Source organism: Callithrix jacchus, chromosome 10 (assembly GCF_049354715.1).
Source record: "Callithrix jacchus isolate 240 chromosome 10, calJac240_pri, whole genome shotgun sequence".
NCBI lineage: Eukaryota > Metazoa > Chordata > Mammalia > Primates > Cebidae > Callithrix > Callithrix jacchus.
Window position 1 is genome coordinate 89,155,129 of NC_133511.1, and position 72,089 is coordinate 89,227,217.

General features: G+C 35.0%; 1 pseudogene; it reads left to right on the forward strand.

Annotated features, from left to right (window-relative positions):
• The first annotated feature begins 40,098 nt into the window (after positions 1–40,098).
• Positions 40,099–45,609, forward strand: LOC144577920 (small ribosomal subunit protein uS5 pseudogene; annotated as a pseudogene).
• The last annotated feature ends 26,480 nt before the right edge of the window (positions 45,610–72,089 follow it).

Here is a 72,089-nt window from a genome sequence, read left to right on the forward strand (position 1 = left end):
AGCAGTGATCATAAGATCAATCTCTGCTCCCATAAAGCATACCTTTTGTCTACCTACAGTCCCTGGGAACAAGTTGCAGTCTTTTAAATTTTTTTTTCCTTTTGTGCTCAGTTGCTCTATTCTTCGGGTCTCTTTATTCTGCACCATAGCTCTCAGCTTATTTGGGGGGAAAATACTTTGAGCAGAACACAGTGGAATAAGAGTCTCACCCCTTTCTGTGCCAAATTCATTTTTTTATCCTTTCCTGTCTCAACAAAAATTATACGGAATCAACACCATTGAGCTCTGTGAAATAAAGTAGAAAAACCTGCTTTTTTTGTTCTGCTGGAAGTTGGAGGGTGCTGAACTCCATTTGGTAATGCATAGAATTTTAGTTATTTTCTGCCTTTCTTTGTGTATTGAGTTCAGAGTACAGTGTCTCTATGTAAATATAGACAGTGACATTTAGCAACATGAATTTGTCCACTTTCTATTGTTTAAAAATAAATAACTTTAAAAATGGGATTATCCAAGGTCAACAAAGGTTGGGCTTGAGAAGTTTGGCTCAGCTAAGTGAGTATTTTGGTAACATGAGTTCTTTGGCAGGTTTAATTGTGATGTTGAATGAACATTTCTGTAGTTTACGATGACGCTGTTAAATAAAATAAATTCTCTCCTAATGATGACTTGAGCCCTGCCACTCAATGGGAGAGTAAGCAGAAGCCGTAGATTCTTATTTGGAATTGATATTTGCTATTATAATTTTGTTTCAGTTTATTTTTAAATTTTCTTTTTGTTTCACTGGAAAGGAAAGATTATACTCGTTTTAAACATTAAAATTGAACAAGTTGCTTTGTTATAATGAAACTAAATGTGTACACACAAAGAGCACACACACACACACACACTCACACAGAGCAAGAGGGGTTGGGTGAGAGAGAGAGAAAAAAAACAAGTTAGGTATATTAGTTTTCCATTTGCTGCTGTGGCAAATTACCACCAACTTAGTGGCTTAATGTAGCCAAACTTGATTGTCTTATACATCCTTTAGATCAAAAGTTCAAAGAACCTTACTGGTTAAAATCAGGGTGTTGACAGCCTCCTTTTTGGAGACTGTAGAGGAGAATCTGTGTCCTTGTCCTTCCAGTTTCCATAAGCCACTTGCATCCCTTGGCTCATGGTCTCTTCCTTCATCTTCTAAGCTGTAGTGTTTGGTTGAACCCTTCTCACAGTGATATTCTCTGGTTTTGACACTGACTCTCCTGTCTCCCTCTTTCACTTTTTTTTTTTATTTTCTTGAGATGAAGTCTTGCTCTGTTACCCAGGCTGGAGTGCAGTAGATCTCAGCTCACTGCAACCTCTACCTACTGTGTTTGAGGCATTCTCCTGCCTCAGCCTCTTGAGTAGCTGGGATTACAGGTGCCCTGATTTTGTTGGCTACCTTGACTCAGTTACTCTTTAGTAATCCTTTTGAATTACTGCAAACATTTTCTTCCTCTAGTTTCTATAATAATATTCTGTCCTGGGACCTGGGGGAAGCTTTGCTGCTTTCCTCTTTTTGACACATTAATAATGAGAAGAATACACTGTGATTAAATGTAATATAATAAAAATATAATTTACTAACACTGCAGATCTATTTGTAGCATATCTATTTTTTATTTCTAAGTTAAAACCTCTTTATTCTAGAACACTTATATATGTTTGAGAAATATAAAAAAGAAGTTAAAAATTCCTTTAGTACTAGGTCAGGTAAGGTACATGTATGTCTACCACAAACCCCAAAAGGTGGTTATTATTTCTATTCCTTCTTAACATGTGAGTAAACTGATGCTCAAACAAATTAAGTAACTTACCCAAGATATGCTATTATTAATCAGTAGGTCTGGATCTGAAGAAAGCAGCCGTTGGTTCTAGTTCCTGCTGCTCACACACTGGTCAGCCACACCCTCCACCTAAATTGTGTGTGGCCTTCCCCAGGCATTGACAAAAAAGCTCAGTTACTTAGAAAGAGCAGAACACCAATTTAAGAAAAAAAAATACAAGCCATTTCAAGCTCAAATTACTTAAAAAAATAAATAAAATTTTAAAAAACCTTCCTAGATGACAATTTGAGGAAGATTAAGACCAGATAAGCAGAAGAGCTGGAAAAACAGACACCACACCACTTTGTTATGTAATATGTGTATACCAATAATAGGATTTGAAAAATATTTTCGAAGACTAAAAGATAATTTTTGAAAATCATAGGCCTAGAAAAGAGCTAAAGAAAGAGAATACGGGCACGTAAGTATTCAAGAATAAGAATCTTTTAAACGGGTATGAGAAATTCTAAGCTTCAGTGGATTTTGAATGAAATGGCTGTGTAGAGAACCAAACTTGTCTTGCAAGGATTAATAAAGGATAAACTTCTTTAGAAATGGTTTTAAAAAATTCTCAAATCTCAGTAGAAAAATCAAGTCAGAGAATAATGGGTCTGCTCAGTGAAATGCTCTTGAGCTACGGAGGCTCAATTGAAAGGGAAAGATTTATTCTTCACACCGAATGCAGTCTGCAGTCACTGCATGAATAAAGATTTTGGAGGTGGACAAACTCCAGTCAAATACAGAGAGCTGTTCTGCATGATCTTGAGAAGATCATTGCCTCTCCCTGAATCTCAATGTTCTTATATCTAATGATCAAATTTTAAAAGTGTTCAGCACATGATCCACTAATGCTAAGTCCAACATAATATGCTTATTTATTCATTCATTTATGGTCTATATCCTGAGTGTCAGGGACTATAGTCCCTGTGCTAAGGAATAATCAGTCTTGAATAACAAACAAGTAATGTGGCAGTGCATTACTTTTCACTGTGATAAATGCTTTAATGGTATAAAAATATGGCACTATGGGAACACACAGGAGAGTCACCCAGCACTACCTGGGGTGCAAATAAGACATGTAGGAAAAGGTAGTATCTCACTATAGAGGCCAAAGAAGAATAATAGTAATTTGTATCAGAAGTCAGAAAAGTATTGCAGCCCAGGGGAACCGAGTTAAGGCATACTGCAACAATCCAGTAGAACCTATCTGTAGAGACAAGAGCTGGAAAATGAGAAATGTGGAGTCTAAGGAGAAAAGAAAAATAAGTTTGTATGGTTTCTATTTCTCCTTTATAAAGATCAAGAAAAGAAAAGTGGGGGAGGACTCCACATCTCATTTACTGGTTCATACTTTTTCTACATATAGAGTTGAAAAAAGTAATGATTCAAAAATTTTGTGAAGACACTAAATAATCAGAGCAGTACCTGGGTTGGTAATGGGGTAGAGTCCTGGGGTTAGTGGGTAGAGAGTGAGTTAGAGCAGTGGCTATTTTTAATTCAAATGAAAACATAATATTTAATAACTGACATCCCCATGCCATGTGCATCATCTGAACCTTGGCCCTGGTTTAGGTTAAACAACTGGTAAATAAAATTTACCTGGTACAATTGTCATCATTTAAGTTGATTTTTACCTTGAACTTACTTTGTAGTAAGTTAACATCTTCCTCCACTGTGTGTGTGTGTGTGTGTGTATGTGTCTGTGAATGTGTGGTGTGCTAAAGCACATGTACCCCAGAACACCTGCACCCCCACTACTGCACTATCAATGATTGAGTCAAATACTGAAACAAACTACGTTATTTAATTTCATGAAATTAACTAATTAAGAGGTTGATAATCCTGTCATCAGTTTAAGTGGCTCACAATTCCGAAATAATGTCATTAGTGAAAAAATTTCCAATTTCAAAGCATTTTCCTCTTATCAGTACTCAGAACAGCACAGTGAGGTATAAGGAACAGGGAATCAGTCATTTCCAAATGCTCTGCAAGTCAACTTCCACTAGCTGCAATATCTCTAGGAGCCAAACAGTCAAATGAAACTATGGTCTACCTTTGGAAATTAAGGAAACTGAAACTTAGTGATAAAATGTATTAATACCTTGATAACATTAATATATGTGTTATTCATGAAATTTAAAAATGCAAGTAAAGACAAGCATAGGCTTTTATTATTAGGCATTTCACAAGTTGAATTAAGGATTCAGAATACTAGACATTACTGCCTTCCAAATTTTCTGAACACTGAAATGACAGGACTAGCTAAATGCTTTATTCCAGGAGGCTGTTTGAGATTATGAAATATTAAAATTTGGTTTTGGACTCAGTAATTGAAATGTGTCTATTTAGTTAAACTAAAATTTATAAAGTATTTTGGTTAGATAGGAGGCAATGACATGTTTTCCAAACAAGAAAAAATAATAATGAAAAACTAAAGTGTACTTCTTAGCCTAAATTTCTTTATAATCTAATCCCAGTTTGTGTTAGTTACAACTTATATAATAGACTCATTTGTTTTATACCCAATTATGATATTTTTGTTACAGTATAGCGATTCCACATTTCACAAAATATGATGAATTGTGATCAAGCACAAATATATCATTTATTCAGAAAAAAATTTATGTGTAAGGTGCTCAGCCAGGTGACCTGAGAATATGCAAGTCATGCTTTATGTTCTCAGGAACTGCCAGTCACAGGAAGGAAACATGGCCCATACATAGAAAAGAATTTTGTTTCAAATTACTAAGTAATTAAAATCAGGAAAAAGACTAAGGAAGTTAAAAATAAGAAATTTCAGGGAGGTAAAGACATTTTTTTTTTTCATGAGAGATCAGGATGTGTTTCATTAGAGGAGTTGGCACCTTGAAGAGTGGCAGGTTGCATTCCTATTAAAAGGAATCTCAATGAGCCATTGCTTACATTAATTGTGACTCAAAGATTATTTTGAAAGATCTTTTCTTAATGAGGTGCTGTAATTTTGACTCTTAAACCTGGAAGAGCTCAGATTCTTTTATTATTTTATTCATTCATTTAATCATTGAGGATTATAATGCCCTGTACATTGTTCTGTTTGCTCGTGGTAGAAGTGTTCCCAGTTTAGAAAAGGTCTCTGCTCTCTTAGAGCTTTTATACCATTTGAGGAATAAAATAGCAAAGAAAAAATATGGCAAAGGCAAACTCATTTTCTATCCAAAAAGAGAAAAAAATAAATAAAACAGAGTGATGATATGACTAGCAGTAATGAGAGCATTATGAGGAGGAAGACTAGAATGGTGGTCAAGAAAGGCCTCTTTGAAATAAATGGAACTTGTAACATAAAACTCTAAGGAAAGGATGTTTTTACTTAAGAGAAGTGACAGTGCAGAGACTTAAGCTAGAAAAAAAAACATAGTGTTTGAGACTCAGAAAGAAGGGCCACGTGGTTAGAGTGGAATAAGATGTGTAGAAAGTAACAGGAGATGAAGTCTAGTTGATAGAGAATAGTCATGTCAAGTAGGGTCTTGTTGGACTGAAAGGGATTTGAATTTTATATTATAAGTCATGAAAAATGCTTGGACGATTTCAGAAAAGAAAGGAATGATATGATGCACATTGTAGAATTATCATTCTGATTAAATACTGACATATTTGGCTAAGACACAGAGAAGTTAATTTCTAGCCTTCTAGATACTATATGTTTACTTTTGGTAGTTACTAGACGTGTATACAGCTCTATCTTAACTCTCTGTTAACCTTTAAATAGTTCTAAAAAGTTATATCTTTGATTTTTATTGAGTGGAGAAGTTTTACATAAATCAATAAAGAGATATAAGATAATGAATCTATAGTCATATTCAATACTTATTTTCTAAGAAATATGTCTGCTGAGAACATGCTAAACATGGCACAAGACAACGATGCCCTCTCTCATTGCTCTTATTCAACATAGTGTTGGAAGTCCTGGTCAGAGCAATCAGGCAAGAGAAATAAATGGGAAATGGCATGATTCTATATCTAGCAAGCTGCAAGAGAAATAAATGGGAAATGGCATGATTCTATATCTAGCAAGCCCCATAGTCTCGATCCAAAACCTCATCCAGCTGATAAACAATTTCAGCAAAGTCTCAAGATACAAAATCAATGTATAAAAATCAGTAACATTTCTATATAGCAACAACAGCCAAGCCAAGAACCAAATCAGGAACACAGCACCGTCTACATTTGGCAAAAAATAAAAATGAAATAAAATACCTAGGAATACAGCTAAACAGGGAGGTGAAATATCTCTACAATGAGATACTTAACACCACTCAAAGAAATCAGAGATGACACAAACCAATGAAAAAACATTCCATGCTCATGGGTAGCTGGAATCAATACTGTTACATTGGTCTTACCTTCCAAAGCAATGTACAGATTCAATGCTATTCCTATCAAACACTTAATAACATTCTTCACAGAACTAGAAAAAATGATTTTAAAATTCATAGGGAACCAAAGGTGCCTGAATAGCTAAGGCAATAAACAAAAAGAACAAAGCTGGAGGCATCATGTTACTCAACTTCAAACTATATTACAGGGCTACAGTAACCAAAACAGCCTGGTACTGGTACAAAAACAGACATGTAAACCAATGGAACAAACCAATGGCCCAGAACAGAATAGGGCCCAGAAATATGGCTGCACACCTACAGCCATCTGACCTTCAACAATGCTGACAATAACAAACAATGGGGAAAGGACTCCCTATTCAATAAACAGTGCTGGGATGACTAGCTAGCCATATGCAGAAGATTGAAACTGAACCCCTTTCTATACACCATATACAAACATCAACTCCAGTTGGATTAAAGACTTAAATATAAGGCCAGGTGGGGTGGCTTACACCAGTAATCTTAGCACTTTGGGTGGCTGAGGTAGGTGGAGCACTTGAGCTCAGGAGTTGTAGACCAAACCTGGGCAACATGGTGAAATGTCGTCTCTATGAAAAATACAAAAATTAGCCCAGTGTAGTGGCATGTGCCTGTATTCCCAGCTAATTGGGGAACTGAGGTGGGAGGATCATTTGAACCTAGGAAATGAAGGCTGTGGTGAGCCAAGATTGCACCACAGCACTCAGCCTGGGTGAAAAAGCGAGACCCTGGGTCAAACAAACAACAAAAAATATTTAAATATAAAATGCCAAACTATAAAAACCCTGAAAGACAACCTAGGCAATAACATTCTGGACACAGGAACAAACAATGATTTCATGACAAAGACATCGAAAGCAATTCCAACAAAAGAAACATAGACAAATGGGATATAATTAAACATAAGAGCTTCTACACAGCAAGAGAAACTATCAACAGAGTAAACACACAACCTACAGAATGGGAGAAAACATTTGCAAACAATGCATCTGACAAAGGTCTAGTATCCAGCATCTATAAAAAACTTAAATAAATTTACAAGAAAAAGTAATCCCATTATAAAGTAGGCAAAGGTCATAAACATATACTTTACAAAATATGACATACATGCAGCCAACAGACATTTGAAGAAAACCTCAACATCACTGATCATTAGAGAAAAGCAAATCAAAATCACAATGAAATATGTCTTACATCAGACAGAATGGCTGTTGTTAAAATTCAAAAAATACCAGATGCTGGTAAGGTTGCAGAGAAAAGGGAATGCTTATACACTGTTGGTGAGAGTCTAAATTAATTTAACCATTGTGGAAAGCATTATGTGACAGTTCCTCAAAGAGCTAAAAACAGAACTACCATTTACCCAGCAATCCCATTACTAGGTATATTCTCAAAGAAACATAAATGATTCTAACATAGAGACACATACATGTGCATGTTCATTGTAGCACTATTCACAATAGCAAAGACATGGAATGAACCTAAATGCCCATCACTGACAGATTCGATAAAGAAATTGTAGTACATATGCACCACAGAATACTGTGCAGCCATGAAAAATAAAGAGATCATGTCTTTTGCAGGAACATGGATGAAGCTGGAGTACATTATGTTAGCAAACTAAAGCAGGAACAGAAAAAAAAAATACCTTTGAGGTATTTGAGCTCTTTGAGGAACTGTCATTTTCTCTCTTGTAAGTGGGAGCTAAATGATCATAATTTTTGGACACAGAGGGGAACAACAGACACTGGGGCCTACTTAAGGGTAGAGGGTGGGAGGAGGGAGAGAAGCAGAAAAAATAACGATTGGGTATTAGTAAGTGGGCAGTAAGTGAGTGACAAAATAATCTGTACCACAAACCCCCATGACATGAGTTTACCTATATAACAAACCTGCACACATACCCCTGAACCTAAAATAAAAGTTTTAAAAAAATGCCAAACACGGATTTAATCTGGAATGGATGCTAATAGTGTAGAAAGTAATCCACAAAAACAAATAATGGATTTCCCTTTATGGTTGTTTAAAATAGTTTGCTAATGTTGAATAACACATAATACAGTTTATATTTCAATGTCTTATTTCTCAAGTATAAAAAAACTACTTTATTGTTGAATTTGCACTGTATGGATATATTAATGGCTATCTCTTTCTTTACTAACATTCTTAGAAAACTCCCTTTTGGTGAGGGAACTATTCTGTATATTTAACATACATGATCTCATTTAATTCTTACAACTCCAAGAAGGGGGATATTATCTTCACTTAACAGAAGCTTGAAAACTTAGAAAATGGTATATCAGCTGAAGGTCACACAGTTACTGAGTAATAGAATTAATATAGAAATGTAGGGCCTTCTGACGACTGAGTGTTTTACTTTATTAACTTCTAAACTTTCAGAAAATGCTTTGAGTTTGTAAACCCTAAGAGTGTCAATAAAAAATAAAGATTATATTAATATTTATTTTCTGTATCACCAATATTTTCAGAGTGGGAAAGAATTTGGAATAACGGGAGATTCAGCTATATGAGGCCAATCCAAATAAAAGACATTTTCATGTCTCATTACTTCTTATATATAGTAATGTCAATAAAAGGCCAAGGAAACTCGTCACAAGTATTCCAGAACATCTTCAGCTAGAATAAGACTTTCTTTTATTCTGCATTTTAAAAGAACATAGAGGAAGCACATTCAAACTGAAGAGGACATAAAGCCCATACATAAAATGACTTATGATAAAGAGAAGAACTAGTTGCTACTTAGTCTGCATTGGAGATGACTAATGAAGCGTGCCAGCTGTTTTTGAGAATTGGCCAGGTAGGAAGGCGAAACAAAGACTAGGAAATGAGTGGGACTATCAAAGATAGGTTCAACAAATGACAGTTGCACAAATAATAGGGAAGGGTTTCCTAACAATTAAGATGGCCTAACGATGAGATGAGGTTCCTTATATGAGAGGATGAACTGTTAAGAGAGGTACAATTACCATCTGCTTCAAAACCTAAAAACTGACTGAGCAAACTGATTGCTTTGGTGATACAGAACAATGTTCTGATGCCAAAAATGTTCTACCAATTGAAAGCTGAGAAAACCTAGGAAAATTTATTAAGTTAATGGTGATTATTGCCATTTTAAACACTAACAATCCCCCTAACAAAAATTAACTGAGACTGAATTAGTGGTAGAAGCTCTGCTTCCGAACTTCAATAGTCCCCCTTCAGTTTCAGCAACCTTCTCACCACAAGAAACCTCAACTTTCTATACGACATTTTCTCCCTGGTCTTCTGTTTCTAGGGTAAAATCCAAGCTTTCCATTTGCTGCCAAACAAATGAAGAAATTTATGAACAAAATGAAGTGTACATTTTTTTACCAATGAAGGATGAATTAATTAAATCAGAATAAAGACATTCCTTTTTTATTTATCCAAAAGTTATCTGATACCCACTAAATGCAATGTACTCTGGAAAGTGTATGTACAGAGTGGATATAAACACAAATTAAAATCTAATTCTGGGGAAATATAATCAATGATACAAAATATCAGGCCTATTAGAGGTTATGAATTATCTACATAGATTATTAGTATGTGCAGTAAAGCATGTGATGGAATGATATATAAAGAATCTAAAGACATTACTATCAGAAATCTGAACAGAGTGCAATTAATTATGACTTAAGGGGCAGATGTGGGGAAATTAGTACTAAAGATAAGGTTTAGGCACATGGAGAAACATCTGGAGGTGGGGAAAAGAAGGCAAATAAGTGCAGATACAATGTGCAGTAAAATAAGTAAGATAGACTTTAGCAACTGCATGGAAACATTAGAAACATATGTTGTCAGAGAGAGTGACATCTAAAATCCTGACATAGTACCCGATTAAAGGTGTTAGTAATTTAGGCTGGAAACTAGGTAAGCTACAGGGATTGATGAGGTGAAGCTGTAAAGCATTTTGGGGTTGGATCAGGGAAGGCCTTGAATATATTTATTTGGAAAATAATTAGAAGTCCAACATGTTTCAGTAAGATAATCCTCACAGTTCTCTGAAGGATAAATGGGAGGCATAAGAGAAGCCTAGACTCTCACTGGCGAAGTTTCCCCACTATCCCCCAAAACTTATTGAGAATGAAATATCTGTTATGACTCTGAACATGCCAGTCTTCATAAAAAATATCCTAGTTTTTTTACTGTTAGCCTATTGTCTCATTTTACCTTTTCACTAACTTTTGCCTAAGCAAGGAAAGCAGACTCTAAAGACAAATCATATTTGAAATCAATGTCAAGTCTTACAGGAGAAAAATAATAAAAGTCCACTGATGCTGTAAGACATTGAAAAATGGGTATTGTTTGACTTCAGGGGATGACTGATGTGTATTTGTAAAAACGCTTATTCTAAGAGGAACAAAGCATTATCCTGAAATACTAGCCTCCTCTTTTCTCTCTAATTTTAGTTTCTTTTTTCTACCTCTGTTATTATGTGGCTCCAACTTAAAAACATAAAATGAAAACCATTTTACTACCTCTCCTCACACTAGGTAATCCTTTCACAACCAGCATAGTTAGAAGGTCATTTCTATTATGCCTTCTTTCAATCCGGTAAGTGACAATCACACAAAGGTTTTCTCCCAGCATACTCTGTTGCTCCTGTTGGATTACACAGCAATACTACAAATATGTTTCCTATAACAGATCTGCATTCAGAGAACCTGTCAAGGACCATAAGGCAAGGAGAAAAGCTTCTTGATATATTTATGCTCATTTATAATGTAGATAGCTACACTGAGCAAAGAGAGTGGATGCATTTTTGTAAATAAGAAAAATCTTAAAACCAATGTTATTAATTCCTATACTGTTTTGCATGCACTATTTTAAATAAACAATTTCACTTAAAAGCATTGTATTCCTGACAATATTACTTTGGGAGACTGTTGAAAAATCTAAATTTCAAATCAAGTATAAAATGTTGCACAATTTCTAATTACCAAATTCCATGTAGAGTAGATACGATTAAATGTAACAAAAATGAATTACAGCATGGTGCATTAGAAACATATGTTGTCAGAGAGAGTGACATCTAAAGATCCTGACGTAGTCACCCAATTAGAGATACTAATGTGTAATTTTGGTGAAGTCAATAAAACTCGCAATAATAAATTGCTTTCAGCTGAGAGGTAACTGCATAGAATGTGCCTTGGTATTTTTGTTGCTGTTGTTATTGTTTGTTTTGTCCTTTCATTTCCTGCCCACCCTATTACTACAGAATTCATTCTTCCAATAGCTCATGATTAATCTACAAAGAATGCAACAGGTTTATTAAACTACAGTCATCATTTGCATACTTGGACTTTAATGAATATTGGCAGGTGTTTGTTGTGGACATCCAAATCTCTTTAAGAGAGTCAGCCATTAGAAATCAAAGTTCCATTAAAAAGTTTAATAATAATTAACTTTTACTTAGTTGAAAATAAGTAACCAAAAACTGACATTTGGTAAAGAGATGTATGTGTGTATGTGTGTGTGTGTGTGTGTGTGTATTTGTAGTAACTATATTTGTAAGAAGATCATAAGAATGTGAGGCAGTGTACAAATAATTTTGAAATCCAAGGATCATATAGTCTGTTAGCTTTACACACTTTAACTGATTTATTTGAAAGTGGTAAGATGATTCTACTGAAAAATTATTTGTAAAATTTTTATACTTCATAAGAGACTATTATGTATATTGAATTGGAAAGTAAGTTTTTATATTGGAGAAAGGAGACCACAGAACAATTTTGTTTCCACAAAAATGAAAATATATAATATCCTACAGTGTGGGAGTTCAGTTAGGGTGGTGGTAAAAATATTAAAGGAAAAATATTAGAGATAGTGATAGGATATAGTCACTAAACTTGGAAGGTCTGGCAGTTTACATAGCTTCAAATGAAAGGATGGTCCAAAGGCAGCTGGTTCCTACCCTAGGGCATTAGTACATAGCACAAATATTAGGAATTATAGGAGGCTTCCCCAGATAAGTCTGTTTACTCTCACTTCCATTAGCAAACCTTTGATTATCCATGTGTGCGTAACTGCCTCCTACTTGGGGTCCAAAAGTTTATTATCCACAAATGGTGTTTGCTTTAGGCCTTGAAACCTGGCCTTTAATCTTTACCCTCTAGTGGTGTTGACCGAAAGCCTTTGTCATTGAATGTGTGCTGAATAAAGAGCGGAAGGCTGGAAACTCAGGGCCAGGAGCTGCTAACTCTTTACAGCACTCTCCTCGAGTGTCTGTGAGTGGCCACAGACACCGCTAGTCTGCTCTTTCTTGGTATTATGTGTCTGAGTGAATTTATTCATGTGTTGTGGGGTAGGGGTCTGCCTGTCAGACCCAGTGTATTAGTCCATTTTCATGCTGCTGATGAGGACATGCCTGAGACTGGACAATTTACGAAAGAAAGAGGTTTAATTGGACTTATAGTTCCATGTGGCTGGAAAACCTCACAGTGATGGCAGAAGCAAGGAGGAGCAAGTCACCTCTTATGTGGACGGCAGCAGGCAAAGAGGAGTTTGTGCAGAGAAACTCCAGTTTTTAAAACCATCAGCTCTCATGAGACCCATTCACAATCACAAGAAGAGACCCACCCCCATGACTCAGTCATCTCCTACCAGGTCAGTCACGCAACACGTGGCATACCATTTACCAACCTCTCTTCATCCTCCCTTTCTGCTGCCCTTCCCAGCCTCTCATAACCACTATACCACTCTATACTCTCTACCTCTTTAAACTGACATTTTTAGTTTCCATATGTAAGACATGCTATTTGTCTTTCTGTGCCTGACGTATTGCACTTGACATAATGTACTCCAGGCTTATTTATGTTGTTGAAAATGTCAGGATTTCATTATTTTCTATGGCTGAATAATATTCTATTTTATGTGTGTGTGTTTGTGTTTGTATTACATATATACACACATTTATAAATGTTTTTATAAATGTAAATGTATTTATATTCATATTTACATATATAAGTTCATTATTATATATATAAATATACATGCATATATTCACAAATACATTTTTCAAGTGTTAACAGGCAGGAAATCTGAACATAAATTCTATATCCTGAGAAAATATCCTTTAAGAATGAAGCAGGGGAAAAGACATTTTCACAAAAAGAAAGATAAAAGGCAATTAGCTAATAAATTACTTTTAATTTGATTATTTGTTTCAATTTTAATTTGATTATTTGTTTCAATTTTGAAATATGTTAGTAATGGGCCTGTCCTGGTATGGAAAGTCTAGGCATAGTTTCCTCTTAATTAGTTCAATTCACAGTTTGACTTTGTTATGTCATAAACAAAGGAAGCCCAGTTATCAAGGAAGGAGAATGGCTGGGAGTTAGCTGCAGAAGTTTTCATGAAAATAGTTAATCTTCCTGCCAATTACTATTTTCCCTTTCTAGACTAGGTCAAATCTGAAGAATGTACACATATAGTTAGCCTTCACAGATGTTCTTTCCTCTCGACCCCTATCCCAGTGTAATTCTATTTAGCCTATTCTTATACATTGTTTTCTCCACTATTGAGAATAAGTTATCCAATCTGAATATTGTGTCAGAGGACTCATCCCTAGGTGATAAGGAAAATATTAGGACTGCTCTACATCTTTATTATATAGGTAGTTTTATAGTTATATATGTTTGTCAAAATGCAGCATTTTGCTAACAATCACTCTTTAATAAAAACATAGCATAAAATAGAATTTGATATGAAAATCAAATTAAGCAAACTCATTAAAAGCTATAGGTCTGCCAGCAATGCCAGGAGTTGAATAATTCATCAGCGATTTTGTCACTTTTACCCTACCACATTGCTGTTGTTGTTTTTTGTCTTTGTTTTAATTTTACAAAAGGACTATGCTTTCCCAGCTGTGAGATTTCAGAAGCTTAATTGCAATTTTATTAATATGGAGATTTTGTTACCTAAATTAGCAGAAAATGCTTTAGCTCACATTACAGCCAGTTGTCAAATAAACTTCACTACCACATTTAAGAAAGAACATTTGTCATAAACACTTGGTTTATTTATTTGATAGAGCAGGCAATGAAGAATAAAATGCATCTTTCCAGGATTCTAGACAACAGGGAAATAGCTGTCTTGCTTTTGATTGCCTGGACTATAAATTTTGAAGCAAATGGGAGGGGTTTAAACAATGTTAATCATAAACTGAACCAGAAGATAATAAAACCTAAAGTAAATTCATTCTCACTAAGTGGATGGGCCTCACATAAACAAAAGAAAAAGGGAGAGGGGAAGGAATAAGCAAATTAAGTACATAAATTTAAATAAATTAAAACATACTTAAATAATAGGGAGCTCAGGAAAGCTTAACTTGTATTAAGTAGAAATAATATTATATATACTAGGCTACCCTTTGCTTCTGTTAAATATCGAACAATCTATTTAAATAATGTTACCAATTTATTTTAAAATGTATACATTACTAAAGCATTCATTTATAAATTATTTATGTATTTATTCATCTATTTCTTAAGTTCGTATTCTATGTCAGCAACTATACTAAATGCTGCAAATAACATGAGGAATGAGGCATATTTCTTTTTTTTTTCCATTTTGGAATTTTTTATTACTTTGAACCCAAGAGCCACTGATAACTAGCACAATCCAATGAAACTGAGGAAGCAGCAGCTTAAACAAAGTAAAATACATTTAAAATAATAAGTCTGGTTCCAAGCTTAAAAAATATCCCCAGACAGGTATATCATTGCTTTAAAAAAAAAAAAAAATCTTCTTGTGACCTGGGTGCAATTTGCAAAGCCAAAGGTTTTCAATGATACACAAGGACCAAGGGAGTCCATGAGTTGTCTTTGGTTGTGGGGCCAAAGGGGCCACATAAAAATAGTGAATGTCTGCAGATTGAGAAAATCATGCTGCAGTGGAGGGGAAGGGAGAGGAGGGCAGGAAGGGAAAGGAGGTGCCTTGGTGTCAAAAGCTGGACCCAATCTTTTATATTAAGTCACTGCAATCTACTTTGTAGGCAACATCTGATTATTTTATATGTGATTAGAACAAGTAAGAACATGTAACAGATTTTAGAATCTGTATCTAATAGGATATAACACTCTTCCATGGACAAGAATATAAGCTTTCTAAATACTTGTGTAATAAATAGAAAATAAAATAGACTGTTAATTTTGCATTTATAAATCTAATTAAAAATTTATAAATTTAACAAATTAACGAGATACTAATTTGAGATTTAAAAAAAATAAATAGGTTGTGAGCTCATCATATTCATTGACATAACTACTTCTTTTTTATCATCTGAAAATAATGCCCCAGTGGATTTTCTAAATTGCCATTTTCCTTTAAAAAGAGCAATTATTTTTCTTCTTTCTATATTTATCTGTTGTATTTTGGGAAATAGCCAACTCACTTCCACATGATTTCTAATAGTTATCATATAATGCTTTATAGTTTTTACAATTTTAAGAAAGCATATAAAAAAACTCCATGTATTCTTTATAATCCACTATATTTTGGTGGGGGTAAGATTTACACAATGGAACATTCAGTGTTTACTGTTATTTATAATGTATTTAGGTTTTAATGTGTCTAAATTCCAGGAAATCCATCTGACAATCTTTAATTTACTAACTAATAGCCTTAGGTTTAGAATTAGAAAGACTTGGCTTCAAGATCTAGCTCAGTCCCTTCAAAATTTAGAGCTAACATTTCTATTTTAATCACACACACACCCACACACACCCCAAAAACCTTTTCTCCTTCCTTCCTGATTCCCCTTTTTTTCCTTACTCTCTGATGTTCCCTTAACATCTTATATCTTCCTTACAGCATTGTTATTTTGTTAGCAAAGTTCTCAATTTTACTGTGTAAATTGCATTTCTCATCTCAGCCTCCTTTCCATATAAGAGTGAGCATATGATTTAATGAGAGAGGTGAGAGTTTTTGCATGTGACTGCTGGGAATCTCTGTTTTAAAATGGAGGAGAAGACTAGCTAAAATATTTTTACATTTGTTATTTTCCTTCTTCTCTGCAAAGAATACTAGATGCTAGAATTGGAACATGAATCTTTCCATTATAAACCAAAGAGCACATGAGAAAGATTACTGAACCTATAAAACATAAAATTTCAGAATTCTGATGGCATCATTGAATTAGTACCCTAGTTTGTCTACTTTCTCAGTTCTAGGTGAGACAAAAAACTTCTCTTTTTACCTTAGCTACTGTTTCAAGATTTGTTATTTGCATGGAAATGTAATTACTGACAAGCTAATTATGTCACCATTAGTAGATACTATCTTCATTGTGAACCTTCCTTTTTATTAATTCACAAAGTAAGCATAAAAATTGTCTTAATGAGAATGGTGGAATGATTAAATAAGAAAATATGTATAAAATGTTCAACATGATGCTTGACAAAGACAGTAATTATTGAAGTTATGTATCATTTGAGAGAAAAGAGTTCCCTTCTCCAATTTTGAATTGTATTTGAGGAAAAATTTTAACAATTAAATGTGTTACTTTATTTTAAGATAGAGATAAATAAGTGTCTCTTTGTAAATGCAATTAATCTGCACTCATAGGAATTATAAGACATGGTCAGGTGAAATGGTTAATGCTCGTAATGCCAGTACATTAGGAGGCCGAGGCGGGTGGATCACCTGAGGTTAGGAGTTTGAGACCAGCCTGACCAGCAAGGTGAAAACCCATCTCTACTAAAAATACAAAAATTATCTGGGCATGGCGGCAGGTGCCTGTAATCCAAGCTATTTGGGAGGCTGAGGCAGGAAAATCAATTGAACCCAAAAGTAGGAGGTTCCAGTGAGCTGAGATTTTGCACTGTATTCCAGCTTGGGTAAAAGAGTTAGACTCCATCTCAAAAAAACAAAACAAAACAAAAGGAACACACACCCATGCACACAGAAAAGATATTATAAGACACACTTTTGGAAAGTTGCTCTGAATCTATGCCCTTTAAGTCTCTCTTGGAACAATCCTATTTACCTCAAAATGTAGAGAAACATTTCTTTTATATACAGATGTATGAGAGCTTTAATGAAGGCAAAATTTTAAGAAAGGGTACAATCAGATATTGCATACCTTATAAATGGATATAGTTAGATTGGTTAATTTTTATAAAGCTCCAAAAAGCCAGAAGTGATGCTAATTTACACAGCTGGATTTTTTCAGATAAACAATGACTTAAAAGCAATTACTCTGGCCAGTCTGCTATAATTAAAAAGGCTCTTTTAAGCAAAATTCATCTGTCTGAGGAAATATAAACATGAGGCATAAAATCTTAGTTCTTTTTTAAGATGATGTATTATTTATTTATTTATTTATTGTTTTTAGATTTTTCCTCAATGGAGACATTAATTTCCTCTGAATTAAAATACAATTAAATTTGTTTTACATAATTATATTCATTTCATTTACATTTCTGAGATATCATGGAACTTCAAAATGCAAAGTTCATTAGAATGCTAATACTTAAGACTTAAAAAAAAATCCCTAAGTGCAAATAACTAAATTAACTGCTCCATTAGCTCAATTTATCACATTCTTCTCTTTCATCCATGGCATTTTTTTTTTAGATTTACTCAAGAAGTTTATTCTGTATGATTCATTGGAAAAGGATATACTTTTCTTGATTTATTTAGTTGACTTGCTGTCAGGTGTAAACTTTTAATTAGTTTTAATTTTCCTGCTGTCAATTATATTCAAAAACTAATTTTTAAAATTGCCCACTAGGCATAAACTGTTGAAATGCATGTTCTCCTCATCAAAGCCCTCTAACAATTCTGTAGTCTGCCATTCATTGCTTAAAATCTAAAATATGTCCTTATAATATTTATAATATACAATACAGATATCAGGTAACAATAAAGCAGTCATAAATGAGGGCTGCTGTTAGAGCTCTAAAATGCATGTATTTGATAAAAAAAGAATCGAGGGCATTTTTATTGTAACTAGAAAAATAGGATGGGGAAATTGATCCTCTCCTTATGTTAAATATAGATTTACATCGTTTAAGTGTCATTTTGGCTAAATATTTAATGAATGTTAAATGCGTACATAGAACCATGATTAAATAAAGGATGAGCATGTGAATTAATTGAAATGAGGATCTCCGCCCAATTCCTTGTTTTCTTCCCAGTCTCCAACATGATGTAAGTAAAAGAAAAAGGAAACAGACTGAGAAGCGAGAAGAAAGAGAAGGGAATAAAGTTGAGGAGTAAAGAAAGAGAATGTTTAGTCTCAGGTTGGTTAGAAGCCTGGCCTGTTGCAGAAAATAAGCCTTTTCTGGCTCTCATACTTAAGGCAAGCCTATTCCTGTGCCTCATTTTTCTCTTCTGAATAATGGGGATAATAGTATTCACTTGTTAACATACTTGTGAAACTTAAATGGGACAATCTCTATAAAGCATCAGGCATAAAGGAAACAAAAATGATAATTGGTATATCTGGCAAAATATATCATACATAGGAGTTATCCATCTTGAAGCAGGTGTTTTCCTAAATCCTTGCTGATAACTTGATTGAAGGAATCAAGATCAAGCCAAACTTGCCTGACAAAAGGATAGATTGAGTTCACAATTTAAAATCCAAAACAATTTCCCCATATTACAGAGCCAAATAACAGAGTTAGAAACAGTACAAATACAAAATAAGAAAGACCTGGCTAAAGAAATTTTTAAAAAGAGAAATAAATAATAAATGAATAAAGTAGTCCACAGTAGGCAAACTAAGTATAATTACAATAAAATGTTAAATTTGAATACCTAGCAATTTGTAAGTCAGCCTTTTTTTTCATTGTGCACTGAACAATTCCTCATAAGAACCCTGGGTCCTGCCTCGGTTACCTGAATTTTAAAGGGTAAGCTAACACTGAGAAATGTTTGAGAATATGTGATGAAGATAGACTCAAACCCATTTGAGGAAAAGACAGAAATATTTTAAGTTCTTTGACTTGGTAAAACACTGTGAAGTGATATGATTAGTAATGCAATGTTTTTTCCTCAACAGTCAAGTGAGTTGCCAAAGCAAATATTTCACCAAAGTTAGGCAGGAAAGAAAGACTATGTAAGACCACCGTAATAGGGATGAGAGGCCAGAACTCTGTGCTGAAACAAAGGGTGAATTGGGGATGGGGCGGGATGTGATATAATAAGAAATATATATTTGGTCTCTGCTCCCAGTTTCTGAAAGTGTTCCTAAAACCTTTGTGGATAAGGGTGTTAGGGGAACCTTTTTTTTTTTTTTTTTTTTTTTTTGAGACAGAGTCTCTTGCTCTGTCGCCAGGTGCCAGGCTGGAGTACAATGGCGCAATCTCGGCTCACTGCAATCTCCGGTTCCCGGGTTCAAGCAATTCTCCTGCCTCAGCCTCCCTAGTAGCTGGGACTACAGGTGCATGCCACCATGCCCAGCTAATTTTTATATTTTTTAGTAGAGACAGGGTTTCACCATGTTGGCCAGGATGGTCTCGATCTCTTGATCTCATGATCGGCCCGCCTCAGCCTCCCAAAGTGCTGGGATTACAGGCATGAGCCACCATGCTTGGCCTAACCTTTTGTTTTAATATTTGGTCTTTTGGCCATAGTTCCCAATATAGAACTCCTGAGACATTTGTAACATCTTGAATGACTGGAGAGAGTGTCACAGAACTCCTAAATCTCTTGAAATTTTCTAGATTATTTGAGCATTTTTTTTCTAAAGACATGCTTCATAGTGGGCTCCTGAATGGAAACAGGTTGGTGGGAAAATCAACCATGTGATTAGAAGGGTGGCACTTTCACTCCTGCAGCCTGACCTCTAGCAGGGGAGATGGGCTCAACACTGAGTTGGTCACCAATGATCAGTTGGTGTTATCATCATGCCTGTGTAATAAAGCCTCTGTAAAAATCCAAAAGGACAGCATTCAGAGAGCTTCCAGATTGCTGAACATGTGGTGGTCCCTGGAAGAAGAGATACTCAGAGAGGGCATGAAAGCTTCATCCCACTTCCCTCATACTTTGTCCTATACATCCCTTCTATGTGGCTGTTCATCTGTATTCTTTGTAATATCCTTTATTAATATAATGAAACAGTAAATTTAATCAAGCCAATTTCCTGGGTTCTGTGAACCATCCTAGCAAATTAATAAAACCTGAAGAGTGGTTTATGAGAATCCCAATTTATAGTTGGTTGAGCAAAAGTACAGTTCACAACCTGGGTCTTGTAATTGGCATCTGAAGTAGGGAGCAGTCTTTTAGGACTGAGTCCTTAACCTGTGGAACCAGAGTCTTAATTCCAGGTAGATAGTATCAGAAGTAAATTCAATTGTAGGATAGCCGGTTGGCATCCACTGGATAACTGCCTGTTGTGTGAGGAAGAACTCACATTTCAGTCACAAAAAGTGAAGTGTTTGGTGTTGTGGTGGTGTATCGAGTGTGAGTAGAGAAAATGCTTTGATTTCTCTTATCTCCTACAAGGGGATGGAGAGTTAAGCACTATGGTAAGCTAGTGGAAAAGTACTGGAAGACATTAGGGAGGTTGATCAGTGGGATTTGTGAAGCATATTGAGTCAATTCCTGAGTACAGACATTTCTCTCTCTGTGATTAAGCCATCTGTGTTTGATACCTGAGGCCCATGGGAGATAAGCTCTTAATCTCCTAGGAAGACTGGGAGATAGGGTCACTATCTTTTGTAGTGATTACACATCAAAGAGATGTCCCTCATGTCCTTAATAAAGAGATTCCTAGCTTGTAAAATTGGCAAGAGGCTTTTAAAACAATTTGCCACCACACACCTGTAGTCCCAGCTACTTGGGAGGCTGAGGCAGGAGAATCACTTGAACCTGGGAGGCGGAGGTGGCAGTGAGCAGAGATTGTGCCACTGCACTCCAGCCTGGCACAGAGCAAGATTCCATCCCAAAATAAACAAACAAACAAACAAAAAACCAATTTGCATCTCAAGTGAGCAGAGAGAATTCACAATTACAAGTTATGTAAAGAAAATGCTCTAAGAAAAGGGATGTCAGGGCCTAGAATCAAGAATGAGCTCATCTATAATTGAGTCATGAGAGAATTGTTACGGTCATCTTGGTCAGAGAGTTTGTTTTTCAAGTCTAAAATAAGGGTGCAAAAGAAAGATAAGGTGAAAAAAAAGAAGTACAACAGAAAAGAAAAGAAAAGAAAAATAAGTCCTAAAACTTAAGAAAAATTTTAGTTAGAATATCAGGAATCACAAAGTGAGTTGTCATTTTGAGCCTGTTAGATGTGTAATAAAATAGTGGAAGACATGGCTTGAAGGAATTTTATAGTATCTATCTGTGGTAAGCAAAACAGCTATTTTTCCTAGATGTTTTACAATTGTTACTTCTGAAAGGTGGCAAAGTAGGCCAAGGAATCTTTCATTTTTTGCTGTATAACTTAATGAAAATATTAATTGAGTTCTTTTTAAGTATGATGAAATGTAGCTTCCAGTTGAAGAGAACAGTTGACCTTCATTGAGCATCCACACTTGCCAAACATGTTGTAAACCCTTTTTGTGAGAATGACAATTATTAAAAAGTCAAGAAATGAGAGATGCTGATGAGGATGTAAAGAAATAGGAATGCTTTTACACTGTTGGTGGGAGTGGAAGACCTTGTGCAATTCCTCAGTATCTAGAACTTGAAATATCATTTGACCCAGCAATCCCTTGACTGTGTATATACCCAAAGGATGATAAAGCATTCTGCTATAAATACACATGCACATGTATTCACAATTGCAGCACTATTCACAATAGCAAAGACTTGGAACCAACCCAAATGCCCATCAATGTTAGGCTGGATAAAGAAAATGTGGCACATATACAACATGGAATACTATGGAGCCATAAAAAAGAATGAGTTCATATCCTTTGCAGGAACATGGATGAAGCTGGAAACCACTATTCCCAGCAAACTAACATAGGAACAGAAAACCAAACACCACATGTTCTCACTCAAAAATGGGAGTTGAACAATGAGGACATATGGGCACAGGGAGGGGAACATCACACACTGGGGCCGGTTGGGGGACAGGAGACAAAGAGAGGGATAGCATTAGGAGAAATACCTAATGTAGATGACAGGTTTATGGGTGCAGCAAACCACCATGGCACATGTATACCCATGTAACAAACCTGCGTGTTCTACACATGTATCCCAGAATTTAATGTGTAATAAAAAAAATTTCATTGAAACAGTGCTCATGCCACATTTTTAATTGTACTACATTTAAATTGTACAGTCAGCAATTTTTTATTTGGTTCAACTTCTTTTTATTTCAATTTAAGTGTTTAATTATTATGCCAAATAAAAAAATGTAGAATTTGATTGAGTATAAACATATACTATAACCTTTACTATATACGTAAATAATATACTAGAATGTAAATAGAATTTTTTTTCTGCTTGGCCTATATTGTTTTCAACATGCCCTTTATGAATATCAATTGTAACTCAACTATTATGTTACTATTTTAAGCTTCTTATTTTTATTGGAATATAGGAAAGTGAGTTATCTGAATTGAAGCAGTAGTGTATATAAAAATAGCTGCTCATTGGTAAGAGAACAAGTCTTAACATCTCTCATTAATGTATTATGCCACTTGTTGTAAATCAAAAATAAAATTGTAAGGCTCCCAACTAATTTATTTATTTATTTATTTTTTGAGATGGAGTTTTCCTCTTGTTGCCCCCAACTAATTAAATGGATCCCTCCTCTTGGCTGAAGGGATTTCAGTGTAAACCTGAAAAACTAGTTCTGGCCATGATGGGAAGGATATGCCTCAGTATACTCTCTTCTCTGTAATTCAGGTTTAACTGACCATCATTCACATCAAAACAGATATCTTACAAGTGAGAGACAATCTCTTTTTAGCAATAAGGGACAAAACTGCAGCATAATTCTCATATAGCATCACAAGACAGACAGCAGTTCTGCAAAGAAATTGAAGTGTTTACCTCCAAATATGTTTCTTTGACACATTTTGAATTTGTCCTGCAAAACTGTCTTGTGAAGAAAATACGCATTCTGTAGAGAATTCTGTTTTCTTTTCAGGTGTTTTCCTGATCCAGGAGAGATTAGCTAATGGTCTGGCACTTTTTTAGGTCTGAATAGAGAAATTTACCTTATATTCTCTCTGAAACCTGCTACCTGGAAGCTTCATCTGCATAACAACCTCATAGTTTAACCCAGACACTCCTTTCTATTTGTTCCAGATCTTTGGGTAATAGCTTAACTCTTAACTTTTTCAATCAATTGCCACTCAGAAAACTGAAACCACCTTTACAAAAAAACATAACTGAGAAAATTATTACAATGAAAGAGATATGACCTAACGGACTCCACCTTGCTTCAACCTCCAATCTATCCTTGTTCATTCTTGGGAATAGGCTGAACTAACTTTGGGAGAAACTTAGTTTATAGTTTAACTTTATTTTTATTTTTATTTTTGAGAGGGAGTCTTGCTGTTGTTACCCAGACTGGTGGAGTGCAAGGGCACGATCTCGGCTCACCACAACCTCCGCCTTCTGGGTTCAAGCAATTCTCCTGCCTCAGCCTCCTGAGTAGCTAGGACTACAGGTGCACACCACCATGCCCAGCTAATTTTTGTATTTTTAGTAGAGACGGGGTTTCACCTTGTTGACCAGGAGCTGATGCTGCTATTCTTCCTGTCCAGCCTACAGAACCATGATCCAATTAAACCTTTTTTTAAAAAAATAAATTACCCATCCTCAGGTATTTCTTAATAGCAATGTCAAAACACACTAATACAATCCTGATCCCTGAATTTTTGGGGTGATTGATTTGAGTAATCATAAATTTCTGGTCTCTCGTACAGCAGGCTCCATGTGAATTAAAATATTTCTCTACTCCAATTACCTGTCTTGATAAATCAGCTCTATCAGGGCAGTGGGCAAGGAGAACTTGTTGTGCAGTTGCAAAATCTTTGAATCAACCTGTGACCTAGATGGGGCCCTGTCCTTTGAGTTGTCCTGCCTTTCCAGACAGAATCAATGTACACCTTACATGTATTGATTGACATTTGCCTAAAACTTCTGTTTCTCTAAAGTGTATAAAATCAAGCTGTAATGCAACCACCTTAGGCACATGTTCTCAGGACCTCCTTGGGCTGTGTCACAGGTCATGGTCTTCACATTTGGCTCAGAATAAAACTCTTCAAACATTTTACAGACCTTAAATCTTTTTCATTGACAAAGCTTTTTGGGTATGGTAAAATTTTCTACTTGCATTGTATTGTTTTGCATAAAGAACATGTGTTGTTGTTTTAAATAAAAAGAGGGTTTTAAAAAAAATTATTTTATTTTTATTTTTTGGAGACGTAGTCTCACTCTGTCACCCAGGCTGGAATGCAGTGACACGATCTTGGCTCACTGCAACCTCCACCTCCCAGGTTCAAGCGATTCTCCTGCCTCAGTCTCTTTGCCCCAATTCAAATTTCATTACTGTCTTCTAGACATACCAGTGTAAAGTTAAAAAAAACTTTATTATCATTATCCATTTAGGAAAAAAATCAAAATAATCTTTGTTTAGGCATATACAAGTGAAATCAGTTCAATATATGTATATGTATTTTATATACAAACATAATTTCAAGTTTAATTGACCTGTTCATTTTCTTTAAGTGGAAAAGAGGTTGTCTTAGAAGAGATAGATATATCAGCAAAGTATATCTTGAGAAATAAACCTTAAAGTTTTAGTGATACATGTAGCATTTAAGAACTACATCTTGAATTATGTTATGTCTCAACCTCTTAATATATATATATATATATATTTTTTTTTTTTTTGAGACTCTTTCTCACTGTGTTGCCCAGGTTGGATTGCAGTGGTGCAAAATCGGCTCACTGCAACCTCCATCTCCCGGGTTCAAGCGATTCTCGTTCCTCACCCTCCCGAGTAGCTGGAATTGCAGATGTCCACAACCACGCCCAGCTGATTTTTGTATTTTTAGTAGAGATGGGGTTTCCCCATGATGGGCAGGCTGGTCTTGAATTCTTGTCCTCAGGTGATCTGCCCACCTTGGCCTTGCAAAGTGCTGGGATTACAGGCATGAGCCATTGGCCAAGCCCAGATATCTTTTCTTCTTGGGTAATTACAGGCCTTCATTCACCAAAACATCCTCTCTTTTTTGTCACAGGGGAATTCAAATACAGAAGTTGATTTCATGGCTTTCAGAGAGTCGATACATAATTTTTAAAGATCCAGCAGGGCAAATGGCAGGCACACTTAGCATAGAGCAATTCACACTGGGTCCCAACCAGGGTAAACTTTGATAGGAACAAACAGTTCTCTAGACTCTCTCCTGCAGTTCAGCTTTGGTTTTCTTTCTGGATTTTCTTTCTTCTCTTCTCTTTTAAAGTTGTTTTCCCTGAGGTTCAGGGATTTGATTTTTTTTTTTAAACCAAAGTGAGCTTATTATCGTTTTTATGGTTTTGACCTTTACCATTATGAAATAACTCCTATATATGTGTCCCTTTCCCAGGATTATTTTTAGTATCTACAGGGCAAACTGGATCACACTGAAGCTCAAGAATATTATATTAGTTGCCTGCAGACATAAAACTAGTAGATAGAGCTTAAACTCAAATCAATATTTTCTGTTCTCTCTCTGATCATCTTTCTGTATTTCTTGGAATCTCAACTCCTAAGACATTCTGATTTTTAAACCTGAGAGTCATTCATCCCTTATTTCTACTTCTTCCTCTCTTCTCACATTACCAAGACCTGTTGATTTTCTCTTATATATATTTGTTTAATCCAACCTCACAGTCCCATCCCCATCCTAGTCAGAATGCTAGTATAATAATTCATTATCACTTGTCTATAAACTGAACTCCTTTTTGGTTGGTGTTTTTTCTTAAATACATGCCCCACAATAATTAATGTAAAAAAAAAATTCTCCTTATTAGTTTAAAGGTCCTGGGCTGAGGACCCTTACTTATCTTTACAATGCATGTCTGTTCTCTTTCTATTATTCTCTTCCATGTTATACTTAAACACATAGATATTTATGCTTTAAAAATGTATATTCAGCATAAAATAAACATAAAGTGATTGTAAAGGTGAAGAAACAGAGCTTGAGTTACTATAACAGAATTCTGTGATTATATATAACACATGGGACTTTAGTCTCCAGGAATGTTATGCCCTGTGTTATTGTTCTTTACGATCTAGTCTAACAGATTCCAAATGTGTACGTCCTATCTCCCTCAGCAGGGGTAAGCAGAGGGTAATGTGAGAGTATACAGAGTCTTCAGAAAGCCTCAAAGTCAAAGAAAACCTCCCCAAAGAGGAAACATTTGATTATATTATCTAACAAGAAACACAGATTTCCATATATTTTAATGGTTACATAATGCTTTTCACATATAAGTTCTAACTTAGTCTTTACCACTACTTTTTGTGGAGTAGCAATATTTATCTCAATTTTACAGGTAAAAGCAAATGAGTCTCAGAAATGTTGCCAGAGGGAATATGTAGCGGGTATCTGAGACAACGTGAACTCAGATCAACATTAAAAAAGAAAGAGAAAATTGAGATCCAGGAACTGGCTCCAGGTCAATAATGGTGGGAGATCATTCCATTTTTTTAATGTCTTGATTTCCTGTTCAGTCCCTTAAAATTCTTCTTCCTTTTTTTTTCTGTAATCACATTGTCCCTAGCAATAAATTGGCATCTTAAACTTACTTTGTACACATGATTTAAGATACAGCCCTATCTAACCCAAGTAAACATTTAGAAATCAAAACTAATATCTTGACAATTTTTAATTAGACTAATATTTATCAAATATGATGTGTGTCAAATGTTGGAGCTATAACTGCTATTAGTAACCAGACCATACAATCATGGCACTCTCTAACTTATCTAAGGTTCAAATCTACATTTTTGCAATGCAAACTTTTGAAGTACTATTTTACCAGTTTCCTGGTAGTTACATTACCCATTTTTTCACTTTTATTTTTAATGTGCTATCTTGGTTTTATTTAAATGTAGATTCTTATAGAAAAACCTACATTGTTGAACTTCCACTAAAGGGAATATTGACATAGGCTATTTCATTTCTTCATTGGTTGGGGCAGTCATGCACTTGCCTCAGGGTTTTCTGTTATTCTTTCATGAAACCCACAAATAAAAGCATACATGTAATTGTTGATTGTGCATTTTCTCCAAAGGCTCAGACCAAAAATCCTAAGAGGTTTCAATGACATTGACAAAGTCATATGTTTCATCAAATCAGATCTTCCACACTTGCATCTATACATGATACTGAAATAAAGTGAAACTAAGCCAAGAATCACCCATCAAATACTGAATGAATATTGTCTTTGTAAGGAAAACATGAGTTAATGTTATAGGCACACACTTTTACATAATGCAGGTGTGTGAGTGTGTCCAACACATGTAACAATCAAATATCTACTACATGTGAATAAAATATGGTCAACATAGATTAATATATATAATTCAGATACTATTCGTAGATATATAAAATGTGTGATGTATGTATCAATTTGTAACATTATCGATTCTTAATTATACGTAGCAGAGACTTAATGGTTTTCATCTGTCTGCCCTGGCTTCATTGTACTCCTTTTGAAAATAGTAGCAGTAGTAGGTAGGTGTGAGTTTGTTCCATGACAGATCTTAGTTTCATCCACTTGAAATAAGTCCCAAAGTTTCATTCCCATACTTTGTGTTGCCCTGAAGTTTAGCTGCTGTGCTTTTGAGCTGCATCTAGACTGCAAATACTGAGATATCTATTTTTTCCATTTATTGCCTTGTTGGATTTATCACAGGGATACTTCAGCACTTCAACTCCCAAATAAGAAAGTATTTATTGTCACTTTTTGTCCATTCAATATTCTATTTTTAATTGTAATTCATTATACTGTCTTTCTATGCTGTCAAAGGCAATCGGCTTACCCATTAAACAACAACCAAGGTTTATGCTAGACATCAGCTATTCACTGAAAAAGCAATCAGATGAAAATAGGTAATGCACCTTTGAAAGAAACTGATAACATAAATTTTTTTTGTTCCAATAATATAACTTGGCTTGATTAGCACTCTGATACTTTGGAAGTATACAGGGAGAGTAAAAGGTATTATAATGGATGGAAACAAAGTACACTGAGGCCAAGCAATATCCCTTAAGCTACCAAGAAATATGATCCAGAAGCTGAAATTCTGACACAGACAAGGAATTCTAATTTACCGCACATTATAATTCCATAATTTCTCTGTATCAATTTTTAAGTTAAATTTAAATACCAGGTTTATAATAGGAAATGTATTAGTTAATGGGGAGAAAACAAGGATTAATAAGATGTAGCATTTATGTCCTTGTGGGACCCAGAATTTCTTCACATTTTTCTTTATTTAAGCATGAACTGAGCATAATTTGAAAACCTAAAAGTAACAGTACATAATTTAGGCTCCTTGTTACTCTATGTTTCCGACTTCTATTTTTAAAAGTTCACAGTGCATTTTGTAACTTGTTTTCAGAAACTTCAGTTTGATATATTTATTTCCAAAAGATTATGAAAGTTTACTATACATAGAATGGAAAGTAGCTAAAAAAATTAGGTTCAGATAGTCAATGCCCTTCAATGAAAGACTACCAGAAAAATATACCTGTAATTGAACATATTTGGGTTTATTACTTCTGGCATCTAGGAGAAATGCACATCATGGAATACCAGGGTGCATCTCAATAAGATTGTTTTATTATGGGGAAAATGTATTATAGGATTTAGCTTCTACTAGGTAGTTTTGGGGAGAGTTCAAGAAAGTGATGCTTTGCTCTGGATTGGAGCAATTCACTAAATCAGAATCTCAATGCATTTTACCTCGCAAGAAGAAAAATAGAGTTAGGCTAAAGTTGTGATTGGTAACTTTGTATTCATCACACACATTGGGTAGGGGAGGATATGTTTAAAGGGATCTTCTTTTCTGTCATTGTTCAGACAATATCATGAAGTGGACTTGTTTTTTGCTTTGTTTTATTTTGTCTTCATCTTATTTCATCATCATCTCAGAATGACCTTCTCAGATGATGGCATCCTGCGAGATTGTGTTCATACGTACGATACTATAGCCTGTCTGGTTCTGAATGCTAGCAGCTTTTGAATGTCACTGACTGCTGTTTCTTTTCAAAAATTACTGCTCAGACAGAATCAGGTAATTTGAGTACTTTTAATAAGATGGAGGAAGGGGAATTAGCTGGTTTTTGGTTTGGGGATTTGAGTATAGTCAACAAAAGTGATTCAGTACAGGAGATATCGCTTAGTAGCCATGTTGCTTTGAATTAGCTAGTTTTATTATTAATAAAATGAGAATCATAAGAGCACTTACCTCACAGGGTTGTAATAAAGATTAAATGAGTTGGTTTGTGCAGAGTTCTTACCAGAGTGCCAAGCATATAACAGATTCTCTAAAAGTACTGCTGATAATGGTGCTCTTGCCAACAGTCGGCAGTGGTAGCAATGGAGACCTTATCTAGACCCAGATTTGCTATATTTACACTCTTCCACTCGAGGCCTGGATTTGTGTTTGGTTTTACCAATCACTACATATGTGACCTAATTCTGTGTGGTTCTATGCATAGTTTAAGCATTAGACAAGCAGAGTTAAAAAGTCCAGCTTTGCCACTTATTGGAAGTGTGGTCCTTGATAGTCTCCTTAACTTCTTTGAGTGACAGTTACTTAACTGTAAAATGCAAATAACACAGTCTAAATGGCATGGATTTTGCTTGTTAAATAGATAAAATATACAAAATATCAAGCCTATAGTTAATGTTCTCTGAATTGCAGTTCTCATTATTATTAGCCCCAGTCCCCCAACTTGTAAACTAAGAGTCAAAATACTGATGTGAAATTATATATAAGCAATGTATAAGAAAAAATTATAAAGTGTCGTGCAAAAAAAGGGCTGTTTTTATTACTGCAATAGGAAGGAAGTACAGGCTGACCCAGAATCCAACTCTCCACTCAGAAACTTAATGACAAGAACAGTATATTAGAAATAATTGTGGCTGATATTTAGTAACAGTGGCAAGGATGTAGACATTTATTGAACTTTCTTTTTTCTCCATTTTCTTCAAAATTTGGGTCTTAACCTTGGAGAAGTCATTTAATTCATCTGGTTTTAATTATCTGCCTACTTCAGTGACAGATTGTGTTATAAAGAGATGATAAGACAGCTAATAAAATCATATTTATAGAGCTCTTTGAGATCTTAGGTGAAAAATAGCACATGGGGAATATATTATCTCACTGTTATTTTGTTACAGAAAATGAGCAAAAATTTTTCTCACTCACAAAAATCAACAGTGGAAAAATATCACTGTAAGTATTTCAAAACCCTGAAGAAACTTCGGAAAAAAACATGATGATAGTAAGCATACTGTTGACTTTAATCCTCCAACTCTGAAGCCTGACTGCCTGAGTACAAATCTTGGCTATATGTATGACTTTTTAACTGCAGTCCTGGACTACTGCTCAACCTCCTTTCCACAGCTGAGTTTCCTCCTCTAAATCATGGACCTAATAATAGGATTGTTGTGAAAAATAAAATGAGTAATATAATGTGCTTGGAATACAAACTGCCTGTCCGATAATGTACATCATAGTTGTTGTTATGAAATGTAACCTTACTGCATCTTATGTCTGACAGGGGTTAAATAGGGCTTTGCTACAAATAACAGCCTATGTGAAGGAAAGATATGCACAGTACTGTGGGATAGTCACAGACACAATGTGTGGATCAAGAACTGGGCCCCTCTATAGGACATCAGGAAGCTGGTAAAGTAAATTTTGATAGCTATAGTAAAAGAAGGAACATGTGATTGAAATTTAAATAATACAATTAGGTGAAGAGCCAGAGGCATATCTTAGATCAACAGACACTTTTATTTTACTTTGGGCTATATTCAATGACCCTTCTGCATCCATGGGGATTCTTTTTATACAAATCTCCTTACATTAACTGCTTCTACCCTTGCTTTTTGAGACCTGAGATGAGGTCAACTGCTTATCACTGACTAGCCAGGATCATTGACTTACTCTTTGATTTTACCTCTGACTCCAATTCAGACTTACAAAAATAAATCTTTCATTGAACTTGCCTAAATAAACCAGCTTAAATATGTCATTTCTTGTATTTTGGGATCATGTCTACAACTTGTTTGGGATTTGTGAATGATTCTCACTAAATTTTAGGTTTGAAATTTTTACATCTTTTTAACTCTGTTCTTAGTTTTGATTAACCAAATTCTATATTAAATTATTGATTATTAAACACATTGCACTTATTTATTTTTATTTAATTATACATTCTTTAAATTTAGGTTCTGTTTTTATGTTCTCTCTCTACTCAAATTTCCTTTTCAGAGTAAAGTTTCCTTGTTGAAGACTGTTTACTACAAATTCAACAGAATGATCTATTTTTTTGTTTGAGTGAGACTTTTTGATTTGTTTCTTTCAAATATTTTGTCTGTGTCAAAATTACTGGCTGAGTGATATTCATAATATTCTCTTTTTGTTGTCCTAGTTTTCATGGGGATTAAAAGCAATATTCTCAATCTTAATATATATAGCCTTTTTGTTCAACTAATTCATCTGTCTGGTGTTTATCATCTCAAACCTTAAGTTACTGGCTTCATTGAGTTTTTCTCTTTGATTTCTATTTAAAAAATTTATTTTTCTTACATTTTTTCAGAATTTAAATACTTTTCAATTTATTTTATCAGTTCTTCTTTCCCTTTTCTTTCTGTTTCTACCTTCATGTGAATTAATTGGTTATGTATTATGACTTCATTTTATCTTATATATTGCCTTATCACTTCTGAAATTTGTTAGTTACTTTAGGATTTACAGCAGGACTCAGAAACTTTTTTTTCTTGAAAAGGGTAATATAGACAATAGTTTAGTCTTTATCAGGCAATAGAAGGCTTTTATTTAAAGTATTTTACAATGTATCTTCAGACAATATTAGCTACTTTTCATGTAGTTTAAGAAGCTCACATAATATACTTCTCTTTTCCCAAGTTTTATGATGTTGTTTCATACATTGTACTTTATGTTAAAAACCGTAAAACCCAGTTTATTTTCTTAAATAATAATTATTTTTTGTTTTCCTAAATTTGCTGTTAGCATTATTCTTCTTTTGTCCAACTCCTGGTTTCCACTTACCGTCCCTTTCCCAAGAATCACCGTCCTACACTACCTGTGAGTGAATGTATGAAAATCATTGTTCCATATACTTATGGATATTTTTTCCTGTTTAATTGTGTCATTTGAGGGTGTAACACCAGTCTCCAACATTCTGTCATAGTCAGAAGAAGTCTGACATTAGTTTTTATTTAATAATCTTTGTTGTTTTTGTCACTAACTCCCACTTTTTTTCATTGTGTCCTCCATTCTCCTAAGGAAAGAATGATCTTTATAAACTACAGATTTGATTATGCTACCATCATACATGTTGGTTAGCATGAAAAATAAAATCCAAATTTAGCCTGGTATACAAGACTCCCCAAGATGTAGTCTGTCCTACACAATAGGACATGGCCACACAACATGGCCTATACAACAAGGAGTATAGAGTAGAGCATACCTGTACTCTAAAGGCCAGCCAGACCTTTTTGGGTTCACCAAACACTCCATGATCCCTCTTGAAGTTTGCTTAACAAACATAGAACTAGAACTCCATTTCTCCACTTTAGTTTTAGTTATGTTTTATATGTATTTTAAGAACAAGCTGAGGCAGCATTTAAGCAACTGTATCATTTCTGAATACCAACTCCCTTTCTCTCTGCTTCTCTGTATCTTATTTGCCTCTTTACTTCCATTAGCCTAGGTAGTCATTGCCGGTCTACATGTCTCACACCTCTGGATTCTGAGCAATTTGTGTAAAGGAAAGTTCTCTTTCATTTCTGTGTCTCAAATATCTGTTCATATCAAATATCTACCTGACAGCTGAATCAAATAGGTTTGTAGGTACCCATGAATGTATGCTGGTGGGCAAATGACTATATTCACCAAGTAATGTGAACTTTAGAAAGACAATGGGGCACTCTTTCTATGATTACCCTGTGTTTAATACGTGCAAAGGTTCAACGCATACCTAAATGATTTTAGAGTACATTTATCTCAAAAGCCACAAGTGTAACACTAACACATTATTGCTTTTTTTTCTGGTTTATTTTTTTCTCATATCATTGCCTCCAAAATTGTCCTTTAACTTATAATGCCAGTAAATGTGGAACACAAATGAAATAATGACTTTTATTCTTTTCTTATTAATGAATTTATTAATCAACTTTATCTTACATTGGTATTATTACTCTGGTTTTATCCATGTTATTAGTACATATTTGGTTGTCTAGACATTTTCATGAATAATTATGAAAACAAACACTTGTGAATTAATAATTACATTAAAAGAAGCATTTAAATGTTACTTAAATATTAATTAATTCTATTGTTTTACTTAATGAATTTTTATTTAGAATGTATAATGTTCCAGACTATTTCAGGCTCTAGGAATAGAACATGAATGTTAATTTTTAGATTCAAATAACTTAGCGGGAAGGTCAGACAATATGCAAGAACAAAATTAAACAAGGTAAAGATTAAGAAATGAAAGTTAACACATTGTATTCAAAATCTAAAGCAAATATATTTAATAGAGAAATTTTTAATGCATTTTTAAAGACTGGAAACAAGACAATGGTGATTCTTACTGCCATTTATTAATTGGTTGGGGGGGACTTCAACACTATATGAGTGTTCCTGATACAGAGAAGAGACAAGTAAATACTAGTAAAAGAGGGTGGTTCCCTGACAAAGGCCACACCTTCAAGCCTAGATACCTGTGGCCTTAAGTGAGAACTGGCATTTCTATTTTGCACCCAAAAAGTCACCTTTTGGCCCACCACACCCCCTATCCTGTACACATATAAACCCTGATCTCCAGGCTCCTGAAGCAGGAGACAAGATGAGCTGATGAATGGCATGGCAGAGAAAGAGAGACGAGAGGAGCATCTGAATGTCAAGAGGAGTTCGACTGGGGACAGTTGGATAATTGGCCCCTGGATGGCCAAACTCCAGGGGAAGATCATCTTCCCACTTCATCCCCTGTCCAGCACCTCATCCATCCCACTGAAAGCCAACCCCATCACCCAATAAAACCCCGCATTCACCATCCCTCAAGTCTGTGTGTGACCCAATTCTTCCAGGTTGCTGAACAAGAACTCTGGATATAGAAAGCTGTCACACTGGCCTTCTTCCCTTGCTGAAAGGCAAAGGCTCCACTGAGCCAGTTAACAGTTAAGCTGACCATGGATGGCAAGGCTAAAAGAGTGTGCTATAACACACACCCACTTGGGTTCCTGCATCTGCCTGTGTGCTCCTCGTTGCATAAGGGGTTTGAACAGTGGCAGTGACCAAACAGATGAACTATACCACTGTCACATGTCCTGTGAGGGGGATCAGGTAACTCTCCCCTTTCACTCCTAAATAAGTTTGAAAAACTTTTTTCATATACAACAGTTTGTTAACACAAAAAAATTTATTATAGATTTGAATACCTGTAAATGATATATTTTTCTGTTTTATTCCAAATACTTACCTTCTAAAATTAAACTGTGACAATATTCCTTAAACTTTATTCATTGGAATATAAGTAACATAAAGATTTGATATGTGCTGTCATCCATTTAAAAATCTATATAATAATTCAAAATTTTTCACTTTTTAACTTTGAATTATATTTTTATTCTATTTCTGCTACTAAATCTTATGCAAATATGCTATACATGTATTTTTATGCTTGAAAATATATTTTAATTACCTTATTCCCTTCCTCCATAACAACAATATGTATATATATTTAAGTAACATTTTTTATTTTGACCTAAAGATCTGAATTTAGTTATTATCTCCCTAAACATGGGAATAATGTGTTATTGGGAACATATCCCATAAAATGTTGGACACAGTTATTAATTTTTCCAATTGGTTTATTTTATAATTAATTAGCCTGTGGATCATTTTTGCTTATTTTTCAAAGAAGACAGATTTAAATGACAATATAAAACCTTTTACATCTTTGTAGATGCATGTAATAAAATAATGTTTGTATGTTGACCCAGATAGTATTACAAGGTATATTTTTATCACAATATCTATTGCTTCAAACCCTTTTAAAATTACATGCTGAAAATCACAAAGTGATCTATAATCAGAATTCTTTAGGTTATCTATAAGTTGATGACTTAAGAATATTTCTCTTATTTTTGCTAAAAAAATGCCAGGTCTTCTTGGCCAAAGTTCTGAAATGGTTGTTCATGTTCTTACAACTTCAGAAACAGTCATATAAGGCTTGGCTTTCCATGGCTCCTTGACCTCAAATCTTACTAATCTTAGGGTTTAGCCACATTGAATTTCTTGTGGTTTGCTCCTTAAACACATTACATGATTCTGTCACCTTAATCGCTTTCACACTCACTCCTCTGTTTTATCCCAGTATTGAAATGTCATCTTTTCAGTGAATACCCTGTCAGTGACTAATAGCTACCCTCCTTATTGTAAATAACCTCCCAACCTTGGCATTCTCACCATTTATTCTGATCTTCCTTTTAAAATCTTCATTATTTACTTATTTGTTACTTATTGTTTGTTTTGTCTATTTCTGGCTAGAATATAAGCTCCACAAAAGCAGGTAGCTGGCCCAAGTTTACACAAACAGCAGGAGAAATCAAGATTCTAAGTTAGACAGTTGAAATCTGGGATCTGTGCTCTTAACTGTAACCTGTGTGACCTCCAGACATGCCCATTCACTTGATGACACTACCAGTTACTTGAATTGTCCCTGTTCAGATCATTTGGAAATTATACTTATAACTAATCACCATTGATTTTCTTCTTTCTCTTCCTCTGCTAAATGAGAAGGTCCTTAAGGACATTTCTATAATCTTAGCTTCTAGTATGATTACAATGTACTATCGCTTGTTAAAATTGTTTTTTAAGGAAATAATTCAATTCTCTAATAGTGAATGTATCATCTACAGAAGGAGATCATTTGTGCTGGTCAGAACATGTGAATAGAGTCCTACAAAGTGACACTTTATTTCTGTCAGAAAAGATCTATTAATTTTATCTTTAACACTTTGCATGACTCTAGGTAAGTCAACTTCATTCTCTGCCATCCACTTCTATTTAGAAAAACATGCTAATCCAGCACAGCTGATGGGAATTTATGTGTTAAGAGGATTAAACTTTTATCACAGAAAATAAAGAAGAAAACATATCTCATTATATTTCTTTTTCTCTCCCTCTGCTTAGCTAAGATCAGAGACAAAGAAGGCCTGAGCAAGCTGTAATAGGACTTCACAAATCTGGGAGAAATGTATCTAATCATTTACAATAATAGTTCTGGTTTTGTATTTGAGTTTAGTAGTGATTTACTTTTTGAATTGTTCTAGCTTTATTTCTGAAAATATGTGCATTTGGTAAATGTTGTTTCTTAGAGTTAAATTGTGCCTAGGGACTTAAGTATATCAACTTTGATCACTTTGAAATGGGCACACATACATGCACACATGCACACACCTCACAATGTGGACTCCGCTGAAAACTAGAAGGACAGCTTTATTCCAGTTGCTGCTCTGCAGGGAGGCACCATCAAAGATCAATGACTTTTTTGGCAAGTGATGTTTAGAGTTTCTAAGGCACAGGAATAAAGGTGGCATTTTGCTAGGCACTTACTATTCATAAAGCAGAAATATGTGAATAATACATTTGTGAACTTTACAGTTTGTTTATACTTTGACATGAAGTGGGTGTGAACTTGTTTTTTCCTATTATGATCACAAGTGGAATTTTTATATGTTATTGATCTCTGACATTGTTTTTGTACTATAGGAGAACACCGTGATCTAGCTTGAGGGTCAAGCCAGCTCCCAGAGAAAGCTATCTGAAAATGGTTTTTTTTTTTTTTTTTTGTCTTGCTCAGTTTTTAATCACCTTGCACCTTTAATCATTCTTGCTTAGGTCTAAAAGAAAGCTACTTTTGAGTATGTTGTCTTTCTCTCACACACACACATACACACACTATGTGTGTGTGTGTCTATATATATATATATGTATCTATATATATCCATATAATGTATTTGTGTGTCTGTTTCTGTATATACATATACCCACATATATGTGTATACACAGATAGATAAATAGACACACACATGTAATTTCAGGCAGTAACATACAAATATATAGATACAGAAATAAATATAGCCCATTTGCTTTTAATAGTGTGAGAAAGTTTTTATCTTTTTTTAAAAAAAAACTTTAAACATTTATTTCAAAATTGATCATGAAAGAATAATTTATTTGGCTATCTGGCATCAAATAAAACATTAAGAAACAATGTCTCATTGTTAGTGGGTCAAGACATCTTGCTGGGTTCTCAGAAAACTGATCAGGAACAAAGTTTGTGTGCTAATACATTACTGAAGAGTATAATTTCAAGAAGGCAGAAATGAGAGAAAAGAAAACTGACGCAAAAAATGAGGGAGAAAAACTCTAGGGAGACTGGATGCTACTTGGCTCAAATACCAGTGACAGCTCAACGACATGGGACTGGCTTCAGAGAATCCCAACAAACTACACACTTAGCTTGCACAAAAACTGTTCAGTTAATGTACAATTAATGTTCCCCATGACAGCTCTTGATGAGCGTACTAATATTTGAATGAACTTTACTTTTCAAATTTAATAACTTTTTAGCGTAAAATTCCCAAAGTTAATACTTTACAAATTAAGATTTTGACATTATGGTTTCAGGTAGCAATGCACTCACAAATGTACTTGATATTGCAGTTTCTAGTCTGAGAATGTCATTATAAGACAAATGTGAATTTTGCTTTTTGTTTTGTGTTTAAGTGGGCTCCAAATACTTTTTTCATATGCATCTGCCAATCAAATTAAATAAAGAGATAACTTCTTCTAGATCCATTCATTATGTCATAAACTTTCACTATTTACACTATAATCATCTTTATTTTGCCCTAAATTAGTAATAGATTTATTTATTAAGTACAGTTTGAATGCAGACTATGAGTTTCAATATGTTTAGAATTTGGTGGAGTGAACAATGCAGAGAAAATAATGGTAACTTGGGTTGGGCTGAAATATATCAGACATTTTCAGTTGCAATTAATAAAAAAAAAAGTTTCTGTTTAAAAGATTTTTACTTATTGCCATTATTTTCAGGATCAAATTATGATTTTAAGCAGGAGATATGTGGACTGCATCTTAAGACAGTCTATGCAAGTAAATAACAGAATCCACCCACTGGATTTTGTTTCCTGTTGGAAAGATGTTCATTCCTGTTTTTTCAAGTTGTTAATCCACAGAGCTAGACCAAAGACTTTTGTGTTTCTCAGCAGAATGGGGGCAAAGGAACAAGACATGAGGTGAGAGGTAGGAGCTACGGTGGGCTGCCAAACAGTCTTGCCAAAGCAAAAGAAAGTCCTGAAGAAAGGAAGGAATGTGGGGAAGGAGGGAGAAAGAAAAGAAAGAATAAAAGAGAAAGAGAAGGAAAGAAAAGGAATAAGAGGAAAGAAAAGAAAAAAGAGCACACTGAATTATGGCATTGGTTGAAATTACCTTGATTATGTGATGAAACTTCTACAAAACCTCAAGCTACCAGTGATTTAACAAGCAGCTTTCAATGTTACAAAATGTTCATTAAGGAAAAATGGTATCCTATAGGATCTAAATTGGTATCTAAGAAGTATGTGATACAAGCCTTTATCATTTCATATTCGTGTTTAAAGTACTTTTTCACTTTTTAGGCCTTGGTTTTCATTTTCCGCTTCTTACTAATATAGCTTATAAACATGTTATATGGATGTTTATAAAATATTTTCATCTTAATACTACCCTTTTCAAACTTTGTTTGGTAGTATCTCATTTCAAACTCCACTGCAAGTACTGAAATTCAGCTTGTACACTGACCACCCAGACCTAGCACAGACTTCACAAGTACTCACCCACCCTCACTTCAAATACTAGATGCAAGTTGGTTCCACAGGCCACCTGCGCTACTGATAGACTGGCTACAGATTCAGAGGTTCCCGTAGTACCCCCCAGGTTTGATAATTTTCTATGATGACCCAAATAAGAAAGTGCTATAATTGGGCCAGACGCGGTGGCTCACGACTGTAATCCCAGCACTTTGGGAGGCCGAGGCGGGTGGATCACGAGGTCAAGAGATCGAGACCATCCTGGTCAACATGGTGAAACCCCGTCTCTACTAAAAATACAAAAAATTAGCTGGGCATGGTGGTGCATGCCTGTAGTCCCAACTACTCAGGAGGCTTAGGCAGGAGAATTGCCTGAACCCAGGAGGTGAAGGTTGTGGTAAGCCAAGATCATGCCATTGCACTCCAGCCTGGGTAACGAGAGCAAAACTCTGCCTCAAAAAAAAAAAAAAAAGAAATGAAAGTGCTATAATTAATGATTATATTTTTTATTAAGGGTACAAATCAGGACAATCATAAAATTGAAGAAAAATGAAGAGGCACATTGGGTGAGGACGGGGAGCAAACACAGAGTTATTTAACTGTCTCATTGCTATGATCTGAATCTTTGTGATTATATTCAATCCAACTGTACAATCCAGACTAATCTTCTGTATTAGTCCATTTTTACACCGCTGATAAAGACATACCTGATACTGGGCAATTTACGAAAGAAAGAGGTTCTACATGGCTGGAAAGGCCTCATAATTATGGCGGAAGGCAAGAAAGAGTAAGTCACGTCTTATGTGAATGGTGGCAGGCCAAAAGAGAGCTTGTTCAGGGAAACTCTTCTTTTTAAAAACATCAGATCTCGTGAGACGTACTCCTTTCATAAGAACAACACTGGAAATACCTGCCCCATGATTCAGTTACCTCCCACCAACTCCTTTCCACAATACATGGGATTTCAAGGTGAGATTTGACTGAGCCAAACCATATCATCTTCCTATTTTAAAATAAATTCATTAGCAACTTTAATTCCCCTTTGTTATGGAACATATTATATTACCATGGAATTACAAGATGGACATCTTTGGGATGCCATTATTCTGCCTGCCACACTACTCAATGTCTTCTCTAGCTTGGGTTGTAATAATTTTATTTGTCCTGAAGAACCAGATTTTTATGCTGTTATCATCTATGGAAACTTAATAAGGGCAAAATGTATATTATCAGTTTTTTGTCACTCCCTACCTTACTTCCAACTTTTTTTGCCAACATCTCTGTTTTGAGTAGGCTAGTCATAGTGGCATCTCTACCTGCAATCTGCTTCTGAGGTGAACTACCTCATCACATCCTCTGCAGAGGGAGCAGTTCCTGTGCTTCTGTTGCTGGCCATGTTTGCTGTATTGCAGCTGCTTGGTATACAGTGAACATCTGACAGCAAGACAATCAGTTTAAATCATGATGGTTCAAGCAATTAAAATAGCCTTCAAATACCTACTGGCCACATCTGACGTAACCAAAAGCCATAATTTTTAGGAGTGAACATTGCTACAAGTTGCAGGCCTTTATATCTTTCTGTGTCTATCGCCTGGTTTATGAATAGTGTGTTAGAAGGATCAGTGTTGTGTGGAATGGTTGTTAGGTTTGATTAAAAGAGATATCTTCTGACTTAGGTTTTTCCTTTTTACTGCTTTGTGGAACAAAAATGTAGTGATGTAACCTTATCAACCATCTGGCACCATGATGTGACCTTGGGAGAGCAACAAGAAAATAACAATACTGGTTCTTTTATGTGCAGCTAACAGTAGATCTGAAAGCCTGCCCACAGTGGTGTGTTGGTAAATGCTCAACCACCAGTTCCTGAGGCTTAACGACTTGATTTGTAGTGCTTTCTCTTTTATAAGGAGTAAATATTCCTATCATATGGCATATATCACTGAACGTAGAGCTGGGAAGAGATGTACACAATTAGATTATGCAAACCAGTTCTAGAAAACTTTAAAGTGGAAAAAATAAACTTCTATTTTGTTTAAAGTTTATTTTATGTTTTGGATTCTTTCTTGCTCATCATGGCCAGAAATGACCCCAGTTTATTTCTGAGCATTGCTCTGTGAGATGAAGACCAAATGGGGCCATCCAGATTTCTTTTTTATGTACTTCAAACTATAGGTATGGAGAGAGGATCATTGGTTAACAATTGATCATGAATGAAACTATGCAGTAAGTCATGTAGTGACCGAGTGGCTCTATAATGTTAATAAAGAGACCTGTAATACACCAGCAAACTCCTGCAAGTGCAGCAACCATGAGACTAACTGGCTTCAAGCACAGCCTTGGAACATGAATGGTGTTGATTTCCGTCAGATTCTAGTCTTTCTTACTATTTCTGTTTTCATTACTTTCTATTGTTTTTTTGTTTTCTATTTCATTAGTTTCCAATCTTATCTTTATTATTTCCTTCCTTCTGCTTTCTTTAGGTTTAATTTGCTATTCCTTTACAAGTTTCTTAAAGTAAAAGCTCAAGTTTCTTATTTAAGACTTTTTTTTCTATGTTGGGTTTTAAAGCTATAAAACTTTCCCTTAGCATTACTTTAGCTGCATTTCATAAATGTTGATATGTTGTCATACAATTTTCATTCAGTTCAGAATAGTTTTAATTTCTAAACTTATTTCTTCTTTGACATGTTATTTAGCAATATATTTTCTAATATCTACATGCTTAGATAATTCCCCAAATTCTTTTTAATTTCTAATTGTTTTCCCTCAGGATTGAAGAACATGCTTTGGGCAATTTCAATACTTTTAAATTTATGGAGGCTTGCTTTATTGCCAAGCATATGGTATCTCCTGTAAAATATTCCTGTTGTGGCCGAAAATAATATGTATCTTACTCTCATTGGATAGTGTGTTCTGTAGATAGCAGCTAGGTCAACTTATTTGAGAGTGTCACTCAAGTGTTCTATGTTCTTGATGAATTTCCTTCGTTCCGTCCCTCCTTCCCTCCCTCCCTTCTTCCCTCCCGGATGGAGTTTTGCTCTTGTCACACAGGCTAGAGTGCAGTGGCACAATTTTGGCTCACAGCAACCTGTGACTACCAGGTTCAAGTGATTTTCCTGCCTCAGCCTCTGAGTAACTGGGATTACAAGAGCCTGCCACCACAACTGGCTAATTTTTGTATTTTTCATAGAGATAGGGTTTCACTATTTTGGCCAGGCTGGCCTGAAACTTCTAACCTCAGATGATCCACTTGCCTCAGTCTCCCAAAGTGGGATTACAGGTGTGAGCCACTGCGCCTATAATTTTAAAAATTTAGAAATTGCTAATTTTCTCTGTAGTAATGCTGTTAAATATTTATAGTGAGATAGTGAAGTCCCCAAAATTGGTATTAAATTGTCTATTTCTTCTTTTGAATAGTGTCAGTTTTTGCATTATGTTTTTGGAGCAGTGTTGGTAGTTGCATATACATTTATAATTATTATATTTTTCTGATTGGCACTTATGATTATGAAGTTTCCTCTTTGTCTCTATAATTATTTCTTATTGTAGAGTCTATTTTATTTGACATTTATTTAGCCTTTCCAGTTCTTATTATGGCAACTTTTTTGTACGTTATCATTTTCTATCCTGTTACTTGCAATCTATTTATGTTTATGAATCTAAATGTTGTTTTTTATAGAAAGCATACATTTGGAGACTTTAAAAATCCAGTTTGTTTATTTCCCTCTTTTGATAGGTGTGTTTGATCCATTCATATGAAATTTAATATGAATTTAATTAATATCTACTTTTAGGTGTTATGACTAAATTTAAATTTGTAATTTGCAATTTGTTTTCTATACATCTTACATTTTTTGTTACTGTGTCTTCCATCCTGTTTATTGTGTGAAACAAATATATTTTAGTGTATCTTGTCAGTTACTCTGATGAATTTTTAAAGAGTATTTTTATTTTTTTTCAAAACTCTACATTCTAGACACCTATTTCATGTTCTTCCTGAATCCAGAGGTTTATATGCCTTTGGTCTCATAAAGTTTACTCCTTTTTTCTATGTAATTAAATTTGGTGACTTTTATTTGTAATTAAAGGTTCCTAACTAATATAATGGTTTGTATATTTAACTAAGTACTTATTAAAACTGTGTGATACATCATTCCACATCTTCTCTTTTTTATCTTAACTTTCTTTTCTGTTTTTCTTGCATCTACCTCTGCATATTGTTTTTTGGGGAATAGTTATCTAGAATGTAGAAGATCAACCAAGCAGCATCTTTTCTTGATTTCTTTTACCCTATTTCTCTTGGTGAATTAGGTCACGTATCTCTACTTCTAAGTCTACAAGGAGAAAAATATATCCTACAGCTCAGAAGCATACATTGGTTAAATTCTACTCATGGCTGTATGTGCTTGGTCTCACACTAGAGATTGACAGATGAAATACAAGAAAGAAAGATCTGCTGAGAGAGAAGGAGAAAGGTTCTAGCTAGGTAGAAAGTTAGGGCTGAGTCCTCAGCAGAATTCATCTTCTAACACAAGAGCAGCCTGAGAGGATCAAGCTGCAAATATGGAAAAGGAAGCCAGGTCTAACAAAAAAACATCTCATGAGTAATCCATGAAGTTTCACATATGCACGACAGGGTTGGGGAGAGGCTCAGTGAGCACATTCCTTCCCATGTTTTGGATATATTCAGATAAGGAAGCTTGTACATGGGGGGCACTGATAAAAAGACCTACCCTGGGCCAGGCACGTTCACTTTGAAGGGTTCCACCTAACTCCTGCACAGTAGGGAGAGATAAGCAACATGGAGTAACAAGCTAAGGGCCCACATGCTCACTAAATGGATGTGGTAGGGACTGCCAGGGATTTGTGCCTTAGCTTTATGTAAATGACACACATAGTTCTGACTCTTTTTACACACCCTATATAAATAGAGCACCACTCCCTACTAGCTCATTTATAAAAACCCATGCCCTTCACTGTAAAAAGGCAACTTTTTTGGGGGGAACTCTCTCTGCAGCAGAGACTTCTCTCTCGTACTTTTGCTTATTAAATTTCTGCTCTAATCTTACCCTTGGTTTGTCTGTGTCTTTGAATTTCTAGGCTGTGAGACAAAGAATTTTGGGTGGCACTCCAGAAGCAAGGCCATTTTACTACCCATAGTATCCCCACTATAGTCATTATGGTAGATGCTGTAATGCAACCACAAGTTATAAAATGCCATCTCAGCTATCAAAAAAGTCAGAGATAGATCTTAGATTATATACATTGTACATATGATCTAAAATTATATATATGCTGTAATTTTAAATAACTTTTAAAATACTAGGTATGGCATAAAAGCTAAAAAGACTATCAAACATATGTTAAGTATAGGTCAATTTCAGATAAGAAAAGCTGAAGTATAATATATGACATTTAAAATAACAGAATTGCTTCTCTGACAAAACACCAAAGACCGGGATGACACTGGTACAACTGGGAAGCCCGGAGGCCCTGGAGGCCCTGGGATGGGGAACTGTGATGGCTTCCCCTGAGCCTTTGTCAGTGGCATCTGGGGCTGGGTTTGCCTCAGTGATCGGGACTGGCGCAGAAGCTGAAGCTCTTGAGTTCAAGGAGGCAAGGCTGAGGATAAGGAGTCGATGCTGTTAGTCAAGCTGGGCCACCTGGTCAAGGACATAAAGAGCAAGTCCCTGGAGGAGATCTGCTTCTTCTCTCTACCAATCAAGGAGTCTGAGATCATTGACCTTTTCCTGGTGGCCTCCCTCAAGGATGAGGTTTTGAAGATTATACCTGTGCTGGCCAGCACACCAGGCATTTATTGCCATCTAGGACTACAATGGCCACATCCATCTGGGTGTTAAATGCTCCAAGGAGGTGGCCACTGCCATCCAAGGGACCATCATCCTGGCCAAGCTCTACATTGTCCCTGTGCACAGGGGCTACTGGGGGAACAGGATTGGCAAGCCCCACACTGTCCCTTGCAAGGTGACAGGCCACTGCAGCTCTGTACTGGTGTGCCTCATCTCTACACCCAGCAGCACTGGCATTGTCTCAGCCCCAGTGCCCAAGAGGCTGCTGCTAATGGACTGTATTGATGACTGCTACATCTCAGCCAGGGGTTGCACTGCCATCTTGGGCAACTTCACCAAGGCCACCTTTTATTCCATCTCCAACACTTACAGCTACCTGACCCTAGCCTCTGGAAGGAAAGTGTATTCACCAAGTCTCCTTAGCAGGAATTCATTGACCATCTTGTCAAGACCCACACCAGTCTCTGAGGAGAGGACTGAGGTTCCCGCTATGGCTACAACATAGGGATTATACACAAAAAATAAAATGAATTAAGCCTGTTAAAAATAATAAAATGGCTGCATAGTATTCTGTGGTATATATGTGCCACATTTTCTTTATCCACTCTATCATGGATGGGCATTTCTTTATCCAGTCTATCATGGATGTTCCAAGCCTTTGCTGTTGTGAACAGTGCTGTAACAAACATATGTGTGCATGTGTCTTTATAGTAGAATGATTTATAACTCTTTGGGTATATACCCAGTAAAGGGATTGCTGGGTCTAATGGTATTTCTGGTTCTAGATACTTGAGGAATCGCCACACTGTCTTCCACAATGGTTTACCTAATGTACACTCCCACTAGCAGTGTAAAAGCATTCCTATTTCTCCACATCCACTCCAGCATCTGACTTTTTAATGAGTCCATGTCCTTTGCAGGGACATGGATAAAGCTGGAAACCATCATTCTCAGCAAACTAACACAGGAACAGAAAACCAAACAGTGCATGCTCTCACTCATAAGTGGAAGTTGAACAATGAGAACATATGGACACAGAGAGGGGACCATCATGGGGTGGGAAGCAATGGGAGAGATAGCATTAGGAGAAATACCTAAAGTAGATGATGGGTTGATAGGTGCAGCAAACCACCATAGCAGGTGTATACCTATATAACAAACCTGCACATTCTGCACATGTTTCCCATAACTTAAAGTATAAAATAATAAAAATTTTAAAATACCGAAATTAACAAATACATAAAAGAAGGATAGCTCATGGTATGTGAAATCTGGGTAGCAAATCAGTGCCAGAGATACATTCTGGAAAAAAATGTTTTATACAATTTTAATCACTCCAAAAAAGAGAATCCAGCTTGCTTTTCTGCCATGAATCACTGAGGCTGGCCATAAAATTCCAGTGCTAAGTATTACTTTCCTCTAGAATATCTCCTTTTATGTAGTATATTATTTACTGTTTTCAATCACTGTGCTTCTTTTTTCCTCTTATAGAGAATTATTTGCATGAAAGATAGATTTGCTCACATTTTATTCCAATCCATGGCTTTGACTATTTTACCTTAATTATAGTCTTGTTTCTTTCTTGCAGGCCTTAAAGACGTAAGTCCTTATGGTTATAATTAAATCCTGCTGCTGATAAAAGTCTTATGTGCTCCCATGGTCCTATTTAAATAACTCATTTCTAGAATTTCCTTGGTGTAGTAGCTAGGCTCTTTAAAAAAATCGGGGAGGAGAGGGCTTTATTAGTATTATTTGTGAAGAATAGTTCCTCCTGGTTTTACATATATATAAAATGAAAAAAGATATTAAGAATTTATCATGTGAATAGAACTATGAAATGGGTAAAGAGCTCAGCTGCACTTGAAAACCTTTTAATGCACTTCATTTTGGAGAAAGCTTTCTCAGACTCCAGCAGAAGTAGCATCTGCAGGCTTTTGCTATGATCATACTTATTCCTAGTCATTTTTATTCTGTAGCAAATAGGCTCAATCACATTAACCACCTAGTTATACAGCATTAATAATTTATATAATGACATTGAAATCTACTATTAATCTCAGAAAGCACCAGGATATTGTCAAGTTATATAAAACTGGAATGCATTTTTCAGTTTCTAGTTCTCAATTGCTGATTGACTTATTGTTAGCTTTTTAAAAGGTCTCCAGTGACAAAGTAAAATTGGAACCATGTCTACTGCAATAAGATTCTGCATCTGAAAAAGGCCTTTAACTACTTGAAGTACCATTACATGCAAAATTCCTTTTACCAGTCTAGTCTGGAAGGGATAGCAATGGTAGAGAAAGTGAGACAGAGGGTTTTGATGTTTTCCTAAGGTCAGGATTGTGTTAATATCCCAAAACTCATAAATGGAAAAGGGGATTAAACTGACATTTATTGACTAGTATGGACAGGCCTTGTACAATGCACAAAAGGTATTTTTTGTCTAATTCAAAAAACACACAAATGAAAAATGAAACAGTGAGTTAGGAGTTCTCTATCAAGATGATTTTACTACCAGAATTTGAGGCTCTGAATTGCAAAGCAATTTACCCAAGTTTATGTCTCCAAAAGAATTGGAATTAAAACCTAAAATGTCAGATTGCTAGTTCGACATATGATTATACTCCTCCTATCCTTAAGTGAGATTCTCAGTAACTATATTTTCTGACATGCATTAAGCACTTACTGATTTACTATTTCACAGGCATTGTATGAAGAACTTTTAAGTTGGCTATTATTTTTCTCTGAGAGCAATTCTACTCTCCTTAAAGAAATAGCACAACTTCTTCCTACCCATTTCTATCAGCATTCTTCCCTGGGATTATTTTTAATTGAGTTGAAAAAAAAGAAAACCCTCTTTATTTTCTGACCATGAGACTATAAGGATGAGAGCCTAGAACCAAGGGAAGGAGAACCTATCTCATGGAGAAAGACAATGACAACAAAAGACATCTGTCATTTAAGAGCAGAGTAGATCCAACTGGCTTCATGTCTTGGTGGATCTGAATAGTCCAAGTACTTCTCTATCATTCTGGTATTGCAGATTTTAGTGTTTAAAGTGGTATTCCTTGGTGTTGGAATTGGAGCATAATGTGTAATCTCTTCTTTGAAACAGTGTAGAATAAAATATTTGATCTGCAAAAACTGAGATAAAATTATTATTCAAGTTTTCACTTAGTAATATAATAATAATGTCATTGCTGTGGGGGAATAGAGAAGGCCATATTTGCATTAGGACTATCCTGTTGTGTATGCCACAATAATATCTTGCAGCTTGATAAAGATGGGTTGGATTAACCAATCTGAGTATTAATTCCCCTAGGTTTCTTAAATTGAAGCTGCAAACAACACTTGTAATTGGTCATGGCAAAACAAGGCAGATCTCCATAAAGGCAACTTTTGACTGCTCAATATGTTAACCATCATAATAGAAAATTAAATCAACTATGTGAGTTTCATTGGTATTAACATTACTTTCTTAAACCTGTTTACTGGAAAGGCACTTGTTAATGTGGTCTGATATAGCTGCATTACTAATTCAATGTCTAACTATAAATCACATCTATTCAAATGCCAAAGAAATGGCAGCATTTGCTTTTTATGTCTTACTGAATACATAGTATTTTAGGAAAATAATTTCAGCATTGAAATGAAATGAAAATCATGATACATTAGTTATTAATTAGATTATTAAATTTCTGCACATATAATGTCATGCTCTAGAATTATTCTTATGAAGTGTAGTTATTCATATAGCAAGTTAAATCACATTTGATGCATTGTCACTTTGTTTAGGTGTTCTTGAAGTAAGGAGTAATCTTGATGAAGCTGACAGGGAAAGATGTTTTTCTCTCTGTTATTGTTGCATAAATGACACTAAGCATTATGAATTATTAATCTTGCAAAAAAGCTTCAAATTTAACTTTTTAGAGCTTCTATTTGGGGATCAAAAGAGTATACATTTTGTTGCAAAATGGCACCTCTATTGATTATATTTTTGATATTTGTAACTAATGTTTATAAAAAAAGACTAAAGTTACAAACAAATGTAAAATAATCATCCTTGGCTTCAGAAAAGAAACTTGCTTAGAATTTTTGAGCAAAAACAAAGTGTTTTAACTTCTCTGAATATAAAGCATTAGTTTTTCATTCCTGTTAGGCAGAGAGCTTCAACTTTAACATGGAATATCTTCAAAACACAATTTAATTAATAATGTTATAGTATTAATGAAACAAAAACTGAGAATCCTCTGAAACATATGTATCCTTTGGTGTTTTGAAAAAAAACTTTTTTTTTTTTTTTTTATTGAGACTGAGTTTCACTCTTGTTACCCAGGCTGGAGTACAATGGCATGACCTCAGCTCACCGCAACCTCCACCTCCTGGGTTCAGGCAATTATTCTGCCTCAGTCTCCCGAGTAGCTGAGATTAGGCATGTGCCACCACGCCCAGCTAATTTTTTGTATTTTTAGTAGAGATGAGGTTTCACCATGTTGACCAGGATGGTCTCGATCTCTTGACCTCGTGATTCACCCTTCTCGGCCTCCCAAAGTGCTGGGATTACAGGCGTGAGCCACTGTGCCCGGCCCCAAAAAAAAACTTTTTAAATAATTTGCCTTGATGAATTCTTAAAAATGTTTTAAATCCCCTTTTATTTTCTGATTGGTTGCTTTTCTCATGTGGGCTTAGTTTTAAAAATTTGTATTTGGAAATAATTGCATATTCAAAAATGCAAAAATTGTTCAATTTAAAAAATGTATAAAATATCTTCCTTTTTTATTAACTATTTAAATTGTTATACTTTAAGTTCTGGGATTCAAGTGCAGAACATGCAGTTTTATTACATAGGTATACACCTGCTATGGCGGTTTGCTGCACCCATCATCCACATTAGGTATTTCTCCTTATGCTATCTCTCCCATTACCCCCGACCCCCTGACAGGGCCTGGTGTGTGTGTGGTGTTGCCCTTCCTGGGTCCGTGTGTTCTCATAGTTCAACTCCCACTTATGAGTGAAAATGTGGTGTTAGTTTTTCTGTTCTTGTGTCAGTTTGCTGAGAATGATGGTTTCCAGCTTCATCCATGTCCACAAAGGACATGAACTCATCCTTTTTTAATGGCTGCATAGTGTTTTTTGAAAAGCAATGCAATCAAACATACCATAAAAAAACCCTCCTGAATAATTGCCTGAACCCAGGAGGCGGAGGTTGCGGTGAGCCGAGATCGTGCCATTGCACTCCAGCCTGGGTAACAAGAGTGAAACTCCATCTTAAAAAAAAAACCCTCCTGAAAGAATAAGCTACACTGAAGCTTTTACAGCTCTCAGAAAGGTACACTCCACCCTAGGAAACAAGATGAAAAAAGCAAACACTAAAACAAGGTACACACTGACATTTCTATATTGATTCTCTGGTAAATTGAAAACAAAAACGAAACCAAAACATCTTTAATACATAAATGCTTCAAGGAAAGAAATATATTAATTGCTGATTTGTGTTGTTAAAAATCTTTAATAAAAAATTATTCAGTCAGAGTTTATCTTTCCTGCGGTGATTAATTTTATGTGTCAGTGTTACTGGACCACAGGATGGTCAGATGTTCATTTATTTATTTATTTATTTATTTGAGATGAAGTTTCGCTCTTGTTGCCCAGGCTTGAGTGCAGTGGTGCAATCTCACCTCACCACAACCTCTGCCTCCCAGGTTCAAGAGATTCTCCTTCCTCACCCTCCAAGTAGCTGGGATTACAGGCACACACCACCACACAGGGCTACAGTTATTTGTTAGGCATGATTTCTGGGTGTGTCTGTAGTGTTTTTTTTTAAATAGATTAATATTTGAATTAGGCTCTCCCTCATATAGGCAGGCCACATTCAATCCTTTGAAAGTCCCAAGAGAATAAAACTGAATAAAAAAGAATTGTTTCTTTTTCTGCATTATGATCTTCAAGCTGCAGCATTAGTCTTTTCCTGTCTTCAGATTTAGATGGATCCAAATTACACTCTTGGCTCTCCCGCTTCTTAGGTCTTTGAACTTGGGCTGGAACTATATTATTGACCCTCCGCAGTCTGGATTTCTCAGCCTCCATAATATGTGAGTCAATTCCTTAACATATATATTCCCTATTGTTTCTTTTTCTCTGGAGAAACTAACTAATATAGCATTCAGTAGCAACAGTGATTCTAAAGGAACAAAATTTTAAGAATGTGTTTTCTAACTTGGTTCTGGGATTGTCTTTCTAATCTGATTAGACTTAAAGACATTAATTACTCTATTTCCTGTAGTAAAAGGAACAATAATAGTTTATGGAATGATTCCAGAATAGACCTACACAAATAGCTCTATTGGATACTCCTAATAAACCACTTATAAGAAGCATAGAACTGAGTAACCATGTATATGATATTTAAAACAATTTTGAAAATCTAATGGATATAATGAAGTTGGTTGTTTGGTCCTAATGTTGCTGGACAAAGTGGTGACAGAAAGAAATGAATTCAGCAATTCTAATAACCAGCTCAATCACTGTATAAATAACCTGATAGGTTCTATGTTTACCCTAAAGAAAAATCCTTATGTCCTATAGCTGTAGAGGTAAGACTGCTGATTTCTTCCAACTCTATACAATTATTATATCATGATATTTGAGTATTTGTTTAAACATATCATGCTATGGTCACTTGGTCTTATTTCCTACATTTTAGAGAAATGCTTTTCTAATGCTTATTTTTTTGTCACACAAAACAAAATAAACAATAATTATGTTTTATTTCATTTGAGGCACCCTTAAAATATAACAGGGAAAATGTATTTGGATAGAGAGTTTAAATATACTTAAATCTAATCACAACTTTATAAGGTAAATCATGCTATGTTTATTTGATATGCTGAGTAAATTTCTAATTTCTTATGGCTAACAAAAGATAGCTAGGATTCTGTCTGCTAGTATTCAAATCTTTTCCTTATGATTTGGTTACTCTATACTTAATCAGCATGCCTAAAAGAATCTGTGATCTATGAAATCTTCTTTTCTTATCTAAGATTGCTATTTTGCATCACTTGAGTTTTTTTTTGTTGTTATTGTTGAGACGATGTCTTGCTCTGTGGCCAGGCTGGAGTGCAGTGGCATGGTCTTGGCTCACTGCATCCTCTTCCTCCTGGGTTCAAGAGATTCTTTGCCTCATCCTCTTGCATAGCTGTGACTACACGTGCACACCACCATGCCCAGCTAATTTTTTTTTTTTAATATAAACTGGATTTCACTATATTGGCTAGGATGATCTCCATCTCCTGACCTTGTGATCTGCCCTCCTCTGCCTCCCAAAGTGCTGGGATTACATCCATGAGCCACTAGGCCCAGTCAGCACTTTTAGTTCTAATGAGGCATGTATTAGCTTCCCAAATTGTGAGCTGGAGTGCATTTGCATTTCACTGCAGGTATTTGAGAACATAATAGATTTTTTCCATATGAATGTGAAACATTTCACACAAAAGGTAAAAACTCTTCCAAGTTCTCCAAAATTTCTGAGAATCTTTTTCTGTCTAGAATGGCCTGTTCTCACTAAGTTCATTTTCAAAGACATATATAATCATAGCTACTGTAAAATTGTAGTTAGAAATCTAATAATGAAAAATAAATGTGAGCACACTTTTAATGATATTTACTCAATACAGGTTATACTCATTGCTTTAGGAAAAATTGATCTATTTGCTATGAGAAAAAATGATTCATATGCAATAAAAACTGAAATTCTAAAAATGCAGACAATGAGAGCACATTTGTAAGAGGGATTGGTAAAAACTAGTTATTTCCTAAAATTAAATTACTTATTTACTTAAAATTAATGCACATTTAACATTTGTTAAGGAAAGATAAATGTAAAATATAGAATTCAATCTTTCTACTCCCCTCCTCTGATACTTTTGGTATTAACTTTGAGCTTAAAATTTATTTAAAATAGTTTTTGGATACTACACAGCCATAAAAAACGATGAGTTTGTGTCCTTCATAGGGACATGGATGAATCTGGAAACCATCATTCTCAGCAAACTGACACAAGAACAGAAAACCAAACACTGCATGTTATCACTCATAGGTGGGTGTTGAACAAATAGAACATGTGGACACAGGGAGGGGAGCATCACACACTGTGGTCAGTTGCAGGGGGGCTAGGGGAGGGACAGCTGGGGTGGGGAGGGTGGGGAGGGATAACGAGGGGAGACATACCAGATATAGGTGATGGGGGGATGAAGGCAGCAAAGCACCTTGCCATGTATGTACGTATGCAACAATCCTGCATGATCTGCACATCTTTCCCAGAACCTAAAGTACAATAAAAAAAAAAGAGTTAAGCAAAAAATATTGTTTTTAGAAATTAATAAGTTAAAGAAAAAAAGCTAAGAGAGCTAATGGAAACGAAAAAATACAGGAAAAAAATAAGCTGAATTACTGTATAAATGACCTGATTGCTTCTCTTCTGTATTAAAGCAACATACAAAAAAAACATATATTTTTTTGCTAAAGCAACTACTCATATAATTTTAATTTTTTGTCTAGAATTACCCAGATTTAAACAAATAGGAAAGTGTGATTTTTGCCACTACGATATATTTTCTTGAGTTGTGATACACACCATATGTGGGAAGAAAGTGTCCCTCTGAAACTAATTTAAACATTATATTTTATTTTATTGATGTTACATTTTATTTCACTAAGTTTTTACTAATACTTTTGTGACTTTTAAATGAATTTAAAATAAGTATGCCCTTTCAATTCACTCTGATGGATAAATAAAAAACAAGAAAGGGGCAAACAATAATAGACAATAAAGAGTAAGAAAAAGCATGCAGTTGATGTTTGTAAAGTGGAAAGCAGAAGCTTGCTGTCTATATTAGGACAGCAAAACTTATAGTGTCCACATAGAACCATATGAAGAGCAGGCCCCAAAATAAAATGCTACTAATGAAGTAGAACAGAGGAAAATAAATAATTCACTCTTTATGGGATGGAAATAACAGTTAAGCTTACCTTAACTCTGTAATTTCCAGCTACATGAACCAGCAAATTTACTTTATTGTGTAAGCCAATTTGAACTTGGCCCTCGGGTTATTTGCAACAGAAAACATTCTAATAGGCTGTACCTATTATATAATTACCTCATCAGCTTAAAATGTTATTCTAGTTTACAAAAGCAACTTAAAATACCACCTTTCTTGCTATCCCAGAGTTTCCATGGAATAAAGTTAGAGTGTTTGCAGTTGATCGGTTGACTTTATTTAACTCTGTATCTTGTTTTTGATTTTCCTTTGACTTTGTGCTTTTCAAGACTGAATAATCAACTCCTTTTCTCTCTCTCTTTTTTTTAGAGAAGGAAAGAAAAAAAGGAGTGAAGGAGAGGAAGAAAGAGGAAGAAAAAGAGGGAGAGAGAACATTGTTTTAGAATAAATGTCTTAGAATAAATGTTTTAGAATAAATGTTGCTTTATTCTAAAAAAATGGGTATTAATAATGGCCAATCAATATTTCATTTAAACCTATGAGTAGGTGTGATGTGGTATTGACAAGAATGTATATTTTGTGTATTTAAAGTGGAGAGCTCTATAAATATTTATTAAGTTTACTTGTTCCAGATCTGAGTTCGAGTCCTGGATATCCTTATTAATTTTCTGTCTCATTGAGTCTAAGTCTCTATGTATCTGGGTGTTAGGATCGTTAGCTCTTATTGTTGCATTGGTCCTTTTACCACTATACCTTTGTTGCTTTGAAATCTATTTTATCAGATACAAGAATAGCAACTCCTGCTTTTTATTTATTTATTTTTGCTCTCCATTTGGTTGGTAAATCTTTCTCCATCCCTTTGTTTTGAGTCCTTTTCTCAAATGAGTTTATGGCAACGTTCCCAAATTCCCCTTCTGTTGTGATTAGAAATTAGCGATAAGCAGGAGCTCACCTTCCTGACAATCACTTTGACTCACATTAGCTGAAGTCATCTTTGTCTTAAGACAGTTGTCAGCCTGCAAGCTACTCCCAGAAGCTCAGAGTGATTGTTTGGAATTACAATAAAATGATTGATGTAGGCTAGTCAAACACATACTTGCCCTTATTTGAATGACCCTTTGGAGCTGGACAAAATGATCAAGTAAGGGAAACAGATCACATTCAAGCAGGTTTAAAGGGAGCTCAGGTAAAGGCAAAAAATGACCATGTGCCACCAGCTGTGTAGAACTGGCCCTGTAGAACTTTTTAACAGCAATGTGGGATCTTCCTATCTCAGAATATTATGTTTTGGGAGAAGTTGGACTGGAAAAATTGGGCTGCAGTAAGTGTTCAAGGTCTTCAGACAAAAATGCCAAATGTATGTCATGGTGCACATGTACATTGAGTTAAAGAAGTACAATCTAAATTTAGGACAGTAAGGGAAACTGAGTAAGTAAGATTTGAGAAGCATGTACATAGACCCAGATAATTTTCTAGTGAAATCTTCTATGTAATAAAATTATTTTACAAAATCTTAGAACTTGTTCTAACCCAATGTAAAGAAACTAAGAATTTTGAAAAAAGGTTTGACGAAATGCTGAAAAGAATAGACAATATAGAGAGGAATATAAATGACCTAACGGAGCTGAAAAATACAACAGGAGAACTTAGTGAAATACGCACAAGTTTAAATAGCAGAATAGATCAAGCAGAAGAAAGGATATCAGAGGTCGAAGACCAACTTAATGAAATAAAACGACAAGAAAAGAATAGAGAAAAAAGGATGAAAAGGAATGAGCAAAGTCTCCAAGAAATATGGGACTATGTGAAAAGACCCAATCTACGTTTGATTGGTGTACCTGAATGTGATGGAGAGAATGAATCCAAGCTGGAAAATACTTTTCAGGATATTATCCAGGAAAATTTTCCCAATCTAGCAAAGCAGGACACTATTCAACCCCAGGTAATACAGAGAACACCACAAAGATATTTCTCAAGAAGAGCAACACCAAGGCACATAATCGTTAGATTCACCAGGATCGACATGAAGGAGAAAATACTAAGGGCAGCCAGAGAGAAAGGCCAGGTTACCCATAAAGGGAAGCCTATTAGACTTACAGCAGATCTCTCAGCAGAAACCCTACAAGCCAGAAGAGAGTGGGGGCCAATATTCAACATACTTAAAGAACAGAACTTTCAGCCTAGAATCTCATATCCTGCCAAACTAAGCTTCACAATTGAAGGAAAAATAAAATCTTTTATGAACAAGCAAGTACTCAGAGATTTTATTACCACCAGGCCTGCTTTACAAGAACTTCTGAAAGAAGCATTATACATAGAAAGGAACAACCAGTATGAGCCTTTCTAAAAATATATCAAAAAGTAAAGAGCATCAACATAAAGAAGAATTTACATCAACAAATGGATAAAATAGCCAGTTAACATCAAATGGCAGTAACCCTAAATTTCAATCAACTAAATCCCCCAATCAAAAGATACAGCCAAAACCTAATAGTATATCCAAAGATACACAAAGACTCAAAACAAAGGGTTGGAGAAAAATTTACCAACCAAATGGAGAGCAAAAATAAATAAATAAACCAAAAGCATGAGTTGTAATTCTCACATTTGATAAAATAGATTTCAAAGCAACAAAGATACAGTGGTAAAAGGATCAATGCAACAATAAGAGATCTTAATACCCAGATACATAAGACCCATAACGAGATTTAAACTCAACGAGACAGAAAATTAATAAGGATATCCAGGACTTCAACTCAGACCTGGAACAAGTAAACTCAATAAATATTTATAGCGTTTTCCATTTTAAATACACAAAATATTGACTGGCCATTATTAATACCCATTTTTAGAATAAAGCAATATTCCTGTTCTCTCTCCCTCTTTTTCTTCCTCTTTCTTCCTCTGTTTCTCTCCTTTTTTTACTTTTCAACATCCTAGTTCCTCACCTCTACTCAATACATTCCTCTGAACACCTGATTCCTTGTGATTCTCCCGTCCTACTGAAATCTCCAATCCATAAATAAATAAATAAATAAATAAAGTGTTAAAACCTCCCTTAACTCTTAGAAAAAAAAAAATCTTAATCCTGACCTCTGATATGTTTCCCTTGACATGTTTCTCCATGCTTGCCTTCTATGTGGCCATTGTGTACCTATTCCACATTTCCAGCCCATCTAACCCTTTGCCTGAAACCTGCAATCAGAAGGAGCTAATTCACATTGCACCTTCACTTTAAAGCAGGGATTGAATTGGATCGTGTTGCAGTGGTATATTATTAAGAAAGAAGGCTTTCTACTTTCTACTCTAAATATTCTGAGACATCCCTAGAGAGGTAAATGTTTGTCTTCCTAACAATCAGTGACTAAGCTTTTGCTTTATTTTAAAAACCAATGGCTGTTGAAAATGTAAATTTCAGATATTTACATTCATTTACATGTTAGAGAACAGAGTGCTCAGAGATAAATTTCTCCTGAAGGGAAGGAAAGAATATGTGACATATTGCTTATCCCTTTATGTCACCTTGAGTGAAACATATAATTTTATGAACATGGCAAATTCAATAACTGTTCATATCAGAAACAGTGATTTATAATGAATTGAATAAAGAATTTTATCCAGGATTTTTCCAGTCAAATAATAGCACATTTTTCTAAGGGATGTGTATTTCAAACATTTTTTGAAAGTAACTAATTGAAATCAAATGAAAGGCACATACATATTCAAGGAGAATCTATTTCCAAAGGGTTAAAAAAAATCAAATGCCCATAGGAAGTTGTATGACTTCTTTTTAATGCATAAATAGCCTACTAGTTATAATGTGTAAATGTTGGAATCTTCTTAAACATGTTTGTATATTTGTTTAAATTGGAAAAGCATTTAATACAAAGAACACATTTTTAGAAGTTTTGTAGTCAGCTGAAGCTTCTGAAATTCAAATATAATGCTGAATTAGCCCAAACCTCCTCTATTGCTTGTTTAAAATTTTTACATTTTGTCATTTAAAAATAATCAACTTAGTATTTTTATAGTATATTTTTACTTTAAATTCATAAGATGTTTTCAGGTTATTAGTTTTATGTACATTTCTACATAGATTACAAAAATCACAAGTAAAAATTTAAAGTTATATTTTAGTTAGTATATTTTCCATGTTAAGCTTTAACTTGTGAAATGAATTTGATTTATTTCAACTAATAGATGTGGACATATCTTGTCATGATTTTGAAGAATTATATAGAATATAAATTTCAATAATTGGTTACTTGCCATAACAAAACACCAATAGACTGGGGTGGCTTAAACAACAGCAATATTGTCTCAGATTTGTGGAGACTGGAAAAGTCTAAGATCAAGGTACTGTCAAGGTTGAGCTTCTGGTGAGGGCTCTCTTCCTGGCTTACAGACAGCTGCCTTCTGTGTCCTCAGATGGTAAGGAGTATTCTGGTCCCTCTTCCTCTTATAAGAACAATCAATCCAGTTGGATTAGGACTTCGCCTTTATGACCTCACTTAAGGTCATTACGTCTTTATAGGTCCTATCTCCAAATACAGTCACACTGAGGATTAGAACATAAAAAAAAAATGAATGGGGGAAGTCGTGATGGCTCATGCCTGTAATCCCAGCACTGCAGGAGGGCAAGGTGGGCGGATCATGAAGCAGGAGTTCAAGACCAGCCTGACCACATGGTGAAACCCCACCTCTACTAAAAACACAAAAATTAGCCAGGCATGGGTATATGCACTTGTAATCCGAGCTACTCAGGAGGCTAAGGCAGAAGAATTCTTTGAACTTGGGAGCCAAAGGTTGCTGTTATTTTGCTATTCTTGCCCAAGGAGATAACAAAATATAGTTTGAGGTTCAAGTTATTTGATAAAGAAATTATATATCTGTGAGTGTGTATATGTGTGTGTATATGTGTATACATATATAAAAATGTATAAACTTATAATATACATATTAAAATATTTTTCTCTTAAAATGGAATAAATTTAATGTCCCAATAATGGTATAGATCTAGAATGGAAGAGCATATTTATAAGCTCGCTCATTTAATCAAATATTTTTTAAAACTTTGTATTCTAGTTGAACCAGTAATTGAATATAGGAAGTATAAACAAATCAGATGTTGAGGGTAACTGCTATGAACTAAATTCTGTACCCCTCCCATTCATATGTTTTTTTTTGAGACGGAGTTTTGCTCTTGTTACCCAGGCTAGAGTGCAATGGCTCGATCTCAGCTCACCGCAACCTCCACCTTCTGGGTTCAAGCAATTCTCCTGCCTCAGCTTCCCGAGTAGCTGGGACTACAGGTGCGTGCCACCATGCCCAGCTACTTTTTGTATTTTTAGTAGAGATGGGGTTTCACCATGTTGACCAGGATGGTCTCGATCTCTTGACCTCGTGATCCACTGGCCTTGGCCTCCCAAAGTGCACGGATTATAGGCATGAGCCACTGCGCCCGGCCTTGTTTTTGTGTTTGAGATGGAGTTTTGCTTTCGTTGCCTGGGCTGGAATGCAATGGCAGGATTTCAGCTTACTGCAACTTCCGCCTCTTATTATATTTTCCTGGTAGATTGTCCATTTATTATTATAAATGCACTTTATAGCTCTTATAACAGTTATTGACTTAAAGTCATGTCTGATATAAATATAATGACTCCTGTTCTTCTCTGTTTTTCATTTGTATGAAATGCCATTTCCCATTCCTTCACTTTCAGATTATTTGAATCCTTAAATCTAATGTGAATGGCTTGTAGACAGTGTATTATGTCTTGTTTTTTATTTATTCATTTCCCTCTGTAGTTTGATAGTGAGTTTAATCTACTTTCTCTTAAAGCAATTATTGATAATGAAGGGCTTACTATTGCCATTTTGTTAATTGTTCATATTTGTCTTATGGTTATTTTTGTCCCTTTTTTCTATCGGTCTTCCTTTCTGTTTGATTAATTTTTTTTTCATATTGCTATGTTTTAATTACTTTCTTTTTCTTTTGTATATCTCCTATAGGAATTTTCTTTGTGGTTACCATGGAGCTAACGTAAAACATGTTATAATTATAATATTCTATTTTAAGCTGATAACTTCAATTGCATTCAAAGATGTTACACTTTTACTTCTCTGACTACATACTTTGTAATTATTGTCACAGTTTATATTTTTTATCTTGTGTAATCATTAACATATTTTACATTTATAGTTATTTTAAATATTTTTTTTTCTTTTCACTTTTGTCCCAGAAATAAAAGTGATTTATCCACCACGTTATGATGTTACATTATTCTGTATTTGGCTATATATTTACCTGTATCAATGAGTTTTCTTCTTTCATTTGCTTTCATATTTCTTTTTAGCATTCATTCATATAACTATTTTTTTAAATCTGCTGCTAACTCTTTGCTGAGCCAGAGGATGGGGCTGTGGTGATTGCTAAAGCAAACCACAGTCCCTCATATCACTGGTCTCCAGGTGCCTAAAGTATACCAGGTACCATCAGTACTCTACAACATCCTGCTATTATTTTTGATGTCACATTTGTAAGTTCTTAGGTAGACTATTTGTGTCTTTACTCCTCATACTATCATGTTCCTAGAATTTTTTCTCATTTTCTCAGGCATTCTTTATTGTCCTCTTTTGTGTTATACTATATTTTTGCCTATAGAAAGTGATAAATCAACAGCCAAAATCAAGTAATTGTTTTAAAATTAGAAGTCCTTTGGTATATACTCTTATGTTTTTTGTATATTCATTTATAAATATATGGAAAATATATACAGTTTTAGAAATTGGAAACAAATATCAGTTTTTTTCTCAAAATCATTTTGAAAAATTATAAAATACGATTATTCCTACTCCACTTTATAGCATTTACTTTTCCTAGATTAACTCCCTATTACTCCCTAATAGCAGGTTGTATTATGCAGTTTATTTGTCTAACTAGCTCAATGGGGAGTTTGTTAGTTTTCATCAAGACAAAGTATCAAACTTTTTCTTAAAAAAAACTAATGAGTGTATATTCCATAATTGCATATGAATGCTATTAAAAGTATGTAATATATCTATAAGAAATTAACACTATTTTCCATATTTATTTGCAATTTTTATTTCTACAAAATGTATTAATCCTTTCTGAGGCATTGCAATAAAAAAAAAGCAAGGTCTCCAGTTGTGCAGTGCTCATCTAACTTCCTATATGAGAGGCTGCTTTTCTTTAGGTCTCAGTACCAGGATCAAGGCTGGGACTAGTCAGTGTCTCAAATTCAAATTAATAGCCATAAATGTGGAAATGTGGATGTGCTATCAGAGAAATTCCATTTTCACACCTGACTTTATAGGCTATTTGAATGAGAAAACAAATAAAGTGAACAATGGTTTTTTGCTGTTAGAAGCAGCAAAGTAATTAAAAAGACAGTGTGACATATTGCAGTGTTACTTTCCAGGGAATTGTGTGGTTTGCCAACTAAATCAACTCTTTGTTTACAAGAGTAATGGGACATGTATTTACTCTATTAGGAAAACACAAAATATGAGCATGTGAGGTTTCTGGAGAGTTTGATGACTTTTCAGGGATTTGAGCCATATCTCATTCCACCCAGACTGGCACAACCTGGTATTTCTAAAGAGAAATAAGCTTTAAGAGGTATTTTAAACTTATGTTTTTGTTACCTGGACATTACAGACTCACATTACTAAAAATACCATGCAAGCTGTTTAACATGTTTAAGGTTGTATTTTACATGAACGCCTTTGAAACATTGAATAATTTTGTCTGTGATAATAAGTTACCATCACAATGATTATTCGGGTATACTTACTTGAGGAGCTACCAGACTAGAAATTTCTGTTCATTTTAAAATTTCATTGATAAATTACATTTATTGTTATATAAGTATTTTAATAAATTTTTGATAGCTCCTCATTATATAGTATGACATCTAAATGTAAAGATTTTTGCCATCTTTTCCATACAGCTCTTACCTGTCTTCTGTATTCAAACACAGTTATTTTTATTTGAACATTGTGTGTTTTTTTAGTATGCGTTGCTATAGCCCTTCAAAATATGATTCTGACTGATCTTGCTATTTTTTGTTTTCAACCTCTTTTTTGCTCCATTCCCATGATATACTTCAAGAGCCTCTAGAATTATCTCTGTGTGTGTGTATCCTTCATTCTTTTGACAAATGAATGTTTTAAACTATTTTTTCATCAAATGGATTTTTTTCATCTGTGCTTATTAAATTCAACCACTTAGATGTAACCCACTTATTAATATGATTCTACTTTTTTTCAGCCATCTGAATTATTTCAGTTATGTGGTCTTCCTTAGCAATTTGTATAGTATTGTAGAAAAAGTGAAAACAATAACATGACATTTTCAGATTATTTAGCATATTTCAGGCCAGTTTTAAGCAACTTTGAGTGCCAGTCGTTTCATAAGTGATAGTAGCCAGCCACCAAGATGAAAAACAGCTGCCATGTTGTAAATAACTTTATAGAGGAGCCCATGTGGTAAGGTATAATCACACGAGTGAATCATCTGGGAAATGGATCTTCATGATCCCATCAAGCCTTTAGATGCCACAGCCTTGTTCAACATCTTGACTTGAGAGACCCTGAACCAAAATCATCAGCTAAACCATTTTAGGAGTCTTAATTTAAACATTTCCAGTATTATTCTAACTAAAGTCTCTACCCCTTGTTTTTCTTCTTATGCCATTTTCTTTTGCTTCTTCTTTCTTTTTAGACAAGGTACCACTCTGTCACCAAGGCTGGAGTGCAGTGGCACAATCTTGGCTCAGGTGATCCTCCCACCTCAGCTGCCTGAGTAGCTGGGACTACAGTCAGGCACCAGGCTAAATTTTGTTTGTTTTTTTGTTTGTTTGTTTGTTTGTTTTGTTTTTGTAGAGACAAGTGTTTCACCATATTGCCCAGGCTGGTCTAAAACTCCTGGGCCCAAATGATCCTCCCACCTTGGCCTCTGAAAGTGCTGGGATTACAAGTATGAGCCAACGTGACTGGCCTTTATGTCATTTTCATCTGTAGTCAGTATGCTTTATTTTCTCAGAGGAAGGTTTGACCTCTTTGCTCTCTCATTTAAAACTTTTCAGTGGCCCCGCATCAAGTTTTTTTTTCTTATTTTATATTAGGGAGTACAAGTGCAGATTTCTGACATACGTATACTGCAAGTGGCAAAGTCTGGGCTTTTAGTGTACTGATTACCTAAGTAGTGAACACTGTACCCAACAGGTAAACTTTTAGCCCTCAAGCCCCTCCCACCCTGCCACGTTTTAGAATCTTTAGTGTTTATTATTCCTCTCTGTATGTCTATGTGTACCTGTTGTTTAGTTCCCACTTGTAAATGAGAACCTATGTTACTGAGTTATTTCACTTAGGATAATGGCCTTAATGGCCTTCAGTTCCATCCATGTTGCTGCAAAAGACATGATTTCATTCTTTTTCATTGCTGGATAGTATTCTATAGTACATAGATATACCACATGTTCTTCATCCAATCATCTGTTGACAGACACTTAGGTTGATTCCATGGCTCTGTTACTGTGAATAGCACTGTGATAAGCAAGAGTGTACATCTTTTTGGTATAATGATTTCTTTTCATTTTGTTATATACCTAGTAGTGGGATTGCTGGGTCAAATGGTAGTTGTATTTTCAGTTCTTTGAGGAATCTCCATACTGTTTTCCATAAAGGTTATACAAATTTTACCTTCTCATCAACAGTGTATAAGCATTCCCTTTTCTCCACATCCTAGCCAACATCTTTCATTTTTTTGACTTTTTAATAATAGTCATTCTTACTGGCATATGATGGTGGTTTTAATTTGTATTTCTCTGGTGATTAGTAATGATGCATATTTTTTATGTTTGTTGGTGGCTTGTATATCTTCTTTTGAAAAATGTCTGTTCATGTTCTTTGTCTATTTCTTGCTTTTTTTCCTTGAGTTGTTTTAATTCCTTGTAGATTCTGGATATTAGCCCTTTGTCAAATGCATAGTTTACAAATATTTTTCTCATTCTGTAAGTTGTCTGTTTATTCTGATGATTGTTTTGTTGTGCAGAATCTTTTTAACTTAATTAAGTCTAATTTGTCCATTTTTGTTTTTGTTCCATTTGCTTTTGAGGACTTGGTCATAAATTCTCTGCCTAGGCCAGTATCCATAAAAATTTCTCCTATGTTTTCCTTTAGGATTTGTATAGTTTCAGGTCTTACATTTAAGTTTTTAATTTATTTTGACTTAATTTTTATGTATGGTGAGTGATGTGGGTCCAATTTTATTCTTCTGCATGTTATTGTACATTTTATTCTAGCACCATTTATTGAAAAGGGTGTTCTGTTTTTCACTGTAGCAGAAAATGCTGTTTTTGTTGACTTTTTCAAGTATCAATTAGTTGTGGGTTTATTTCTGGGTTACCTATTTTATTTAATTGATTTATTTATCTGTTCTTATAATAATATCATGCTGTTTGGGCTACTGTAGCTCTGTAGTATAATTTGAAGTCAGGTAACATGATGCCTCTAGATTTAAACTTTTTGCTTGTAATCACATTGGCTATTCAGTCTCTTTCTTGGTTCCATATGAGATGAATTTTTTTTTAATTCTTGGAAAAATGACATGGTAATTTGGTAGGCATTTCATTGAATCTGTAGATTGCTTTGGGCAGTATGGTCATTTTAATTATAGACATTCTTCCAATCCATGAGCATCAGATGTTTTTTTCCATTTGTTTATATCACTTATAATTTCTTTCATTAGTGTCTTCTATTTCTCCTTGCAGACGTCTTTTACTGCCTTAGTTACATATACTCCTAGGTATTTCATTTTATAGGTAATATAAATGGTATTGAGTTCTTGATTTGGTTCTTAGCTTGATGGTTATTGGTATTGGCTTTATCAAATGCGGATTATAGCAGCAATATAGTGGACATATGCTCATGCTCACTATCTTCTGTGGAGCTGGGAGTACAGAGATGTCTCAGGAGGATTATCTTGTTCCCAAGTTCTATTCTCTTCTGTTGACAGTTTTAAATTTGGTTCTGCAGTTCAGTGTTCCTTTCAGTAGATGACACTTGTGAGTAAGAGCTGGCACACCCTTGGATACCCCAGTGAAGAGTGGAAGTACCTGCCCTGACTGGGGTGACAGGGAGAGCTTGGGTGAGATATACTGAAATGTCTACTTTCAGTAGACATTTGAAAGAGTTGGAGGGAGACAGAAGAGGGAGATACATTAGCTCTTTGTCCTGGGCAGACAGGAAGGTGGCTTGATACACCATTGCAAAGAAAGGCTGGAGAGTGTGAGTCAAAAGAAAAGCATAAGAAAGAATGTGAACATTTTCTAGAAGCAAAGACTGGCTTGGCGTCCCGGCTGACAACCAGCTAGGAAACAGGAACCCTCCAACAGCAGGAAACGTAATTTGACCAATAGCCTAAATGAGTTTAGAAGCAAATTTATTTACAAAGCTTCCAGAAAGGATTGCAGACTGCTGATTCCTTGGTTTGAGCATTATAAAATTCTAAACGGTGCACCTTTTTAATCTATGCTACACTCAGACTCTTATCTACAAAACTGTGTGATAGTTAAGTTTTAAGTGTTGTGATAGTGTCATTTTAAGACACTAAATGTGTGGTAATCTGTTATAGTAGCAACAGGCTACTAACACTCCAGCATCAGACAGCTCACTGACATTTTAGTGCACATCTTCCTTTTTCTAGCTTTCTTTGCTTTTTTTAGCTCTCTTTCTTCTGTTTGCAATTATTTCTCTCTCTTCTTTAAATGAGAAACTTTTTATTTTTTCCAGCAAATATGTTTTAGAACCTCCTTAACAGCAAGATTGGGTGAATTTTACATCTGCTAGTGTCCTAGCGTGCTAGCAGCATCACTATTACTGCAAATTAGTGCAGTGGTTGATACAAGGGTGCTAAAGTTAAATGAATTAGAAGTTATTTCCGGCTCTACTCTTCACTAGTTGTGTAACAAAATGTTAATTCTTAAAATAGTACTCATATTAAAATGTAATTACCTTTTGCTGAATTCTGGTCTACACTAAGAATTCTGAGTGCAGGGATCATTATTTACTTACTATTTTTTTAAAGTGAGACAGGGTCTCACTCTGTCACCAGGCTGGAGTGCAGTGGCATGATCTCTGCTCACTGCAATCTCCGCCACTTGGGCTCAAGCCATCCTCCCATCTCAGCCTGCAAGTACAAGCATGAGCCACCATGCCCCAGCTAATTTTTGTGTTTTCTGTAGAGACAGGGTTTTATCATGTTGCCCAAGCTGGTCTCTAAGTCCTGAGTTTAAGCAACTCACCTTGACCTCCCAAAGTACTACATTACATGCCTGAGCCATGGCACCTGGCCAAGGGATCATGGTTTGTTCTTGAGTCTCCAGGTTTAGATATACTACCTGGTACCTAGTAACTACTTACTATCTGTTTACCAAATGAAACTTTTATGTCAATGTGCTTTAGCACTTATAAAGAATATTTATGAATATTATCTTAATTGGGGCTCCCCATGAACTCATTCAGCTTTATATAAAATTTCTCTATATATGTAGTTTGTAGATGAGGAAAGCAAGGCAAGGGGTTAAATGTCCAAGTTAATGTATGAGAGAGCAGTTTTCACTCTAAAAGGTTTTAGTCCACAATCTATGTTATATGCACTCTGTCACAGGATATTATTAGCATGGAAACAATTCTTGTCCTCATTAGCTTTAAACATCAGACCTGGATATAAGGCTTATTGTCATTTGCTTCATGGGATTTAAATTATGCACCAGATAATTCTACTGGAGACATAAGGGGCATGGTGAATGGCCCTACATCAGTGCTTGAGCACACCTTACACCTCCCAAATTAAAGTGGACAGCTTGATTGGAATTAAGCACTGTGCTCATATGGATCTTCCTTTATAAAATGGCTGTTCAGAGAATAAAAAATTATTCATGAAGAACAAGAGCTCATTGACTTTATACTGTCCTATCAAGTATCCTGAGAGCTGCTCACAAGTGAACCAGAATGAATAAAAGTAATTAAAGCAGTTACTGATAAGTATCAAGTCATTTCCTTTTATAAAGTTTGAATATATTAGATGAGCAATGAAGGTGTAGTTTTTGCTTTTATCTTTGGCAATACCAAGCAACCTACAATTGATTTATTTTTTCGGAATGGTTTTGCTGTGAACAGATAATATTTTTGACCTGTATAAAGGCTTTTCCTTTCAACTGTTGTGTATCTTGCTCTGATCCATCCCTTGAAACTAGTACAGGTTCTTTCTCTATAACCATCCCCAATTATAATGTGATCAATTAGGTTGAACTGTGCAAAAATGCTAACAACTATTTTTGACTTAAAAATAGAATTTATGTTTTAACTTAATATATTTGTTCTGAACACACCACCTATTATCTTTTTTACTCTTCTGAGATTCAAGGGATTTGAAAGTGCTTTAGAAAGCTATTAAGTAATCATACAAAAAGCTCTAAATTATACTACATACAGAAAGTTACCTACTTGTCTGTTTGTGTGTATGTTTTTATACACACACACACACACACACACACACACACACATATATATATAGTCTACACAATCTAGTAAATAACCATTTTTAGAAAAGAAGGGAAATAAGTGTTCATTAAAATTATTAAGTAAGTGTTTAACCCTTGTTAGGGGCTTTAGCCACATTCTCCTTTTTATCTATAATCTTTGAGAGTTAGATGTCATTGCATCAACTTTAGAAACAAAATAGATTCAGAAAATTTAAATAGTTAGGTAAAATCCATAAAGGTTATAAGGAGTATAGCTAATTTTTAGGTCCAATCATCTGTACCTAGAACTCTCCCAAGCGTGGTCTTCACACCCTTTTTCCTTCTCTCTTGTTGCTGATAAGCAACATATCTTTGGAAGATGAAAGAACCACTTCAAGGAAGAAACCTGGGTTTTTAAAACATGCGTGATAAAGAATTCCTGCTGCTTAGGATTGCATAATCCTGACACTTTACATGAATAAAACAATAAACTTCTATTACATTAAGCCATTGAAATTTAGAGGTCTGTCTCTTCCAGCATCTAGTGTTATCCTAAGTAAAACAACTGCTTTGTATTGTACTCTAATTGTGTTCATTTTGTTACTTGAGCTAGAGTGTAAGATTTTGAGGAAGGAATCCTTATTTTAACATAGGTCTCCTTCTATTGTCTTGTAGAGAGATGGAGAACCAATTCAATCTCCTGAGCCAATGCATAAGGTTCATTAAGGTTTTTTCTTTCTTTTTAAAATGCTATTATTGCATCTTTTTTCTGTTATAACATTTCTACCAGTTTTTAAGTTACAATCTTTTATTTATTTGCTTAAGTTTTTTTTCTGAGACTTTCCATTTTTTCATTTATTCTACACATTTACAATTGCTAGTTGAACCATTTTATTATGGCTTCTCTAAAATATTTGCTGACTAACCCTCTCATCTCTGTCATCTCAGTTTTGTTATCTATTGTCTTTTTTTATTCATTGGTAATTAATTTTCCAGGTTCTTGATTTGACAAGTGAGTTTCAGTTGAAACCTGAACATGTTAGATATTATGTAAGTAGACTCCAAATTTTATTTAAACCTATTTTAGCCAGTTTCCTCCTAGCAAAGGAAGGGGAGGGCACTCTATCTCTAATACCAAACAGGGGTAGAAGATCAGCTGCTTCTTTTGGCCTTGGTTGATACCTGAGGTAGTGACGAAGGTATCAAGGTACTTAGTTGTTACTGCTAGGTGAGATTAGAAATTCTGGCCCCTCATTTAGAAATGCCTGCTCAATATGCAATATAAGTTATGCTATGTGGCCTCCACCAGTATCATAGGGGGCAAGGAATAATCTTGTTAACACTGGGCAGTGATGAAAGTCCTGACCCTCCATTAGGCATGTTTAGTTGGAAGTGGAAGGAATGCCTTATTATTCCCAGGTAAATGTAAAAGTCCAGGCTCCCCATACAATTTCCACTGTTGTCATGGTGTGTCAAGCCACAGCTTTTCCATGGTGTTTTACTGCAGTAGGGTGATTAATGACCAAAAATATGCTGTCTTGCTATTCTGCCCCTACCTGTTCCATTGACTGGAGAGAGCAGGATGGTATCAGGCTTTTTTTTTTTTGTCTGAAGCCATTGATATTTCTGTGATTCTGGCTTTTGTGATAGTGAGACAAAAGTTAAAACTTAAGTAGCTTATAATACAGTTCTCATAGGTTTGTTTCTATATACTGTTCTGGATTTTTAGTTTTACTTAGAGAGGAGATAGGGAAGAATATATTTACTCTACTTTCCTAATACCAGAAGTTCCTTATTTGTTGATTTTTAAAAGCATCTATCATAACGTATAATTTACTTGTTTGTTTATTATTTATTTTCAGTCTATTTGCTATGCTTTAAATGTTTCTAGGTAAAAATTAATAGGTTAAAATTTAATTCTCATTGCAATGGTGTTGGGAGGTGGGGCCTAATGAAGGTCATGAGAGCTCTCATGAATGAATTAATGCAAGTATAAAAAGGGCTTGTGGGAGGGGACCCACTCTCTTCTTCCCATCTGCCAAGTGAGAAACAGGCTCTCATCCAAAGGATGCAACAACCAGGTACCATCTTAGAAGTGAAAATTGGACCCTTACCCACCACCAAACCTGTTGGTGCCTTAATCTTGTACTTCCCAACCTCTAGAACTGTGAGAAGTAAATATCTATTCTTTATAGATTATGCAGTTTTGTGATTTTCTGTTACAGTAGCACAAGTGATAAAGACACTATTCCAACTAGAAGATAAGCTCCTCAGACAGTGACCACTGTCTGTTCACTAAAGCAAAAGAGGTTTTCTTCTCTTCATTATTTTGGTGATTGTATTAATTTACTATTGGTCTTATAATAAATTGCAAAAAATTAGCAACTTAAAACAACACAAATTTATTTTGTCACAGTTTTATTAATACATCTCAGAAATCCAGGAGTCTTAACTGTTTATTTTGCTATTTCTCACAAGGACAGTATCTAAATGTCAGCTGGCCTAGGCATGTAACTGGAGGCTCTAAGAAAGAATTTACTTTCAAAGTCATTCAGATTCTTAGCAACATTCTTCCTCTTGCATTGTAGGACTTAGGTTCCTGTTCCCTGAATGTGTGGCTGCCTGGAGCCTTCCTCAGCTCTGTTAGACACTTCCATTCCTTATCATGTTGTTCCTAAGCAGGAGCTTGTTTGTTATTCGCATGTTTCTAACCTCTCTGTGCTTTCTGCTGCATCATTTCTACTTAGTAGAAGAAAGTTTTTAACGCTCATTAGCCTTACCAGGCTAATTCAAGACAATGTCTCTATTTTAAGGTTCATAACTTTAATTACCTCTAGAAAGTCCCTTTGTCATATAATGTAACTTATTGACAGGTTCCAGGAATTAAGATATGAACATTTCTGGGGAGTCATTCTGCTTAATGTGGGAATGTTACAAATTTTTCTATAAAAATTCTTGAAATTTAAATTGCCATTTGCTACGAGAGGATCATGAACTCAAAATAGCTTGAAAAGAGGCTGGGTGATTGGCTGATGTTCACGCATTGAAAATTCAATATGATATTATGTGACATCAACCTTTGCCCAGTAGTGTTGTGGTATAAAAAGCTGAAAACCAGAATTATTTTCCCTAGAACCTAATTAGATGCAGAATCAGAAACTTGAGGCCCACATAACTCTTCTTCACTAACTGCAAACTGTTCGTGAATGTGCAACCTGATCACAAATAAGCATGAAGATATATCTAAAAGCCCTCTTCTTATTCAAAATTTAGGTAAGTTCAAGTGGTTTTGTGTGTGCGTGTGTGTGTGTGTGTGTGTGTGTGTGATGTGTATTATGGTTTCTATTGCATAGTATATTCCTTTTCATTTCCAGAAACTTTCCTTTGTCGTACTGTATGAGTTTGTATTCACACTGCTGATAAAGACGTACCCAAGACTGGGCAGAAAAAGTTTAATTGGACTTACATGACTTTCCACATGACTGGAGAGGTCTCAGAATCATGGCAGAGGGCAAAAGGCACTTCTTACATGGCAGCAGCAAGGGAGAATGAGGAAGAAACGAAAGGAGAAACCCCTGATAAACGCATCAGATCTCATGAGTCTTATTCACTATTGTGAGAATGGCCTGGGAAAGACTGGCCCCATGATGGAATTACCTCCCCCAGGGTCCCTCCCACAATAGATGGGAATTCTGGGAGATACAATTCAAGTTGAGATTTGGGTGGGAACACAGCCAAACCATATCACATACCTAAGCCTTCACTGTGTTTATTATTACTGTTGAGAGACAAAATCAAAGTAGAAGTCTTACCTGGAGCTTTCCTTGGCTAACACTAGAGTATATCAAAGACCTACCATACAATAGATATCTATTTTATTCTGTTTCTTGTGGCTTCAGCTCATGAAATCTCTTTTGATCTCTAGCCCTGCTCAGCAATAGGCATTTTATAAATTGTATTCCCTTTTTCTTTAATCTTTCACCCAACACTGCTAGAGTTGATTCACTTTCAGTGAATGAGGAAAAAAACATTAAATTTATAGCTGGATGTTCTTGATTTTTCACTCTTTTAACAAAACCATAAATTTTCATTTTGTGCTGTATTGATCTTCACTATTATTTGACTTAAATTAGACAGGTGACTTTTCTCACGTTTCACTCTGCTTATGGCAGTTAGTCACATAGTTAAAACAGCTAATCTTCACATAAGAATTGCAAACTTCTACTGTTTTTAGTGGAGTGTTTAAATTCTAATTTTATTTCTTTTACTTAGTAATCATTTAATACATGCGTACTATGTTTCAGAAAGGGTTCCAAGGTTTAGGCTATAGTAGAGGAAAAAACAGCTCCACATTTCTACTTTCATGGAGCTTACAATGTTTCAGCAGGGTAATGCTCAGCAGGGC